The 72,089-nt window shown below is 35.9% G+C and overlaps 5 protein-coding genes and 2 long non-coding RNA genes across 9 annotated transcripts in view; 1 reads left to right on the forward strand and 6 right to left on the reverse strand.

Annotated features, from left to right (window-relative positions):
* LOC122071733 (phosphatidylinositol/phosphatidylcholine transfer protein SFH1-like) overlaps nucleotides 1-4,102 on the reverse strand; it is a 14,322-nt gene extending 10,220 nt beyond the window's left edge. Inside the window, exons 1-4 of the mRNA XM_042636123.1 lie at nucleotides 3,495-4,102; nucleotides 3,363-3,391; nucleotides 1,972-2,055; nucleotides 1,819-1,872 (exon numbers count right to left, since the gene is read on the reverse strand). Of these exons, the coding sequence (XP_042492057.1) occupies nucleotides 1,819-1,872; nucleotides 1,972-2,055; nucleotides 3,363-3,391; nucleotides 3,495-3,549 (222 nt within the window). The 5' untranslated portion in view covers nucleotides 3,550-4,102. The remainder of the gene's footprint in view (nucleotides 1-1,818; nucleotides 1,873-1,971; nucleotides 2,056-3,362; nucleotides 3,392-3,494) is intronic.
* A 17,748-nt stretch (nucleotides 4,103-21,850) lies between these two features.
* LOC122071725 (polygalacturonase non-catalytic subunit AroGP2-like) lies at nucleotides 21,851-23,163 on the reverse strand. Its single transcript, XM_042636114.1, has 2 exons — nucleotides 23,069-23,163; nucleotides 21,851-22,959 (listed from the first exon to the last, which is right to left on the reverse strand). Exons 1-2 carry the CDS (start codon nucleotides 23,117-23,119, stop codon nucleotides 21,985-21,987), a joined length of 1,026 nt encoding a protein of 341 aa, XP_042492048.1. The 5' UTR covers nucleotides 23,120-23,163; the 3' UTR covers nucleotides 21,851-21,984.
* A 2,955-nt stretch (nucleotides 23,164-26,118) lies between these two features.
* LOC122071742 (ABC transporter C family member 3-like) lies at nucleotides 26,119-34,665 on the reverse strand. Its single transcript, XM_042636137.1, has 10 exons — nucleotides 32,057-34,665; nucleotides 31,665-31,751; nucleotides 30,935-31,585; nucleotides 30,659-30,823; nucleotides 28,207-28,501; nucleotides 27,887-28,095; nucleotides 27,426-27,731; nucleotides 26,923-26,986; nucleotides 26,474-26,713; nucleotides 26,119-26,351 (listed from the first exon to the last, which is right to left on the reverse strand). Exons 1-10 carry the CDS (start codon nucleotides 34,442-34,444, stop codon nucleotides 26,251-26,253), a joined length of 4,506 nt encoding a protein of 1,501 aa, XP_042492071.1. The 5' UTR covers nucleotides 34,445-34,665; the 3' UTR covers nucleotides 26,119-26,250.
* A 10,549-nt stretch (nucleotides 34,666-45,214) lies between these two features.
* Nucleotides 45,215-47,284, forward strand: LOC122071727. Its single transcript, XR_006138260.1, has 4 exons — nucleotides 45,215-45,505; nucleotides 46,031-46,143; nucleotides 46,310-46,424; nucleotides 46,589-47,284. It is a non-coding gene; the product is annotated as an uncharacterized LOC122071727 (long non-coding RNA).
* Nucleotides 47,285-48,963: 1,679 nt separating this feature from the next.
* LOC122071734 (serine/threonine-protein kinase D6PKL2-like) lies at nucleotides 48,964-57,375 on the reverse strand. Of its 2 annotated transcripts, none has more exons than XM_042636124.1 (3): nucleotides 57,095-57,375; nucleotides 55,001-56,117; nucleotides 48,964-50,123 (listed from the first exon to the last, which is right to left on the reverse strand). In XM_042636124.1, the coding sequence occupies exons 2-3, from the start codon at nucleotides 56,011-56,013 to the stop codon at nucleotides 49,253-49,255; spliced, it is 1,884 nt and encodes a 627-aa protein (XP_042492058.1). In that variant the 5' UTR covers nucleotides 56,014-56,117; nucleotides 57,095-57,375; the 3' UTR covers nucleotides 48,964-49,252. The 2 variants fall into 2 exon arrangements, with proteins under 2 accessions (XP_042492058.1, XP_042492059.1); XM_042636125.1 differs by lacking the exon at nucleotides 57,095-57,375 and adding an exon at nucleotides 56,803-57,040.
* Nucleotides 57,376-63,679: 6,304 nt separating this feature from the next.
* On the reverse strand, nucleotides 63,680-63,937 carry LOC122071728. The gene is made up of 2 exons (XR_006138261.1): nucleotides 63,884-63,937; nucleotides 63,680-63,808 (listed from the first exon to the last, which is right to left on the reverse strand). It is a non-coding gene; the product is annotated as an uncharacterized LOC122071728 (long non-coding RNA).
* A 4,472-nt stretch (nucleotides 63,938-68,409) lies between these two features.
* Nucleotides 68,410-72,089, reverse strand: part of LOC122071741 (DNA-directed RNA polymerases I and III subunit RPAC1-like) — a 9,604-nt gene continuing 5,924 nt past the window's right edge. For both annotated transcript variants that reach the window (XM_042636135.1, XM_042636136.1), the window contains exons 6-9: nucleotides 70,871-70,966; nucleotides 70,670-70,763; nucleotides 70,096-70,212; nucleotides 68,410-68,798 (exon numbers count right to left, since the gene is read on the reverse strand). In XM_042636135.1, coding sequence (XP_042492069.1) covers nucleotides 68,695-68,798; nucleotides 70,096-70,212; nucleotides 70,670-70,763; nucleotides 70,871-70,966 — 411 coding nt within the window. In that variant the 3' untranslated portion in view covers nucleotides 68,410-68,694. The remainder of the gene's footprint in view (nucleotides 68,799-70,095; nucleotides 70,213-70,669; nucleotides 70,764-70,870; nucleotides 70,967-72,089) is intronic.

Genomic DNA, 72,089 nt, shown 5'->3' on the forward strand with positions numbered 1-72,089 from the left:
GTTTTAGCATGAAAGAAGCCAAACCTGTAACTACTCCTCTTGCCTCTCATTTTAGACTTTCAGCTGCTCTATCACCTAAGACAGATGAAGAGGTGGAGTACATGTCATGTGTTTCATACTCTAGTGCAGTTGGCTCTGTTATGTATGCTATGGTTTGCACTCATCCTGACATTTCACAAGCTGTCAATGCGGTGGGCAGATATTTGTCATGTCCAGGTAAAGCTCATTGGGAAGCAGTGCAGTGGATACTTAGGTACTTGAAAGGGACCTCTGGTGTTTGTTTAGAATTTGGGAGGAATAGTTTATCTGGTTATGTTGATTCAGATTATGATGGTGATCTTGACAAGAGGTCACTCACAGGCTATGTCTTTACTCTTGGAGGAAATACGGTTAGTTGGAAAGCTACTTTACAGGCTAGAGTTGCATTATCTACTACTGAAGCAGAGTATATGGCAGTGACTGAAGCAATTAAAGAAGCTATTTGGCTTAGAGGTTTGTTGGGAGAACTCAGAATGGATCATGGGATGACTGTTGTCCATTGTGATAGCCAGAGTGCTATTCACTTGACTAAAGATCCAATGTATCATGAGAGGACAAAGCACATTGATGTTCGGTATCATTTCATAAAAAAGATAATTGCTCAAGGTAATACTCAAGTGTTGAAGATTGATACTGAAGACAATCCAGCTGATATGTTGACTAAGCCTTTGTGTGTTGGTAAGTTCGAGCATTGCTTGAACTTACTTGGTGTTTGTCGTGTTTGAGTTCAACCCTTTGGAGGGCTATTGGAGAAGATGAAGATATTAACTATTTGTTTATTTGTTGGAGGAGAATTCTGGCCAAGGTGGAGATTTGTTAAGTTTGGCTCGAATTCTTGACCCGTTTTGAAGATTGACTCGATCCGACATATTTTGGTGGCGACCCAAATGAGAAGTTTTCTGAGATCTGTGATGGAAGCAGAGGGGTTGGGCTGATGGCCCAAGCCCGGAGCCCATCACTGATCTCGTATGGGGGTACAGGGGCGTAGCCCCTGCGATATGGTTCAACCGGATCGACCGCAACCCGATGGGTCGACCCGCAACTTGGAATATATATAATGTATTGTTGCTTGTTAAGAAAGTCATTGTATTTTGGGTTTTTTTTTTTCGAGCTAGGGTTTCAGGGCGAGTTTTCTCGTCGCTACTTGGGTGTAATCTCTCTTCTGCATAGTGAAACATCTTCTTCTTCGCCCGAGGACTTAGCACACCACCCTGGTGTGTAAACCTTGTTAAATCTGTGTCGTGCAGATCTATTGTCTCTTTATTTTTGTGTTTCTTGGTGTTTGATTTAACACCTATATATAGAAAATTTACCGAAATACCTACATAGACTACTAAAAAAAATTTCTCAGGACCTTCTGCCCTTGAACCCCCACATGAACCCTCCAGTAAAGACAATAACGTGCAAGGTGGGCCGATCCCTCCGAGTGTCGAGGCCTTCGAACTCTTAACGACCCTTCGAAATCAGCTCACTCATCCAAGTGACGGAATAAAAGACATTGTACCCTCAACACATAGAAGATTACTCTAGATAATCATCTATTAACTTTTATCCATGATTATGCACTGTTAGTCACTCACACCTATTATCAACACCAACCTAGGTAGACATTTAAGTTGATTCAATAAAATAACTCTGAATTTTAACATGCAATAATGTAAAAATATCCATTCGATAAAACAACGAGACAGCTAATAAATACATTTGGTTGACAACAAAAGCAGCAATGACTTGAAAATGTAAATTTGATATTAATAATCAAGTATAATAAAATCTCACCGATAATATATTGTCTATCTCATTTTGTATTCTCCAGTTTAAACAATCCACCAACTGGAACACAATAGAAGCATTATCAGTAGAGATAAAGATGAGGACACATACATTTTATGCTTTGGCAACAGAACAGTTCTGAAAATAACAGAATCTCACCATTTTATGCGCTTTGGAAACATTCCATTCCCTTGCCTTGAGAAACCGCACCAAGGATTCTGTTGGATACCCTTGATGCATATTCTGAGCCATTAAGAAGCAAACATTACGACGAAAATCAATTTCCAAAAATGATGGATAAGAAAGACTATCCCACTCAATGAGGATCCGCTAGGTATTACAAAACACACAAACCAAGGTTGTTCAGAAGAAGGATGAAAATGAACATCAAACCCAGGAAACAAGACAGCAACACGTATGACAACTTCACTGTGGCCAACTACTTCCTTCAAACAATATATTACCAGGTCTAGACATTGAATGTGGTGACTCCCCACAAACCATTTATTTATTTATTTATTTATTATTATATGTACTTTTTATTTTATTTTATTTTTTTGGGCAAGAAACCACAAGTCTTCAGTTAGTACAATTTTTACACCAAAGATGCCAAGTTGCCGAATATGTACTCTGTAGTTCAACAGACAAGAAATGTCCCAATTCCATCATTCATCCACCTGATAATCCTGACTCTTCCATGCCCCTTCCAGCCACTCAGGACCAGGCTAGTCTACCCAATCTCAAGATTACTTGACGCGAACGAATATGGGAATCAAACTATATCTGAGCAGTTCTATTACTGTGCAGAGGAGGGGCGGTAGAAAAATTTTATACCAAAAAGAAAGAAAAAAACAGAAAAAAGTAGTAGCAGATTCCGGAGGGAGCTCGCTAGAGACAAGCCAGTTCCAGCAGAAACCCCAGCATCACAGAGTTACAGAGAAGAGGTTCACTTTAAAGTGAAAAGCAAGTCAGATCCTCCAACTGCTTCGCTATAAATGAGATAAATTGACAGAAAAATTACCATAACATGCATGAAAAAAAAAACATAGATCACACAGTTCTGTTCAAATATTACGACCATTACAGGCTCAAACTTTAGGAACAACAACAAAAAAGGACGGAGATAAAACATAAAAAATAAAATAAAAATAAATAAATAAACCATTAAAGGGCAAGCAAAATTTCACAGAGTGAAGAATTACAAATCAAATTTCACAAACCCAACGGAAGACGAAACAAAGTACCGCCTCAACCAGCTACATTCATAGCAGCACTTCGAGAAAACCATGAATCTAGTTTCAGGAGCTTAAAATTTCTCACGGTACCTAAAATTAACAAAGGGAACAAAGCAAAAAATGTTCCTACAACTGCACAACCCGAACATTTATTCAGAGATCAAATCGAAAGTGGAAAACCCAAACTATCAAAGATTAATCCCCGAAATTCCACCCAGAAAAAAAAATTAAAATAAAGAACCATATGTTTTCGTAAAAACGAAAACAAAAGTTTAAAGTTCACATGAACGGAGACAGAGACACTCGGATATCAACCTGAAAGGTCTTCTTTAATGGCTCTTCGACTGCAAAACATAAAAAAGGAAACAAAAATGAGAAACAGAAACAACTGCTAAAGCTTGAAAATCAAAGAACAGTCAGTGCAAGAAATAGATCAAGTGAACTAACCTTGATCTATTAAAGCTTGGAACTGCTTGATCGCATCCTGAGAAACGACTCCCATTTTCTCCCCCCTTTTTCTTCCCCTCTCTACAAATTTCTAAATTATAAGTTGCAGCAAAAAATAGTTCTCTTTTTTCTTCTTTACTGAACAAAGAAGAAACCAGAAAGAGAAAAGAAAGAAAGAAGATACAATAAGCTGGAATGAGAGAATGAGAGAATGAGAGAATGAGAGTGTGAGAGAGAAAGAGCTATAGATGGAGCTTTCCTCTCTGAAATTGAAGTTCTAACACCTCTCGTCTTTTTATCTGAGGAAATATTGCCAAAATTTAGAGAAAAAGGAAAAAAAAATTAAAGGTTCTGTACCAAAATGGCATCTTTGTCCGTACATAATCACAGAAGGCATGTGTGAACTGCTAAGATCTCACACGTTAGTGAGAGAGAAATTCTAGAGAGAGAGAGAGAGAGGGTGGGTGGAGGGATCGGGGCCGGTGTTAGCCAGACGCGCAAATCTGACGCGCCGACGGAGATATCGGACGCGCAGTAATGCTGAGGCAAAAATAAGGGGGAGAGTGGGGACCACTGGAGGAGCTGTATTTATATTCTTTGGCATGCAATACATGATGCATCTTCCTTGAGCTAAGCAGGGTCGATTCCATGATTTCACATATTCGGTGTATTTATAGTGTTTTGAATCATCACAATCCACCACCACCTAAGTGGGTTCCACGCCAAAGAAATTTTTCATGTGGGGAGGATCTCTCCCTTTTGCTCTTTTCTCTTCTCCCTTTTTTTGTGGGGGTGGGTAGGGAAGCTTTGTGGGACCCATTTTTATTGCCACATGGCAACAATTTAACGGTTTCAAATTTTTTTCATCTTTTATTCGTCGTTAGTTGGGTATCTGTGAGGTACAAATGATGGATTTCTATTTTCTATGTATATGTATTAATATTTTAGTCAATATTGTGCACTCTTCCGATCTTGAGCAGAAAGAAATCTATCTAATGATTTTCAAAAATATTACAAACGTTTGTGACACAAATAATTACCTTAAAATTAAATATGATTAGATGATTTTTATTTATTTGATTTAATAAATTTTTATTGCCCGCAATTTTTTTAAACTCTACTTTCACTTTCATGTGAGAAGGATCTTACCCTTTTTGTTCTTTTTTTATCTCGTCTTTTGCAAGATTGGAGACGAAAGTTTTGTCGAATTATTTCGATAGTCACATCGCAACAATTTAGTTGGCACTAAACTTTTTTCATTTAGTCTACATCGTTAGCTAGGTATTTCTTAAATTTTGTAGGATTATGACTTGTTATTTGTTATATTCATTTGAAATTTATTTTAAAAAAAAAAGTAATGATAAAATATTTGCATTAAAAGAAATTTTATTAAAAATATATGTCCATATTATAAATAAGGGAAAATTAAGTAAATGCTCTCTCTCTCTCTCTCTCTCTCTCTCTCTCTCTCTCTCTCTCTCAAATTAAATATTAGAGGTCTTCCTTTTCTCTTCTCATTTACTCAACCATCTATCATTTGTTTGGCATGTAAGATATTAAAGTAGTGTATAAATTCCTCTCTCATAAAATAAAATCCAATGATTGTTAATAATCTGATGGGCAGAAGATCGTTGCCCTGCTAAGTGTTTCTTGCACCAATTTAGGGTCAATGAGAACACGCACAATGGTATAAATAAAGGTGGGATTTTTCCATTTCATGGAGGTGGGCTGTTTATTTTGCACGCTCCTATGTTTGGGCATAGGTTGCACGTAGCCTAGCAATGATTTATTTCCCTAATTTGATTTAGTAAATGATTACTTTAAAGTTTTTTGATTGTTTTGAAGCTCTACTTTCCTCTCATCAAGATGAAAATGTGCCTTTGTGAGGGGATATTAAATTCTTCTCTTACAACGAATTGAAATCTTCGGCAAACAATTTTAATGCAAGCAGTTAACTAGGTCAATGAGGGTTTGGAAAAGTTTACAAGGTATTTTCATGCTTGTTTAAATTTCATTGTGACAATAAAAAAAAATAGGTAAACTTGTTTTCTAAATTCTCGCCTTGTCCATCTTCCTTCATTTGTTAACATTCATACAAATTTTGAAAGGTATGATTAGAATTTGATATTTTTGAAAACAGCCTCTTCTACAAAGCAGAGGTTAAGGTTGCCTACATTTGCACCTCCGGACCCTGCAGTTTTTTTTTTTTTTTTTGGCTAACAATGGGTATCCAAGCCTTCGGCCTGGCTAATCCCACGAGCCCATACTAATCCCACAGCCGCATGGACAGGGTCATACAGAGGTTGAATGAGAACCATTCAACTTTTATTAAAAGCAGTAGTGAGAACCTCGTGCACTGGAATTCGAATTTGTTTTGATAAAAAAAAGATGCACATTTAGAAACATTCGTTTGATGTTATTTTATCTAAATTCATATCTCAGTTGGGAGTACACAAGACTCACTCCACATATATATTGAATGGAAAAGGTTTGTTGAGCCTAAGGTGTACATTGTGGCTCCTCACATGGATTATTAAAAATAATAATTGAAAAAATCAATGTGAGAGAGTGTAGAGTGCCTTGCTTGCTCAAAGAACCCTCTCCTAATAATAAACGTTTAACCAAGAGACATGGCAAGTTTTAAGGATCCCATATTCATTTAAGTTCTAATTAGCATTGGCTTCTTGGTGTGAATTGCAGTCCACCAAAATGGTAAAATTATCTACTAAAGTCTGATGTGTCTTTTCCACTAGGCACACATATTACCAACTACTAACCTACTATTATTATGGTGGGAGGGTTGAACCAGCAACCTTCTATGGACTTACATTAGAGCCCAATTATCTAACTGTCAGCCAGTAAACTAGAAATTCATCTCTTGTGCCAAGTCTAGTACTAAAGTTTATAGATAAATTAATATATAATAGGACCATGATAATTTAAGGATAAATTGTTGCATTGGAAAAAAAAATCTTAGATCGAAACTTAAGGAGACAAAAACAACCAAAAATACAGTAAACTAGAATAGAAACCTAAGTCAAAATATCCACTTTTTATTGTATGGTGTGTCTAATGTAAGCCTCATATGGAAGTAATATATTTAATTATATCAAATTTGAACCATTTAATTGTATAATCCATCATGTATTTTTAAAATTTCTCGATAATTGTTTTTTTTTATTTCTATTTTTATTCTTGGGAAATGGAGTTAGTTGGATTTAAAATTGCATCTTAATAGAGGAGGTTACCACCTACGTACTTTCCAGTCAAATTTGGTTGCCACGTGACAAGCTACCTATTGTATAAACCCCATTTTTTTATTGGTATATGTACTACATTTCTACTATCCCAAAGATAAATTTCCAATAGTTTAAGTATCATGTAACTTTATATTGTTTTATATTTATGTTAAATCCTATAATACAATCTTGAGCCATGATCTATTTTTATTATATTTTGGAGGGGGGGGGTGGTGGGATATTGTCACTCATTGATGGAGTTTTGATTAAATTTGGAACTATATGAATGAGACTTGGATATGTGCATTTAGAACTTGTCACTTTCTTTTGACTTTCCCTTATTTTATTCTAAAAACTTTTATAGTGAAAAGTAAAAGAGAGTTCTAAAATCATTTGAAAGTTCCTAATGTTATGTCATTCTCAATAAATATCATTGTTTTACCATCTCTTTTAGTACATATGTGAAATAATAGAAAGACAAATATTTTTAGACTAGGACAAAAAATTAAGGTTACAAATAATAATAATAATAATAATAAATGTTAAAAAAAATAAATTATGCATCAAGACCAAGAACAACAATCAAGTTCAAGAGCATCCCAAAGAATAATGGGGGGTATGCCACCACTTACATGGAGAAGGAACATGAGAAGATATTACAAAAGAATCTAGGAGATTAGCAGAGGAGCTTGCAGTCCTCAAAACATGAGCAGATGAACGAAGGACTTGATTTTGGGAGGAAATGTCAATACCAATGATCTTTTTAATACTTTCGAGAATGATATTTCTTCCCGCTATTACACTTCTCCAACCATATATAAGAAGCTTTTCCAAGGGATTTGGGCATGAACAAAAGATGAATTGGAAGATTAGTGAGCTTTTGTACATTTAGCCCAAAGATAAGAAGGATTTGTAAGGGAATTCTAAGAAAGACCAAGTTGAAATGATAAAGGTTCCTAAAACCTAATCCTTCTCATGTTTTTGCTAACAACGGATATTTCTTCTTACAGATCCATACTGACTCTATAATCGAATGAACCGAATCATACCATAATTGAATGAGAACCATCAACTTTCATTAAAAACAATAAAGAGCACTAAACACCCCATGTGAGTGGCCTCAAGGAAGTAAAAAGAGTCGAACTCAAAACCACATGATTCCTGAGGCAAAGGTCCCTTGCCAACTCAGCTACCCCCTTTGGGTTAACCTAATCCTCCTTCGCTTTTGGTTTTAGTCATGAAATCCCAACTAACCCAACAAATTCTCTTTTTATTTTAATTTGACCCAACCAGAGTTGCCTTTGAATGAGGTTAATTTCATTTGTGATGCACTTTCAGAGAATGAAGCAAGGTATCAAATGGCTAGGAATGGCTAAGACAACATATTTAATAAGAATCTATCTCTATGCATGGGAATTACCCAGCAAAAGTTTCAGTTAAGAAAAATACCCAAAATTATGTTTGGAATTACAAAACTATCCACCCAAAGTTTTGATTAACAAAAGTACCCAAAATCAGGTTTGGGTTTACAAAACTACCCAAAATAGTGACTCTTCATCTTCCATATATAATCATGTATTTTTTTATAACTTAAACTTTGAGTGGATAGTTTTGTAAATCCAAACTCAATTTTGGGTATTTTTGTTAACTTAAACTTTAAGTGAGTAATTTTGTAAAGGCAAACATAATTTTGGGTATTTTTGTTAACTGAAACTTTTGATAGGTAACTTTGTAAAGGGAAACACAGAAGTGAGTAATCATGTAATTTTTCCATTAAATTTTCATTCACCATGAATGTAGAAAAACTCAGTCCACAATTAAATGAATGAAATAATGATGAATTTATGTATCTTTTTCCCCTATTTTCTTTGTCAAAATTTCCTTTTCTTGCATTCCAAATATAACCTATAAGCTGCTCAATTGTTTACCGAAAAAAAAAAAAAAAAAACTATTCGATTAACAATGACTCATCGAAAGTAGATGAAATTAAAAAAAATGAAAATAAGCACTTCAAGACCTGTCATCAAAAGTGTAGATACATTATATATGATTTTGACCATTCTTTATCTGTTTACAAAGAGTCAATGATATTGTTAACAGTTGATCGTGATTGATGCTAGAAAGAACCACACACACACAAACATTATTGATCCATTCTTCCTAAACCTTCCTTCTTTCTTTTTCTTCTTCATTGACCTTGTAGACTTTCTTTAAAAAATAAAAATAAAAAACAATGGAGTTAACTAACATAATCTCTCTCTCATATTTTTTTTTCTATTGAGTGCCGTTGGCCAATGGCCAGCCTACTGGGTGTTAGTAGGGCCAATAACCACCTATTCTTACATACAACATAGGCAATCATCCAAATATAATAAGGTTTTATCTCACAATCCCCTCCCCTGGGCTCCGATTCTTCAAGTCAAAGCAACTACCACTAAGCTAAGCAAGTGTTCACGAGTTACTAACATAATCATCTTATGTAATTATTACCAAAAAAGTTCTTGTTAGGTTTTAAATTTTCACTTCCCTTCCATTTAACTCCCCTTGCAACTAAATGGAGCCTGCCTAAAACTTTGGATTTCATCATGAATCAGTGAGCCAGTAATTGAAGATTAATCCACCAATGAGTGAGTTTTTGGAGAATGGAGGAAATAGTGGAAATGAAAACCTAAAATGATGTATGAACAAATGGAAATCATAAACAAACAATCACACAATGCAAAAGGATTTACGTGGTTTGGAAAGATTGCATATGTTCACGGTAATATGAGATCTGCTTCAGTTTTAATGGAAAATGGTATTACAGTCGTTTGTCCTCACACCTCTTTCACATTGATTATAGAGAAAGAATTCTCACTATAAATTTATAGTGAAACCCAATACAAGTAGATTTACTAAAAATACCCATATACTCTTAAAAAAATAAAAAATCATTGAGGCTTACAAACCTAAACCCCAGCCATGGATTTAACAATCCTTCATAATCAATCTACAAATACGAGAGACGGAATACAAGGCCTTGTACTCCAACAGAAGGATCAGAAGAGAGTTGTAGAGCAGCATACAAAAGGAACTATCCATCGGAAAAAGAAGGGTTTTTTATTTTTTTGTGTGTGTGTGTGTGAATCCCTCAACCGGAGTATTGTATAATTCTTCCTTGAGATCAAGGTTTTAATCCAACAGTATCAGGACCGTTATCCTCCGTATTGAACCGATTTTAATATAAAAAACCACATTGTGATCATATTGATACATATATATTATGTCGTATCATTATCAATATCGATATTTATCAACCGATACAATTGATACAATACAATACCTAAATCCATGCTTGAGATACCATTTTCACGTCCAGAGCATCAAACCGAACTTCCGATCCCTGATGACAACCCTCCATGTCTGGATTTTTATCTGATAGTAAAGCCCACCATGCTCTCTCTCTCTCTCTCTCTCTCTCTCTCTCTCTAAATGGGACAACACAACTTGAAATAATGTGTCCCTTTTGCAAGTCTCACGCAATAAGCTAAATCTTATCATCTCCCCTCCCCCCACAGCTGAGCACAGCCCCATTATCGTCCATGATTCCTATGGGTATCAACCGGTTGGTTTGGTTTGGTTTTAATTAAATTGAATCAGTTTCAGTCCAATATTAGATCGAATTAAAATCAAACCATTAAGATAAAGTCTTTTGCTCAGTTGATTTTCCCATTGGGAATGGTTCGATCGTGGATTTTGATCGATTCAATTAGTTTGGACCGGAATTGACACCCTATTGATATTGGAGGAATATATCTTTATAATAAATAAGTAGGTAGGAGGAATAAATGAGAAGAAGAGGAGATGCAATGCGATGCAAAGTATGATGGAATGGTATATCCTAACACTAATAATTAATTTTATAAGCACAACTGGTTGACAATTTGGGAGATGCCTATTCCCAACTCAAAGGCATATATGGTTGACATTTGATCCACTCTGGTCCCATAAACCATTATAATCAGATCTCAGATCCCCAAATCCCCAAAAGCCAAAACCATTTAGAACATCTAGAATTTATTCACCTTGTTAAATAAATGCACGTGGCTAATTTCACTCCAAGGTTAATTTTGGTAGAATCCAACTCCGACGACCACAATTCAATATTTTATTAAAAAAATACATGGAAAAAAAAAAAGGTGTTTTTTGTCGAAGGCTATGCGAGCATGCAAGACACGATAAGGATTTCTTAATCTATTCAATCAATGGGGGTAGAGGAATCATTTCATTTGTTTGGTTGCTTGTCATTTCATTGATCGCATTGACTAACCCATTTATTGCCAAGTGGCAAACAATGAAAACATTATATTCAATTGGACGCACGTGTTATGTCTAGAAGGATTCTAACTAATATTTTACTTAAAAATGATATTACAATATTAAAAACAAGAAATCTCTCTCTCTCTCTCTCTCATCTTTTGTTTCTTTGTAATTTCTGTAATAATTCTTCTATTAGAGTCTTAAAGATGTTGAACACTCAACGTTCTCCTGTGCACATGTTATATTCGACTAGAAAACCACAAGTAAAAGAGACGTATTTTGGAAGACCATAGAAGACTCTCTCTCTCTCTCTCCTATATGTGCCTGTGTATGTATTCTTTAATTCAAAAGTAAACAAGAGTTTTCAAAAATATTTGAAAACGAGCTACCATCATATCACTCTCAAGAGTTGTATATTACATCTACTGATTTTTTTTTTTTTTCAGTTATTTGTATTACTTATCGTCATTATTGAGTCTAACAACTTCAAGTTTAATCAATTATTATAAATCTTCAATGTTGGGAGGATGTTAACATGTATTCTAGAATCTAGAATCTATAAATGGATAGTTGAATCATGGTGGCCCCTTCAATTTTGCAACTTCAAGTTTAATCAATTATTATAATTTTTTATGCTCAATTTATATATATATATATATATATGGAAAAGGTCGAGTAGTTGCCGATATCAAGCATGCTACCACTCATTGTGTCTCTCTTTCTCTTCCCTTTTTCTGAAATGACCTTCATATCCTTCCTGAATGATACTCCATCATGTGATCCTATTGGTGCTACCCGCTAACATACATGATATCGACGGCATATTTATCCCTCTTCCATATATATATATATATATATATTCGATTTTGCAAATGTCTTCATGTTATATTTTCATTGTTAAAAACCCTCTTGCCGGTGACATGTGTATGCAACATCAAGTGTTTCTCTCTCTCTTCGCAAATCAAGACTACCTCACCGTTGTATTATCAAACTTCACACATCTCTATTTCTTTTTTTCCCCCCACCAAACGACTCTCTCTCTCCTTTTATCTTCTCGGAAAAAATAATATGTTAAGCAATATGTATAAGTCTTGTTTGAATGCATATCACAAATTTTTTTATGCAAAATAACAGGAAAACTCACAGTATCAACCTCTTGTATTAATTGTATATCATCAATTGTTCACTTAGAGACGAAGTGAGAACTAATGCCACCAAACATTCCTCTTTTTATCACTAGAATAATAAACAAAGTTTTTTAAATGCCCCAGTATGTGCAACCCGGGTTGATTAAGGGTCCGTTTGATAACGTTTCTGTTGTTTCTGTTTCAAGAAATGGCAGAAACATTAATTTCCGTTTCTAGAAACAAAAACGGAATTGAATGTGTTTGATAAGTCATGTTTTTAGAAGTCGATAACAACCAATGAAAAAATGGCCACAAGTTGTTTCCAGAAACGGCGAAACAAGTTGAATTTGTTTCGCTTAGGTCGTTTCTTGAATCATAAATAAGTAAAAATTTCTATTTCTATTTCTGAAAATAAGTGAAACGAAACAGTTTTATCAAATGTTTTTTACTCCATTTCTGTTGTTTCTGGAAATAGAAACAGTAAAAACGCGTTTCTTGAAACGTTATCAAACGGGCCCTAAGTGTTTATACCTCCAGGATAAATCAACTCTTAAATCACATAAGTTACACTGCTAAATATGATTACTTGGAGAGTCTGAAGGTTATACTCATCTATTCACAAACAAAATACAGTTAAGAAGCAGCGACTATGAACACTCACTGATTGACAGAATATGGTATAGTAAGAAGAACAATGATTAAATACAATAAATGATACTCTTTTGCACCGTTTGATAACGTTTCTGTTGTTTTTGTATCTAAAAACAACAGAAACAACTTTTCCCACAAAAACAACAGAAACAGCTTTTCACGTTTTCGAAAACAAAAACAGATTTTTTTGTGTTTAATAAACCTGTTTTTTGAAACATTTTTTTCATACATAATACTACTAAAAAACACAATAGTATCATCGGAGGCCCAAAAAGGAGAGAGGGTTCGGTTGCCTTTCTTTAGGTTTAAATAGTTGAGAGATTCATTCGGCACAACAGTCTTTTTTTTTTCTTTCCTCTCAAATTTGTTTTTAGAAACGACGAAGCAAGTAGAACTTGTTTTGTCAAAGTCGTTTCTAAAATTGTAAATAAGCATAAATTTTGATTTATGTTTTTGGAAACAGGTGGAATGGAACAACTTTATCAAACGTTTTTTAGGTTGTTTCTCTGTTTCTGAAAACAAGAAAACATAAAAATGCCAGAAACAGAACATTGTCAAATGGTGCATTTGTATTGTAGGACAAAATACTCTTAGTAATGCAATCTCAGTAGATCCAGTAGTTAACAACAACCCCTTTCAATTCTACGGTCATGTATTTATATATTTGATATCTTGTCTATATGGGCATATTTGTACCATGTATAGATGTGTATGTATGTAATGTATCCATACAAAGGTGTACATGTGGGGGACACAAATTTTTTTTTTTTTTTTTGTGGTAGAAGGGACACAACCTTATGTACTTGTATACATCGAATTTGCAATTAAAAGTTTGATGACAAAAGTAAAACTCTGAACATATTCAAAAGCAACAAAAGGTTGAATCAACCCACAGCCACAGCCACACCTCACCCAACCTTGGTCAACACCCTAGCTTGGCTCGATCTGCACGTGTGAGTGAAAGGGCACCCCGAATCCAAATGGACACATGGGAGGAGGGAGACTTCCCTCCAGAACAGCATGCACTTATAAATTTATCCTCAAGCCCAGCTCAATCATTCTCTCAATTCACGTTTTTTGCTTTACAAGCACTAATCAAACACATAGACACAATATAATCACTCATTCACAAGCACATTCCTCGCAACCACATGCACTCATAGAGCACTTCACAAATATCCACACAACTTTGCAATTAAACACATCACACAAGAGACAAGTCTTAATACGGTTTTGATAGTGTGCCTACATCTATGTTGTAAATGATAACTTGAACTAAATCCCAAATCCTACTATAGTATGGTGCACAATCCGAAGTTTAAAAGTACCTATAACAAGGATTACAATTCCTAATTAATTTATGTAGCTACAACTACAAGGAATCGCCCCACCGTAACTTTATGTGGCATCTATTGCGAAGAAACTACGTACAAACTGTAATTAATTTATATAACTACAAGGAACACCCACCTACAATTTTATATGGTCTCTCTCTTAACTCTTTCCCCACCCCTCCATCTCCATCCTCATCTGTCCTTGAATTTTTCAAATTGCTTGAGAAGACGCTACATGGACATCATGTATTCGATGTAATAAACTTAGATCAATCGATTTGAGATCAGATACAATATATGAGGCAGTAATCAAATACATATATACTTTCACATTAACCCAATGGACGCACATGGCGGAGAGTGCCTCCAATTCATAAGAGAGTGGTCCACGTCCACATGACTAGGGAAAGAGACCAAGAGGAGAGCGCGTGTGAGTGCGCGTCTATTGTTCTTAATTTAATATTAAAAAATAATTTTGAAAAATTAAAATTGAACTTTCTATTGCAAAGCTGACGTCGCTACTTGGACTGAGATAGAGAAAGTCATATTACCACTTCGCCTCATGACTTTCCTGTCTGGTTGGCGCTTGCATTTTTCTCATACGCCGTCGTCATATCTTAAATATTACGTGCGTCGGGCGAGAATTCTATGCATGAACCTGTGCCTGTGGTGACTTTCCTGCTGGCTGGCGCTTGCATTTTTCACATGCGGCGTCGTCATGGCTTACATTTTACTTCCATCGGGCGGGCCAAGAATATTCTCAAATAAGGCAAAGCAAAGATGGGAAAAGATTGAGTCCCATGATAGGAAAATAATCCTTTGTTTTTCTCATCTCTGTTTTTCCTTGTTTTGTTACCTACAGAACGTGACACGTGGACAACTTTAAGATCAACGCACCGAATGTAATAATCCTCACCTAATCTTGACCGTTGGTCTCCTTATTGTCCATGTGTCACATTTTACAGGTAGTAAAACAAAGAAAAACAGGGATGAGAAAAACAGAGGATTTTGATCACCCATGGTAAGGGTGCGCTCGACGTCTCACTTATTATTATTCGAATGTTATTACAATTTTTTACTATTTTTTTTTTCCAATGTGCATATTCCATCAAAGCTGTTCATACTCATAATTATAGTATTACCACTAATTGAAGGGATTTATATTTTAAAATTCAAATTAATAAAGAATTAGCTACTTAACGTGAAAAAAAAAAGGGTTTAAGTGGTTAGTAGGTAGTGAAGAAAGAAGAATGGCACAAGCCAACCACGTGTGAAAGATGTTCAAAGTTGAATTAAACACCTATCACTGTCACAAAAAAGACTGATAGACTTCTCACACAAGACCATGACGTCTCCACTGACAGTTTGGTAAGCGTGTGGATCCCACATGATTTTGATATGCTGCCACACAACCCCATTGTGTTCCCAGTTATGTCTCTATCTTCAAATTTGTGAAATGACATTTTTACCCTTATTTTTTGGAAAATTAAAATTGAATGTAAAGAACGTAGGCCACGCTTCCCCATAAAAGTATGAACCCCACGCATGTATTTTGATTTTTTTTTTTTTTTTTTAATCTATTTTGACAATGTAGATTCACATGGATTGATTCCTTTTTCAAACCACTAATTGATGGTAGTGTACAATTTCCTTCCTACACTGGTAGTGTGAAAACCTCTCTCCAAATAATAATATGGAAAGGGGTACCTCTCATAAAAATAAAAAAAAATAAAAATAAAAAAAAAGAAAAAGAAAAAAGAAAGAAAGAAAGAAGGAAGGGGTGATCATTTCATTATCCTATCTAAGAAGGCACAGGTGGCATTAATTGTTGGGTAACGTTTTTTTTAATTCTTAATAATAAAAAAATTCCTCATGTTGATGTCCTTATTTTGCACTCTCATTGGCATCTACCTTAAGTGGAAGGAGCATGATTAGGCAACAATCCCTTGCCCTGTATTATTATTAATGATTGAGTTTCTTATTTGATTTTGTAGTGTACAAAAAGAGACGAGAAGGATAAATATAGGGAGGCACTAGCATATGCTATATAACTTGGCAACATTCTTTCTTTCTTATTAACATAATAATCATATATTAGGATGTTAATCTCATAACCTTCTCCATATTAACGATTCTTAAAATTGGATTCAGTCCCATCTAATAATAAGAGACCGTTGGATTCCATTCGTCGGTTGCCTTAAGTAATCAAACGTTCAAATTAGTCCAACGTTCTCAGCTATTCAAATATCTACAAAGACATAAATAATTAAATATATCACTTCTTATTTTTCTTTATAATTGTAATACATTTTTTTCACAAATTATAATTATTGTTGTGGAAACAATGTCTTAGATGCATCTGTGGCAAAAGCGGGTTATTGGTTTCAAATTTTTTTTTTTTCTCTGTAAACAATCTAATGGATGTATGAGGACAACACTTTAACCCTGTTCTCTATTGATAGTGAAGTAATATTACATCTCACTGAGAACGTAGGCAATCTTGTCAACCCTCGTAAAATTGTTTGTATTTTTTTTTTTTTTTTACATTGTTTTAGGGTTACATTTCAATAATATGAGTCTTGGCAAATCTGAATCTAATCGATCCTTATTGGTCTTTCACTTATGGATCCCATAAGAATCTTGTTCCATTTACGACAATACATAGGGAGGTAGAAATTATTAAAAGATGAGTCCTTCAACACTCTTTTGTTAATTAAGACGTGTGGTTGAGCAATCATTCGTGATGATTTAGACACTTTAATTTGTGGTGGGTTATCAGTCTCCTCTTAGTGTTAAAAATGTCACTTTTGAGATTCAGATCTTCTCAAATGCGCCCAACGTCCCAACACACATTAGATGACTAAGAGGATCTAGGCACACACCCCCAGGTCCGCCCAACCATTCGATGCGCATCGGAGAGGATTTTGATGCCCCTCTTGAAAGCCAAACTAGTTAGAGAAGGAATCCTTCTAGCCTAAAAACTTCGATTGGAAGTTGAATGTGACTCAATTGAAGTATAAAAAAAAAAAAAAAAATCAATGCCATCAAGGAAGGCAATACTACATATATTGATGACATTTTGCTTCTTGCCTCCTCTTTTTTTTTTTGGCTAACGTCAGGTATCCGGGTCTTTGGCCTGACTAGTCCCGTGAGCCCATACTAATCCCACAATCGAATGGACCAGGTCATATCAGGGTTGAATGAAAACCATTTAACTTTCATTGAAAGCAGTGAAGAGCACAAACATCCCTGTGTGAGTGGTCCAAGGTGTGCTTAGTGAGAGTCGAACTTAGGAAGTCCGAGTTTATGGCTCATACCAAATCCATTGCTTACCAACTGTGCTATCCCCTTGGGTTAATCTTGCCTCCTCTTCCTCCCTTGTTTCCTTTGCTAAATTCAGAATGAGGAGCTCCTTTGCTGTTAGTTTCTCCTCTTGCCCAGTTTTGCATGAAAGTGATGATTTTGGTGGATCTTCTTTTCTTCTTAATGAATATTTTACTTAATACCCCCATTCAAGAAAACAGAAAAAAAAGCTGCTGAGTTAGCTTTGGCTAAGCTTAAAACAAATGCTTATTTGAGTTGTTAGGTAAACTTAAAAAAATGTTTATTTTCTTAAATAAGAAGTTAAACAAATGCTTTTTTTTAATCATACCTTGGGAAGATTTTTAAATTGTATAAGCTCTTTTTTTAGAGGAAGAAAAGAGCACATGGGTTGATGAAACTCAAAGACTCCATTTCAAAAGGACAAACAGCCCTAATTTTGGCATGTTCTAAAATAGTATATTTTAATCTAAGTAAGTACTCAAAATAAGTGATTAAATTAATCTTTATCTAATATACATTTATTAAAATAAACCTAGACCAATGAACTTAAGTCGCCGTCGCCATTAGTACATCACCCAAGGTGATTGTTTTTAGGGAAACTTATGATGGTATGTTCACACTTCCTCTCTCTATGCCTAACATGAAATGAAGTCGCTGCCCTTAAATGTACGAAACTATTCTATTGCTATTGGTGCACTCCTCTACATTACTTGCTTAGAAAACCTTCTTCCATTTTTTAATATCTAAAAAAAACTATGATAATGCTCGCCTTCATTTTTTTTCCCCCCTTTCACTTACGAAAAGCGTTAGAATAAGTAATGTGGATGCCAGATCAGTTCTAGAGAGTGTTTATTCTATTTTCACATTTATTCACATGTTTCCTTTAGATGCTTTATTTAATTATTTGATTTTGATGTGGAATTGCATCGGCCATTTGATTTAATCATTGGGGTGATGAAATCAATGCACGAAAGTGCCTCAATTTGCAATATAGCTTAGTGGGAAGAAGGCAACTATCATGTTACCTTGGGAAAAATATAAATGGATCAAGACAAGATATGAGTAGATCTTCAACCAAAAAAAAAAAGAAAAAAGATATAAACAATCCATATTCAAATGCTCCAATGAAATATGCAAAATCTTCTTTATATTATATCCACTTATCTAGCTCAATCTTAATTTGTGATGCCATTTTGTATTTATAATTAAACATTTACAGGAAGATAGCTATCTAAGACTTCGGATGTATCTTTATATATCAATGGACTATTTTCACCTATTAATTGAAGTTTTTTGCTTAGATCTTCAAGTGGTATTTCACGAGCTATTCCAGTTTATTTTACATGGTACGCTTAGTCTCTTCGTTATCCTCTATAAAATATTTAACATGATACGCATAGTCTTTTTGTTGTCCTTAAAATGTATATCTACATGTATACATAAGAAGGAGTGTTGTAGAGGTGTAGTCCTACATTTCGACCTTAATATATCTTCATATACTGTTGGGCTATCTCCACTGCCTAATGAGAGAGAGAGAGAGAGAGATTAATAATGGAATGGTCCATCATTTCCCCATTGAAGGTGATAAAAATAAAATGTTGGGCTTTCTTTGGGCCTTCGACTGAAACATTAGAATCCAGAGTTGGGCTGAGCTTGGATTGATGCCTTGGGCATCTTGAAATATTCTCAAGCCCAAGCCCCAAAAAATCTGTACAGAAGCCAAGCCTTTTATGTAAATATAACCATTTACATGGCATACCTACATGCATTATATAGTATAAATTATTACAATAATTATAGTACTTATCTACCATAGATAAAGAAATATTATTGGAATATTCTATAATCCCTTGGGTCAAGTAGTGAATATGCAATAAATACCCCCAACGTAAGTGAAAGAGAAGGTGTCAATCACATGGGATGAATAAGTACTTGGGTCTTCCTAATGAATTTACAAAATTATAATCAAATCTTTTTGCTGATATCAAGGTAAGGCATTGAAAAAGATGAATGGTTGGAAAGGGAAACTGTTAACAACAAAACCCTAGTTATGCCATGAGCACCTACAAAACCCTATTTATAACATCAATATTTAGGGACAGTTGGGTCCCATGTCTCTCCAATAGGGAATTCAGAATGTGAAACCCTTAAATTGCTCATTAATGAGCAAAAACATCCTCTTTCTCGGATGGTCGGGAGGCCATCGGGACGCGTGCCCAAATGCTCTCAGCCATTTGATGCTCACTGCAGAGAATAATCATGAAGGTTTCTGAACTCATTGATAGTTCAAGAAGGTGCAGAAAATCTGAAATCATTAATCAGATTTTTGACACTCATGAAGCAGAACAAATCCTCCAAATCCCATTATCTTCCTATTATCTTTGTGTGTTAGGAAGGATAAATAGGAGCCACAAACAATTATGATTTATAGAAAAAACCACCATGTCAGTCTGGCGCAAGAAACACTCAAACTGTACAGGGTGCCAAAAGACTGTGCCACCCTGCTTGACGTGCACTGGATATAATACCGTGCATCCTCCCGTTGGCTCTCTGGTCCGGTGTTTCTTACACTAACAAGGTTCTCTTGCCCTTTACCATATGGAAAAGAAAAGATATGTCACCATTGTACATATTGTTTTTTGTTACTATCACATAATAAACAATGGAATTGACAGTGACATTCTCTCTCCTATTATGAACATGTGGGCCCTATGTGAACCCATATGAATAATACTGCTTTTCAATCCTTCATTGGTGTAGCATGTAGATTCTTTCTTATATGATCTTTGTACGAAATCTTCTACCTAAAAAAAGATGAAAAATTACTTAGAAAACCCTCCCCTCTGCGATTAAATCAGCTTGGATTGGGCTCAGGATGGGAATACTCAGACCTGGTTGGGTAGGAACTGCTCTCACAGTTCTTGGGTTGGGCTTGGGCTTGGTCTTGGGCTTGGGCCAGTCCTCCATCGCGCACACTGCCCACCTCTATATAAAATGTTTCCCTTATGGAGCATTATTTTCCATCACACAAAGAGTAAATCTTATGAATTTGTCTTGATCTTCTGGTTCTAAGTTTTAAGTTAAGTAAATCCAACAATGATAGAAGCAGTTGAGCCAACCTTCCCATTGAAGCTAGATTATCAAACAAAGGCCATCTCCATCATCTTTTTCTTGTTTTTGTCGGAACGAGGAGGACATTCAACACCCATCTTTTCGATGTCTCTTTTCTTGTATTCTACTTAAGTGCAGGTCACAATCGGAGGGTGGGGATCTAGAGGAAATTTAAAGGGAAGTCCATTATTGATTCGATTAGTAATATCGCTTTCGGTGTCACAATCTATATCATATTTGGATAGAACGGATTTTTAAAAATTGAGTTCATGGTTTTAAATCTATTCATCGGATCTATGAATCAATCTTCTTTGATGTTCATGGGTTTATTTTTTTTCTTTCCTCCAATTTTTTAGGGGAAAAATTTTCTTGCACTTTGGTTGAATATATTAATCATTCAAGGGATAAAAAAACTGTATCTTATTGAATTTGTAGTAGAAAATTTTGATAAATGGCCAACCCAGGCCAATCCAATGACCACGTCACCTTATATGATAGAAAAACTAAGTGGGCACCCAAGGAGTTGTTTTCTAGACCATATTTGATCTTATAAGTCTGCCTAGAATCACTCATATTCATTTTCCATATTGCTCTGCTCGAGACTCAATCTTGTTGACCTATAATGAAGATGGCAGCGCAATTGATTCAAATACCCCAAACATTTCCTATACCTAATTTTTGCTTTTCCCCGAATTTACTAACTATATGTATGGCATGCAGCAAGTCACCATTTGCCTTTTTTTTCTTGTGGGGTGGGTGGGTGGGTGGCTAAAAGATCATTCTTTAGAAATAGAGCAATAAAAAAGAAAAAAACCAGCTATATGGAGAAGCCAAAAAGAAATAATCAATTTGACAACCTAAGATAAACACTGTCCAACCTTCAGCATGACCATCAGCAGGGAGCACCTAACCAGAAGATTAGCATAATCTAAACCTTGGTCTATTCATTGCATCCATAGCAACTTCCTAACATATAGGTGTTGTTAAAGATTCGGAGAATGACGAAGTCCTCGTCTTTGCAGCTTGTTTGGCTTGGTAGTTTGTCATAGGGTTAGCCTCTCTGAAGCATTGTGTATTCTTCCTCGTTGTAGATTGGAGAAAAGGTTCCAAATATAACCACCTTTGGAAAGCAAACCATGGAATACCATTTGCTAACTCTTAGCCTTTTTTGTGTACTCAAAATGCTTAGAACATCATGAAAACCAAAACAAAACAAGGATTACACCTTGCCATGAACATCAAATGAAAAACGAAAAATTATACTATACAAATGAAAAACAAAATTATATTGAAACTTGAAAGACATGACAAGAAAGCCAGTCATTATTTATTCTTCAAAAAGCATAAGCGGTAACATGTAACACAAACAATGGAACTGGAAGATAATCAAATTTTAAAATGCTGATCAACTTAAAGTCTTTGTCCAAACCATTCCATTTTCATTTATCCAATGGCAGACTTCAATTAGTCTTGGGCCAAAACCCAACATCTTAAAAGCAATATGGCTTGGATTCCAAGTTGATGTGTCATAGTGGCATGCCATGATTGCATGATTCACTTTCTTCCGAGCATGTATGTCAACTGCATATATTTTCACTTTCTGAAAAATATGGCAATAATAGACTTGAAATATGAATGGCTGACTATGACATAAGACTGGTGGTTCAGAGAGGTTACCATGGATGAGTTTCACAGCTCCAATTGTGACTTTCTCATAAGATCCTTCTATGCTCTCAGTACTCCATATACGTACATGGTGCCCTATTTTCTCGGCAACAAAATCGATGAGATCCTCAACAGAAGTTGCACAAGTGCATTGCTCTCCTTGTATAGGGCTCTTCTCACATATCTCAAGGGTGTCTCGAATATATTCATCCATGCTTGATTCATCCACCACACCAAAAAGCTTGTTCAACTCCTTGATCCGGGCAAAAGAAAATGGGATTTTTGATGTCAAAGGTCGTGGCAAGAATGATTTATATGACAATGGATCTCTTAGATCAGGGATAGTTATTGAACGTCCCTCTTTCACCATTGATTCTCGAAAATATGGCAATCCTCCTTGGCTGGCTACTGACAATGTTGTTTCATTTGGAAGGCCTTCATATTTCAGTTTTAAACCATTCCATTGGGCTATTGGTGGTAGGGTTGTGTCGTCGTTTGTCTTTTTCACTAGTACATTTGTAGAACAAGCTACATTAGCCTGCTTACAAAACAAGTGTAGGTGGGAAGCTAATTGATTTTCCTCCATAAGTTTCATAAATACTACCATTTGATGGAGGCTTAATGGAGAAGCTTTTGCAGCAAACCAATATGGAGGTTGTGGAAGACCGATATGCTCTTCCCAGTACTGTGAGAAAGAATTTTCAGCTTGATAACTCTGCAATTTCATTAAAAAAAAAAAAAAACCAAATAAGAAAGATAAAACAAGAACAAACAATTCCTACATTGCAGTGAATGGATAATGGAAAAGACATCATTTTTCTTACACTAAAGTATGCTGGTATCATAAGTCCAAGCAACAAAATGAGATGTGGCATGGTGGAACTAAAATAGAGAATGGAATAACTGGGGTTTGTGCCTTTGTGGTAATGAGTTAGGAAGGGCATATGAATTTATATAAAGGGAAAATTTTGTAGTACCAACAAATAAAAAGAATGGTGGAGGGGGGGTGGTTAGTCAATACCCTAAATGGCTAAACGTATTTCGTAATATCCCAATTTCCTCTATGAAAAAAATGAAATATCTATCTTTTAAGACTGACGTTAAAGAAAATTTTGATCTTTGTCCTTCAAACCTATTGAAAACTTCATCTCTCCTTATGCCTTTGTTAAAAAAAACTGGCCCTTATGCCCTCAAAATCTTAAATACCAAAATCAACCCTCAATTCTGCATCATTCTCATAAATCCAGTTTTCTTATTTGCCTTTCTTATATGGCTATATCTTTCATGTAAGTTTAACCTTCATATGAGTTTGTGGGGAGATCAAATTCCCTTTGGTCATGGTTCAAACCCTCTTTGCGAATAGTCCACCAAGTGCCAGAAGAAGAAGAAGAAGAAGAAGAAGTTGGTTGAAGCAGTAATTTTAGCATTCGAAAGCTTGAGGGGAGTAAGGAAGTAATTTGATGCAAATGCCGATAATAACATAACGGGGCATTTTCCCTATCTTAGAAAAAATTGTTATAATTCAGCTAACTTCACTTTTTTAAACAATTTTCAAAGAAGTAATTAAACATAACAAAAAGTCAAATTGATCTGAATCATTTTGTTTTATTATGAAAAAATCAAATCAATCTGAATCAGTTTGTTTTATTAGGTAAAAGGGTTTCTATACAGCCAAACTAGTTTTTCCATAACTGTCATATGGTAATTTCAAAATTTTCATAGTAGAGTATAGTTTGGATCCACCACTTATCAAATTTTAAAGTCAAATTCATCTTACATGCCACTTATATTAGTATTTATTTTTAACAAATCTTGAATTTAGATTGAACATTTAAAACCTTATATTGTCACATGGTCAAATCCTATAGGCCCCAAACTTAACATTTAAGTAGGGGTTCTTGACCCCCTGCCTATCCACAAATTTGGGCTTGACCTGATTTGCAACATGACAATATTTAGGTGATGGAGAAAATTATTGCTCTAATAAAGCATCTCAGTTAGAACTTAAAATTTGTGGTCATGATCTCCATATGATGATTCTCAATTTTCAGTGTTTTAACCCAATCTATTTTTCCCACGTTGAGATATAATATCATAAAAATTGATAAAACACAACTGTGAGAGACTTCAGGCAACCACTAAAAATACAAATGTAGAAACTATATCATGATGAACCATATAATAGAGATAGAGACTGAAATTTTGTTTACATTGCACTTGTTTTTATATGGTATTTCAATAATACAAACTTTAATGATATGTAAATCTCACAGTACAGGTAGGACAAGGTTAGGTAATGGGATTACCCTTCCCAAAGGCATCTCAACTATGTGTTCAACTCTATCCATAACAAAATTCATGTATAACTCTAACTATTGGAGCCCCCTCTAAAATTGCTAACAAAGGTAACAACGTAATTATTAAACTCACTAGGTTTTATAATTACACACACTAGGGCTATGTTTAGTAGCCAAGAGAAGAAAAGAAAAGAAAAAAAATACAAAAATTATAATTTTTTCTTGCTTTAAAAATTTCTCTTTGTGCTTGATATGTCCTTATCTAAGAGAAGATGAATTTTAAAATTCCCCTTAGGAATTGTGAAGTTTTCTTTTGCTCCAACAAAAAAAATAATCTTACCAAAAACACATGAAAACTTGAGAAAATATAAAAACTTTTTTTTTTTCTTCTCTTCTAATGGTAACCAAACATACGTACTTTTTTAATTTTCTCATCATTTCATTTCATTTCTCCTCTTTTCTTTTCCATTCTTTTCTAGATTCTTTTTTCTTTTCTTTTCTTCTCTTGGCTACCAAACATAGCAATGACATAAGGCATTAACAATAAAAAATGCTATGAACTCAACAAGTATTTCCCACCAAAAAGGCAATTGTAAATGAAAATAAGAAAAGTTGACTAAGAAAAGCACACTCAACAAATGGACTCAAACATTCTCATATTAAAAGTGTTATATAGATCGCTTAATTCCTTTGACATTTGTAATTTACCAAAAATTAGGATGTTAGAAATTCGAAAACAAATTTGGTTGATGTTCTAATGTTTTGTTTAATTAAGAATATATTTTTTGTGAAGAACCTAAGCCATGCATTCCTTAGGTTAGAATAACCTCCCATATGGTTGGTTCTAGGAATGATTCATTGCCACTTGAGGAACCAATTTTGAGACTGTCGGGTCAAAATGCATGATTGTGGAAGGCAATTTTTGAGAGGTGAGAAACTCAGAAAAATTAATAATAGCAAAAAGTGGTAATAACAAATTAGCCATAGAAAATATAACATAATTTTTATTCAAGGAAATTTTGGCAATAGATATATTAAGATATGTCTAATATAGCAATATGCCAAATTTCTATTTTAGTAGGCTCTAGAGGATATCTCTAGATTGACACCAAGTCTTGCCACTTGAAATGATGATGTGACAATTTTGACCGTATGGATATTTATAAAATCTTATAGGGTGGCAATGTGTTACGCATATATCTTTCCATGTATGGCATATTCACTTTTATTTTCAGCTGTCAATTTTTAAAATATTATATATTCACTGTATTTTCAAAGCTTTATTTTTTCATATGGTCATCTTCTAAAACTTGACATGTGAATAGAAGACCTAGGAGACTCTACTTGTCCACAAAATTTAAGCTCAAAGTGACATATCCAATATATTTGTAATAGTCTAAAGATATTATTGGACTACTAAAACTTCTACCAAGGTTTATAAGTATGCATTAAGAAAAAGATATATATTTTTTTCTTATTTCTCTTATCTTGTTTCTACCCCTAATACTAAGTTGAATACTAATGCCAACTCAAATGATTACATGCAACCTCAATATCTATTCCACTGTCTTCTCCCAACAAATTTGTGTTATATTCAAAATAGCAATGCACCTTAACCTAAAGCAATATACATATACTTGAACATTGTTTCAAAAAAAAAAAAAATTACATTTGAATATTCAGAATTCACTTATTTAATTGTTTAAAAACTAGGAATTAAATCTTCGAGTATATTCCTTAAAAAGCTTTGCAAATGATGAAGACTTGGTCTCTAATAATTTGGCTGGGGAGTCATATTCTAGTACAAGGCCTGCTTAAAACAAGGAAACATGTCAATCTGATTAGTCAAAGCACCATAAAAAGATGAGAAGAAGTATTGCCAAACTAAATTGAACCCATTTTATTGTGGTAAACTAATTGCTAGTTGCTAACCATTATCAAGAAGGAGGACCTTATCGTTATCAAGAATTGATGTTATCCTATGTGCGATTGTGATGACAGTAGACCCTGAGAAATGTTGCCTAAGAGTTTGTTGAATTTGATAGTCAGTTGCAGTATCCACTGATGCAGTAGCTTCATCAAGTACTAATAATTTACTACTCTTGAGTAATGCCCGCCCTAAACAGACTAGTTGTCTTTGCCCCATACTCCAATTTTCTCCATTCTCAGTCACTGTGACATAGACCACATGGAAATAGGTTAGCTATTTAGGATCGTATTTCATTAATTTTTCTTTCACTACTGCTTGTCAGAAAAAGGTTTGGGGATAGGAGGTTGGCTTGTGCGCTAGAATTAAGATAAAACATACAATAATGCACTAGTGCATGGATACATTGATATTAAAAAAATTTAATGTAAATTGAAAAAGACAAGAAACCAACCTGCAGAATAAAGTTTCTTTTCCTTCTTTCTAACTTCATCACCAAGTTGGACTTTATCTAAAGCCTATGATAAAAAAAAAGTCCATGTCACACTTACCCCTGCTTTATTATTCAAGATTACATAGAATTGATCATTAAATATATGTAAGAAGAAACTAAAATGAATAAGCAATGGGGTGCAAAATTGAGATGGAAAATAGAATAGTTAAAATACTGTACTTCCTAGGTTCCAAAAAGAGAACTTGATAGGCCAAACTTGGCCTAAAAAATGTCCAATGCATCTAATGAAATGATTTCAATATTTTAATTTAAATGATTTAAAAAAAAAATAAAGAATCAGAAAATAACCACGAGAAATGAGTTCATAGAGATACATGTCCCACCCAGCCGAGGGCAATGTGCAATGTGTTTGTTTTGTGTGTGAATCATTAGTGAGTAGAAGGCATTTGCAACCTATCTTAGTCAATGATCAAATATTATTCATATAATAAAAGAAAACCTACCTCCCAGATTTGTTCATCATTGTACACTTCAAGTGGGTCAAGATTGCTTCTTACAGTCCCCTCAAACATTGTTGGGTCTTGTGGGATGATGCTCAATCTTGACCGTAAGTCATGAAGGCCAATCTTAGAGATTTCGATACCATCTATCCAAATTTGACCAACTATAGGTTCAATCACACGAAAGATAGCCAATGCAAGAGTTGATTTACCACTTCCTGTTCGCCCAACGATTCCAATCTTCATCCCTCCAGGGAAAGTGCATGTGAGACCATGTAATATAAGTGGAAGGTGTGGGGCATATTGGATCTACATTATATTACACAATAAAATCATGAAGCTTATTAGAGTTCCATAAGAGCATGAAAAATTGTCCAACAATATTAGACTTTTAATGGATCTATTCCATATAATAACATATAAGTAATGAGATGAAGACTTAAGGAATCTAGATTGAAGGTTACCTGGAGATCAATAATATCAACTTTCCCTTGTGATGGCCATTCACAACTTGGCCTATTGTCTTCTACCAATAGAGGGGGTTCACTGGGGATGTAGATGTACTGTAGTATCCTCTCAACAGATATGATTTTGGTCTCAAGCCTATTAAGATCCCATACGATCGCATGCATACTAAAACTAAGCCCATATGTAACTGCTAATCCCATAACACCTTCAAAAGAGAAAAGAAAACAGTAGAAATTCAAAATCAATCTTTCATATGAGCAATCAATCATAGTTTTCTAAATGATGTTTTTACAAGATCTTAAGTTTAACTTTTTACCAGAACTGAGTACTCCCTTTGGTACCAGGATCAAGAAAACCAAACAAATAGCATATGTGATGGATGCCAACATATCCATGCGGAAACATAACCACTCTATCGCACCAGAGAAATGGAATTTGGGTCGGGAATACCCATCCACCAACTTTAGGTTTGTGTCCATAAATCGTTCTTCTTGGTTGAAGCACCTGATTGTGGTTGAACCTAGACTAGATTCAACAAAATGTTGTACAATTGGAGCCTGACAAACTCCAAATAATCTTGATAGTTCACGTGCTGCACGTATGTAGTATTTCTACACAACAAGTTTCATAAAAAGAGAAATAAGTCTATTATTAAATAAAAGTATATTGAATATATAGTTAGAAAGAAAATGATATAGTATTTTTCTTATGAGAGATTTCTTAATGCGATATGCTTATATTTATTTGGTTGATAATGACTCTATCATCATAGATAAATCTACATGAAAATATTGCATTATATTTTACACCTTCAATTGTTCTCTTTTGACTAGTTGTGATTTTTTATTTTTGTAGGATGATCTAATAATATACACTACTTGTATATTGACTTATCCCAAAATTTTATCCTTAAAAACTATACTAAACATGAACATGATTGTATATATGTAAAATTTTGTGGCATATTCTTTTTTATTATTATTATCACCAATTTTTTTATTATTATTTTATAAAATTTTAAATTCACTTAATCGCCGTATATGTTTATATCTAATTTTTTTGTTAAATCTAAAATTGCAATGATGGATTGGGCAATATGATTTTATTCCTAATCATTAAGCACATAAATATGAAGTTTAGTGCACAAAAAAAAATGCAACATAATGCAGCCTGGATAATTTCACGTAGGCTAATCATTTCTGCATGCTTAATATGAACTGAAAGCATAGCCCAGATACTTCACTAAGGAAAGAAAGAAAGATGATTTAAAAAAAAAAAAAAAAAAGATAAGTGCTAAAGAAATACTTTCAAGAAATGAAGGAAGAAGAAGATTTTTTCCATTAAAATTTATCAACTAACTAATAATGTGGCACCGATTCCTAGGTTGGTGCTTCTTAAATTGTCTTTTCTTGACTGACCACATTGCATTCCAATGGGGCTTAATTTGTTAATATGGATTGTTCAAATCATCGTCCATTCATTTATCATAGTTGAGCTTTAAATAGTTAAAAATTCACTTTTTGTAACTTTAAAACTTTAGAGGGATAAAAACCCAAGCATGGTGAGGCATACAATAGATTATTAAATCCAAAACTTGAAATGTCACTAACGCAAACAGGGAACAAATATTGAATGGTTGGTTTGACAGGACCACTACAAGGCTCTTAGTTAGGTCTTGCAGAGGGCATTTTCCTTCAATCCTTTAATATTTAGTCATCAAGAATTATTTATTAATTTAACATCTATCTATTAGTTTAGAATTATTTATTAATTTTATCATTTTCAAATTACTAATTTATATTCATAACTATCAACAGATTTATTATTTATCTAGTACAAAAAATGAAAAACTATTTATTAATTTAGTATTTACAAATGTTTTATTGGTCGACAGACCAAGTAAGGAGATTCTTAGTTAGCATACCTAATTCAACCACGTGAATGGATCATGTAGAAGGATCAAATGATAAATTTGACCGACAAATACCTAGGAGATGGTCTAAATTTCATACTCATATTCAATAATTTTCAATGCTCTACCCTCTCATTTATGTCCATGCACCCCTTCAAATCCTATGTACTCATGTCAAATCTAAATATTTTTCATTAATCTTCTTCACCACATGGATAACTTTGTTTGGATTGAAACTGGACATATGTGCAAGAGACAATGGTAACAACCATCTATGTATTTTTTACCTAGTTTTATCTACCACGTGGCAGAAGTAGGCACCTGACTATGGTTTGATTATGTAGACTACCATATAAGAAAACATTCTCTCCTTATTAATTGTTAAATACTGTTAATGATTAATTAATTTTAGTATCAGCTTTAATACCATGAAACCTAATAGGAAAAATTATATTTTCATCCATATATATCTAAAATATTTTATACATATCAAAAGCATATCCACTACGCTTTAGATACACTATGCACCTACACATTGTTTGGTCCTTTCTTCTCAAATAATTTTGGTATGCAAAAAAGTACAATTAAAAAATATATGGTTGAGAAAACAAATTTATTACCTATATTCTTTATAAATTCTTGAAAAATATTAAGGTTTAAATCATCATTTTCACACCTTAAATATATTTGCTTTCAACGCTAAATCAATTTTGGTGTGAACAAAGCAAATTTAGAATTTACTAATCAAACAAAAATCGTACCAACTTGTATTATGGCTTATTAATCGTGAGGGGAATTATGACTGAGATTGGTTTGAAATTTTAATCATAATAAGTAAAAGTGGCTATAGAATTACCTGGTACCAGATGCATGTCAAAGTCACTGGAATAAAAACTATTAACATTTGCCATGCAAGTTGTGACATCACTGCAGTAGTTCCCACGAATGCTATGATTGAAATAAGAAATGCTTCAATTTCATGTGGGATAGAGATATCAAGTGCACTTTGATCTATGGATGCCTGTATACAAAAACAAAACAAAGCTTGTTTAAAATTTAAAATAATAATAACTTTTATGGTGATCACACTAAATTACTTAGACCTCAAGAGTAACTAAATATATTTACTAACCCGATTTAAGATCCTTCCACTTGGAGTAGAATCAAAAAATGATAGAGGAGCACGAAAAATACACAAATGCATTTTGTTGAAAAGCATTGTAGCCGTCTTGTATCCGACAGTTACAACGAGCATAGACCTTATAAGTATACAAAGAGAGCTTCCAAATGTTAAAGTAAAAAAAACAAAGATGAGAGTGGATCCTTTAACATGAGGTTTTATATCCTTCGAATCGGGAGTACCCATTACCATCCAATAACTACTAACTATTAGGAGAAGCTGAAAAAGAATTTGTGCCACCAATATTAATGGTACAAAAGCCCCTTTATATGTGGCGGTAATATACTTCCAATAAACTGAAAAACCAACTTCACCATTTTCTCTCTTTTCTTCTTGGACAAGTTGCTCTTCGAATCGAACAATTTTTTCTGTTTTATCATTTTTTGGTTCTATTTCCTTATCATTTTGAATAGACTTTTTTCTACATAATATGTTACTATCTTCCTCACCATTGACTAAATTATCTAAAGCAACCCCATGCCCTGTAAAGTTAAAGTCTGAAAAAGCTTTTTCATGTGCACCAACTAACTCACTAAAGTCAGTTCCTGAACTAAGAATTTCTTCATACTTTCCTATTTGAGTAATCCTTCCTTCTCTCATAACCTGTAAAATAAGAGAAAGTAAATAATCTCTCACAAGGTTGAGGGTCAAGAAGTCTAGAAATAAAGATGACTATTCTCACCAGGATAAGATCAGCAGATGTTAAGAACTCTACTTGATGGGTAACATAAAGTAGTGTTTTTGAACCTAAAATTCCCAGCAAACACTCCTGTCACAAAAATTAAGATGTTCACATTTAGGCACTCAAACCAATTATTTAAAAGAGCTATATTAATATAATTTTTCTACCAAAGATAAGTAATTTCAAATAATAGGTTTTATGCAAGAACATCCATCACTTAATATCATATGTCTGTATGTCTTGTTTGTTTAGATTGTCATGATTTCATTTTTTTTTAGATCAATTTTCATATTATATTCACACAAAAAACTATGATGTGAGCAATAATATGTATTAATTGAAAGAAATTTCATTAAAGAAAGCTTTGGAAGTAGAGGTTAAAGAGCAGTTACCTTAAAAAGATGAGTTCCTGTCTGAGCATCCACAGCACTAAAAGGATCATCAAGTAGATAAATATCAGCATCATGGTATAAAGCACGTGCAATTTGGATTCTTTGCTTCTGTCCACCACTCAGGTTGATCCCCCTCTCCCCTATGATAGTCTGGTCCCCAAAGGCAAAGACTTCTAGGTCCTTCTTCAATGAACATGCTTCAAGGATCTTTTCATATCTTTCCTTGTCCATTTCCTTGCCAAACAATATATTATCAACTATCTTGCCACTCTGTATCCAAGGAGATTGTGCAACATATGCTTTCGTGCCATTCAATTCAATATCTCCAGATACCTTCGACACTTCTCCCAATATGCATGAAAGTAGACTTGATTTTCCTGACCCAACAGAACCACAAATAGCCACTCTCATTCCATGGTACACTCGAAAATTAACATCTTTTAATACAAGACTAGGGGAATTAAGATTCCAAGAGAAATTTCCCTTGACTATTTCAATTGCAACCTCAGAACCATCTCTTGGGAGCTTTTGTACTATATTCGAATGAAGATCATCAAGACAAAGGAATGAGACTACCCGATTAAGAGAAACTTTAGTCTGAACTACCATAGAGATTGTGTCTGGGAGATTATAAATGGGTTCTTGCAATATCTCAAATGTAGCAAGTGCAGATAGAATCTTCCCTGATTCTAACGGAATTCCTATAAGGATACAAAAACCAAAAGTAATCATGGAAACAAACATGGGAGCAGAAAAATAGACAAAGCCACTAATAGCTGATGTATGAAGTACTTTTTTTAACCATCTTGTTTCAGTGTCCCTGAGCTCAATTATCTTAGCCAAGAACTTCATCTCCCAGCCCTGGAGCTTGAGAATTCTCATATTTCTTAGAGCCTCAGATGTCACCTTCATCCTTCGATCCTTTGAATCCATCAGTTTCCCTTGAAATTTCTCCAGTAGTTTTCCCAGTGGAACATTTGCTAACATCAAAACAATTGTGGCAACAAAAGCTGCAAGTGAAGCAATCCCAAGCCTCTTGTATAAGATTAATAATGCTAGAACAATCTCAATAGGCACCCTCCATATATCATGCAGGTACCAACAAAAAAATCCAATCCTCTCAACATCGACACTCATCAAGTTAGTGTTCTCCCCACTAGTGTGGCTCTGCTTCGATTGGCTCGAAAGTCTGAGACCCTTCCTATAGATTATTGAGAATAAGGCAGCACGGACCCTAATTGCCATCTTTCGCAATTGAAAGAATAAGTGTCTCTTTGAGAGGCAATTTATGAGCTTTGAAAGAAAGAAAATAAATACTAGCATATAGCCTCTATATTTTAATTGGTGAGGGCTATTGAGATACTGTACAAATGGCTCAATAAAGTATGGTCCAATATAAGAAGCCAATGTGTATACAATGGAGAGTAGAGCTGTCCATAGAATTTCTTTCCACATTAAGAGAATCAATGTCTTCACCAATTTAAGGGTGTTTATCTGACCCCCATTACAACTGTCATCATCATCATCGTCATCTTCAAATTTATTTATAAAATGAGAAAATACTACATTGGCACTATCACAATCGGCAAGCTGAGGAACATCTTCAAGGTTCAATGTTTTTTTATACCCGAGTGTAAGCAAAGGGCCCATCCAAGCGAAAGTAAAAAGATTTATAAGATTGGCCTTTGCATAAGGAGTTATACTCTCTCCACCAACACTTGCTCCTTGCTCATCATGACTATTGTTTTGGCCAGTAATAGTTTCTAAAAGAGGCTCCAAGAGATTGAAATTTTCTTCTTCTCGACCCTTGCCAAGCAACCCAGTATAACAAAATAACAAAATAACAATAATGGATACTGCATCAGAGACCCATAGCAGGAATGGTAAGGAAGAATGTTTCCAATACATACCAAGATGTATAACAATATAAGAACAAGACATTAGGAAGTAGAAGACGCACCAAATCTTTAGTAGAATGGGGAACTTGTGCTCACTTGACTGGGAAAACTGGGAGTTAAAGTAAATAGATATAACAAACCAAGTGAGTATTCTAGATGCAAGATCCAATTGGGCAACAATCATTAGATCAGACCAACCATGGCTATACTCAAAGAGATAGTTTAACACGCATAGGAGAAGACCACAGAAAGACAGACCTATACAAGATCTTAGGGCTAATGAATAGTAAAAGTATGTATCCTTCAACATTGGTTTGGAATTTTCAAAAGTAGGCATCTTGGGTCTCTTGGAAGCCCATGAAATGAATACAACTACTAAAAAAATTAAGTGAAAATAAGCAGAAAACTCTTGTAGGAAAATGGTTGTAGAAGAATGCAAAAAGAATATCCAAATATTAAAGTCATTCTTTAATTCTTCAAAACCGTCCATGTTTGCGATTTTTCTTTTTGCAATTTGCTGGCTCAGCTTGGGCAAATCCAATACAAATGTCAACAGCTTTTCCACATTTTAAATTGTTGTAAACCCATTTACAAAAATGTCGTAGAAGCTCTAGCATTTAAATACGAACCATTTCCACCTCATGTGTTCCAGAAGACATAGACCAATATTGGAGTCTATATGTCACTCTTAAACGCAATTTAACTGGTTAATGAACAACTGAAAATATAAAAATAGCAAGAGAATTAGTAAAAAAAATTGTAGAAAAATCAAGAATGGAAAAAGTTATCCAATAAATATTTTAGAATTAACATATTAGAGAAATATTCAAGAAAAGACATACAAATTCATATGATAAGTGATCAATTGCATAGATTTCTATAGAAAAATAGAAAGAACAAAAAAAATTAGACTATGACAAATTAGATCCATATACAAATTTATAAACAATGTAACCATAGAAAAAACAGCAACAACATAATTAACCTGTGAGTGTCAAATGTTGACATGCAACGGCTTCTTTGCAAGAAACATTGTCAAATTATTGATTGCAACTTCAAGATCATAAAAGTGAAAGGGAAAATCCGTGACACAATATTGCTACTAACCACACAACTTGATTTCATCTATAAATCGATAACTGGATTGAGTCATACACTAAGTGTCCATTTGATTTTGTTTCTAAAAACAGTTTTTTCGTTTTTCTATGCTCAAAAACCGAAAAACACACAAACATTTGTTTTTTTAGAAATAGAAATAGAAATTTATGCCTATTTCTGTGTCTAGAAACAGGAATGGAGAAACAAGTCAGTTTTATTTTTTTATTTCTATAAACAAGTTGGAGGGACCAAAAATATAAAAAACCATATACTTCACTCAACCTACCCCAACCCCAACCCATAGTTGAAACTTCTCGCTATCTAGAAGCGACGAATCCAACCTAGTTGCGTGAAGCTCACAGTTGCAGACTGCCTTCATCCTTCTGAAGCTCATCTCTACAAAGCATATCTGCAACTTCAACGTCATGCCTTCACTCGTGAGTTGCATACCTGCAATGTCATGCCTTCACTCGTGTCTTGAACCTGACTACACTATTGAAAACATTTCGGGAAATAGAAAAATCAAACACCTTTTTGCAATTCAAAAAATTGTTTCTTAGCATAGAAACGGAAAAAAACCGTTTATGCTCTTTCTGTGTCTAGAAACATAGGAACAACATAAACAAAATCAAACGGGCCTTGAGTTGAGTGATTCATCTCCTATAAATTAATATTTTTGAGATGCTAATTACACAACACTGCAACTAACCACCCTTAACCTAATTCTATCTATGAATCAATCACCGGTTATGTAATTCATTAAATTGGTTTTTTTTTTTGTGTAGAATTGTAATTCACTAAGTTGAGTGCCTCAGTTCAATACATTTCATATCATCAATATACAAAATCATGTTAATATTTACAATAAGCACATTCTAGAGGGGCTATTGATACTTCACCCTTCCTAAATTATGAAAAAGAATGTGCAAAACGATTATTGTTGGATAACCCTTATAATGAGACTACCCTAAATTTATTCTATCACATCCGTTATAATCGAAGCCGTGAAGTAGGACAATTATGGATAAGCCACTTGAAATCTGTAGGTTATAGACTCAAAATGGTTTCTAAAAACGATCACAAATCAAATATTAATTGAAGAAGAAGAAGAAGAAAAAAAAAATGTCACAATTAATAATGCGATAAATGTTAACAATTATGGCTAAACAAGCATGTATGCAATACAATAAAAACAAAAAACTTTAGAACAAATACATTATGGCATATGGCCTTTTTTTTTTTTTAAAATATGGAATATCAAATTCAGCACTAGTCAATTATGATAACTTCTCTTTTTAACTGAGGGAAAAAAAAAAAAAGATAAAGCTTCTTTAGCAACTACTAGAGAAAAGAAATAATCTCATATTTCTTTAGTTTTGATAATAGTGACTAAATATAGGAAGAGGGATAAGAATGCTAAAAGGATACCCAGGTATAAGTATGCTAGCGAGTTGAGAACTGTTGGATTTAATTAATTTAATTTCAACCATTGGATTTGCATATAATTTTATAGGGGAGAGTGACTTGAGTCTACTAAAATACACTGGAAAATCCTGACAAATACTATACTATTGGTGTTGGGAAATTAAAATACATACTCTATAAAAAAGAGCACTCCCTGCAACGTCACTTTCAATTCAGTTGCAAATTTAATTTGGAAAGTGGTCTCAATGCTATTTTGAATCTGATCTTGTTTTCTTCTCAAACCATGAACTCCCATTGAGAACATTGTGATGAAGCAGGAGCTCCCCCTGTCCACCTTCGTCTGAAACCGAACTCCCACTGAGAACCTTCGTCTGAAACCAGAAGTGAAGCTGATCTGTGCGTTTTTCTGAAATCAGAACTCCCATTGAGATTGAGATCTGAGAGAGAAAACCCTTTGAGAACCTTCAACTTACAGAGTTTATAAAAAAAAAAAAGGCAACCTCTGCTTCAAATCCAGCGGGAATACTATAGCTATCTAGAGATTTCAAAAAAGTAGATCTTCCTGCTTGCTAAAACGAAAAGAAGGTAGACCAAAACCTTGTAAAGATTCAATTCAATGAGTGAAAGTCAATCAAATCAGTCCATCTGGATAGTGATCGATAAACTAATATCAAAATCTGATTAAAATCCATTACCGACCTTCCCAGGCATTATTATTGATTCGAACGAAGTTAGAAACAAATAACCAAAATCACTTCAGAGAATTAAAAAAGGAAAATCAAAACCCAAAGTCTAAACAGAAAATTAAAGTTTTTTTTCGAATGGCAACAACCGGAATCCGTCATGTTATTTTTGAACGGCAGCAACAGAGGCAATCCAGGTTGTAGATGATCAGAGAAAGGGGTGAAGGGGCTCCGTTGCTCATCTGTTGCTCTAGCTGTGATGAAGAGAGAGAGAGAGAGAGAGAGAGATACTCAGTGGAAGCTGACATGTCAGGTTTTTTGTGATGAAGATGACATGTCACGTCAGAGTATGTATAAAGTATGGAAGGATTGTATATGTCTTGTATTATAATACATTAAATAGAAGGCAGAGATTCTGCTATCATAATTTGACGATCAATATTCACTAGTATACTTAATACCTAGGTATCCTACTAGCATTCTTATCCTTTTCCATATATTATCAACAAAAAAGAAAAAGAAAATATTGAAAAAAATATACTGAAAAGAAGTAAACCCACCTCCTTGTGGCTTCAATGGCGATTTTAATGTGATATGAAACATTTGAGTCAATGGTTCAAAGCCCAAAGGAAAGGGAAGGGAAGGGAAGGGAAGGGAAGGGGAGAGAGAGAGAGAGAGAGATGCACCTTGATTAAAAAAGAAGAAGCAGAGGAGCATTTCTTAGTGATGAAGGAGATGGGCGTGTATGCCTTGGCCTCATAGCAGCTTCTGAGTCCTGAGTCTCCTGACTTCCCTGAGAAATAGATGGTATCTTGTGGAACGCCTGAACTTCCTGAGAATTATAGGAAATTGGCAGGTCGATATCTTCTTGAAAGCGCCCTATCTTGAGAAAATAGGAAAATGGCGGGTCCATATCCTTTCCACCACGGATTGTGCTGGATGTCCTGTTCAATTCAAGAATCATAATAGGGACAAAATTTAGCTGCAATTCGTGATCCAAAGAAATAGAATCTCAAAGGGTATTTTGAGAAATATCAAAATATAGAAGCATATTTGTGTATCCCAGGGGAAAGTGAATTATTATATCTCTTTGGTGGCAAGCTCGAATTGCTGAAAAGGGGCTATCACCAGACACAACTATCGGATTGACTATTTTAAGTTCAATGAATTAACAAGCTAGCTAATTGATCCTTGTGCTGATTAGATTTATTGAACTCACATGGTAATTGATGTGATGATTGTTGTGGGTAAGAACTTGTCCCAAGAGAGAATGGTCCACATCGGTGAGTGAAGGGAAATTCATACTGATCCATATAAGAATTGTAGTCCTCTCTCTCATGAGCCTTTAAAAACCATGTGGGTCTTAGTCAATCTTTGGGCCTCGGATCAAGATGCCCAAAATAGACAATATCATGAAATGTATTTGCTGACCACATCATTGGTGGAAATGCTCCCAACTCGAGCAAGTAAATCTACCACTACGTTCTTCCCTTCACTAGAGGACAATGTCTCTTGTTGCCATGTCAAGTTTTAGCTCAAAAGAAATGATCTAATGGTTAAATAAAACTTTAAAAATTTGATTAAATCAAAATTAGAGAAAAAAAACCTTGTCAATCTAATGTAGAGAACCCTCAGACGGGTGCAGGTGCAAAAAAAGACCAAGGTGCCTCCCTCTGTGTACGCTGATTATGCTTCTATATGCCCTCCTATTGGCCTATTGGTCTGTTGTTACTTGCACCATGTTCGCAGGGTTCTATCGCCTTTAAAATTATTCAAAAGAAATAGGGCTAAAAATGCTTAGAGAATATGTTAGTTTATGGGATTACATGTTAAATTTGAGCATGGAATTGTAAACATGGGCAATCCAAATAATTTCTTAGATATTTAACAATTGAAATTCTTTGCCCAAAAAAAAACAATTGAAATTACCACATTACCTTTCCACAAAACAAAACTAATTGCGTAATCTTAAAATTTTATCTGGACTTGCTTAGTTTAGGGGACTCAGGATATATTTTGCCTTCTTATTTTAATAATGGATTTAATTTGAGAAAGCAAATGCAGTTTATATATATCATGGGCCAATTTCATCAGACTTTTTTGTGTAGCTCCAATCTAACTTTCTTTCATAAGAAAAAAAAATTATAATAATAATTATCCCTTATTATAATTATAATAAAAATAAATAAATCTAACTACTTTCCCCCTTCATTTTAAATATTTCCCATACATACCCCTTTTGATGCCATTATATTCATACATATCACAGAGAGACACACACATGGATCGGATCACTTATAAGCATGCTTGGGTGGATTTGTCCATGGATCATGAATTTTGAGGAAGGATCAAGCCAAGGGTATATGTCATAGACTTTTGGGGGTGAATTACCCTCTGGAGCTTTGACTCTAAATCTCAAATTATTAAGAGGTTGAGTTTTATTTCACTCATGGTGAAGGAAGAATTCTCCCAACATGACCATTCATAGTGTTGAATTGCATTAGAGATGGAGAAATTTTGACATCATAAACAATAGTGGAAATGTAATACAGCATCAAACTCCAATTATTGGGTCACATCACTGGTGAAAAACCAATTCTTAGTTCTATGTGGATGAAGAAAAACTTAAGTGTGGACCCTGGGAGGCATTCTCATATTATAATAGCTAAAAGCTTAGTCAAAACCTAGCTTAAATAAGTTAAATTAGGGTTGAGTGTGTGTGACACGCTTGACCTATTCGACACCATAAGTTTTTAACATCAGTATGTATTATTCACATATTATATCTTGACATTTCTTGTATCTATAACTTAGTGTTTCGATATATGTATTTTTATTCATTCGGCTTAAAATTTAAGCCATCTCATATTATTTTTATATTAAAACAGCAATATATCTAAAAAACTCATATGCTACTCGAGGATTTGGGAGGGGCAAATATACGGAATCTTACCCAGCTTTGCAGGAGGGGTTGTTTCTAAAGTTTGAACATGTGACCAACATGTTGCAATAGTACAATTTTAACTATTGCGACACAAGCTCGCCTGGTAGGACTTCCAAGTTATGGTTTAAGGAATTGGATCAGAATGGAGTGGATTGGATTGGATTGACCAAGATTGATCCCAATCCTCGGGCAATCAAAATATCGGTGGAGAGTTCAGCTCTTCCACACGAACGTTGATCTAAACCTACACTTCATGTGCCGACACCTGTTTCTTTTGTTTTCATAAATACCCCTATTGACCCCTCTAGAAAAGAAAGCTTCTAGATGGAAATTAGGGGTATATCCAAAACCGATTCCAGTATCTTAAACCATGTTCTAAGAATATGCCCTCAATGGTCCACACCACACAAGGAATTTAGCAACAAAGTCAACGTATTTGAATTACATTAACTGAGGGTCATGATCATGGTTTTAAAAGTAAGACCAGAATCGGCGGAATTGACCAATTTGAATTGATATAGATAGGGATTGATTCTGATTTACCCCAATTCTATGCATTCTGAGTTTGACTGAGGTTGATGTTGGGATGATTCAAATTAGAATCGATAGAGACTAGGAGTGTAATTTTGGCCTAGCAAGTCCCAAACCCACATAAGCTCGCCATGAGCCCAATATGGTTTAGGCTGGGCTTCTCAGCCTGGCCCGGGTTAGCCTAGCACTGTTTATATAATAATACAATTATACATAGTTATAGCATACATACAAGTAAAAAGACAGTCAGCCAGTGCCAATCAAGGTCAACCCAACCCAGTCCAATCAGGGTCAATAGGACCAAACTGGGATGGACTGAATCTTGCATGGCCAACATAGGCTAAGATATCCCAGCCCGATCTTGGGCTGGACTAGGCCTGGGTTTAGTTTAGGAGATGTAGGGTTGGGCTGGGGTTTCCAGCCTCACCCAGCCCAATTCCCTAGTGGAAACCGATCCCAATATTCCATACTTGATTCTGAGTTTTTAAAACCTTGGTCATGATATCCTTTTCCATGTTTGCCTTGTTTGCATTCTTGGTGTAAGATCTAGTTGTGCTTCCATGCTTGCTTGAGTTACTTGTGGAGACCTCTCAAGTCTCAACTAGTGTAAGTGTAAGGTAAGTAGTCTACTAAGTTTACTAATCTTTATTGATTTCTTGACCTCATATGATTATGCTTTTTATCCTTGAAAGCTTCATATATGTTATAAAAAATAAAAAATAAAAAATATATTAAAAAAATTATATGTATATATTTTGACAAAGGACTAAATTCAGAATTATTGTTTACACTGAGTAAAACATGTACACGGACGGGTTTTCTTTCACCCATGATGAAGAGAGAATCTCTTAAGTCATATTATCTTACTTTTGGATTGGATCGACTTGGTACAATAGGGAATGGGAGTTTAATGATAAAATTCACTATCTAGGAGTCCAATCATAGGTCTACACCACCTTGGACAAGAGAATATCTCTTCATATGGCCGGTGAGAAACTTCCTCAAAAACTTATGAATATAACCAAAAAATGTCATAAATTTATACATATATAAATTCGGCATAATATTATTTAAATGTAAATTATAAGAAATTGTAAGCAACTAGGTGAATAATGTGGCTATGATATAAAGTACATGAAATTCTCACATATTACATGTGCCATAGATTTTTTATTTTTCAAACCATGGTATATACGCATATTATTTGCATATTGTACATGAATTTATTAATATGCTTTGGAGATGATTAATTATATACCTAACTAAAAACATATAATTCCAAAAAAATCATTTTCCTAGTCTACATAGAAAAATGTCTTTACCAAAAAAAAAAACATAAAATAATGTCATGTATGGTGGATGGAACTATCCACTACATTTATTATTAGTTCAATCCCCACATCTTTTGCTTGCTTATCTTACCAATAAAGGAAAGATATATTTACAAAGTATATATATAATTCTTTAACAAAAAAAAAATAAAAAATGAGAAATGATATTGCACGGACCCATCAAGATAAGATTTCCTTTCCAATCCATAAATTTATCCGTGTGGCAAAAAAATGTATCATTCCAACCACTGGATGAATAATGACATTCCACTGATCAAGTTTCAGCTTCAAATCCAATAATACACTCAAATCTCAATGTATGTCCATGTATGTCTATTAGGGGTGTCAATTTGTGGCCCGACCCGACTAAACCGATCGGGACTGACCGTTTATAGACCGGCCCGGTTCGGACCATTTATTAAACGTGTCGGGCTTGAGCCCGGCCAATTTATAAATGGTCGGTCTCGGTTTTGCTACTTGGACCGTCGGGCGCCCGATCGAGACCGACTGAATAACGCCCGACCGAGACCAGCCTATTGTGTACCGACTTGGCCCAACCCTTTAATGATTGTAGAATACCTATTCTACCCCCAAAATTAAAGAATAAAAACTAAAAAGTAAAAGACATGTTCACATTTTAAATAATGGTTATATTTGGTATCATTTATTGATTTATTGTCATTTTTTTGGGCTTGTATGAGTGGGCCGGAATATAAGAGCACATTTTAAAGAGGGCCCGTTTAAAAACCGGTTAAAGCCCGTTTAGCATTAAACATGTCCATAGCCCGGTTAAGGCCCGACTAAAACCCGATTAAGGTAGCCCGATTATAGTCCGAGACCGACTGACCGAATATAAAGTGTACCATGCCCTCAATAACTAAGCCCGATTAGTTAAATGGGCAGACACGGTGTAGCCTTTGAAAGTCTTCAAGCCCGATTAAGCCTGACCAAAACCGGACTGGCCCGACCGGTTGACACCCCTAATGTCTATAAACTTTCCAATCATACACTCTCAAATCTCAATGTATGTCTATAAACTGTAGTAATTTAACCACTACCATGCACGGTCCCAAAGCCTAAAATTTTCAAAACTTTAGACACCGTTTGATAATATTTCTACCGTTTCTGTTTTAAGAAACGATAGAAACATAAATTTCTGTTTCTGGAAATAGAAACGGATTTGAAGGTGTTTGATAACAGATGTTTCTAAAAACGTTTCTTCCAGACCTGAGTTGTCGCTGTTTTAGAGGGACGAACAACGCTACGAGACCTTAGTTGCATTTTCCGACGACGCAGGCCTCTTCGCTGCAGAAGAAGAAGAAGCCATGGAAAGAGAAGAACGGCGATTTCGCGTCGACATGAAGAAATGCAACAAAGAGAAGCAAAGACAAGAAAAGAACGCGAGTTCCCAAAAACCCTAGTTTGAAATTAAGAACAAAAGAAACACAAATGCACTGAAGCTTCTCCTTTGCTCAGAGAAAGCAAGAAAACAGAGGCAGTGGGAGACGAAGAGCATTGAGGAGATCAAAAACCTAAAAACCTCTAAGCCCTTTAGAGAGAAAAAAAAAAAATCAATAAGAAGGTTGGATTCAAAATCGGCGTTGTATTGGGGAAATGGGTTTCTGATCGAATTCAAGAGATTTGAAGAAGCGTGTTTGCTAACTATGGCTTTCGTTCTAATCGAAACCTTCATTCATGGCTTCGCTCTCGTCTCCTTATACCCCATCTACACGTCTTCTTGTCCTTCTTCCTCAAATCTTCTCTTCGCCGAGAGATTCAATACCTTTCTCCAAACAAAGCTTCAGATTACCTAGAAAATCGATAGTTGTATTAGCTTGTTTGACTCCGAAAGCTCTTCCAATGACTGAGCAGGAAATTCTTAAGGCCGTTGCTCAGATTGATGGCTAGAAATAGAAGAGCCTTCCTGCTGTGAGATCATACGAGAACGACTTGGCTCGGTTAACTTTGATTGGGGACGTATCTTTCAAGCAAGGGTTAACTGCAACAGCTGCTGACGGTGGTGAAGCTGCAGACGAGCACATTGCTGCTGGTTTGCCCACCATGGTCGTTGAAACTATATTCCCTTGTCCTTCGAAAAAGACCACCATGTCTTTCTTTAGCAATTCAATTGTCGGGGATTTCACGATTTTTGGGCACCAAAGTGTTCCCAGAAACGGTAAAACAAGTCATACTTGTTTCGTCATGTCAGTTTCTAGGAACAGAAATCACCATAAATTTTGATTTCTATTTATGAAAACAAGAGAAACAGAACGAGTTTGTCAAACGCTTTTTGTTATCGTTTCTTGATACAGAAACGGCAGAAACACGTTTCTTGAAACGTTATCAATGGCCCTTATTTTACCATTTGGCATACTTATTTTATTATGTCTGAAACTTGATAAGTGAGCAAATCACCTCTGTAAGACATTTGTCCACAAAATTCGGGTTCATGTCCCATGCCATGTGGCAGATATCCTTACGCTATCAAGATAAACCTTTCCCAAGGAAAATAAATATTTAAAAGAATTCTTTGAAGGTGTAAACTGTAAAGAAGAAAAAAAATTGGTGTGGGGAGTAGGGACTAAGGAGTTAGGATTAGGGTTCATATGTAGTGAAGCATGAAAGGTCAAGAAAGAGAAGTGGAAGACTTGGACAGGTACTATTGTACACAAACTCAAGAATCCTTGGTAAGTATGCGTATATTCGATCAAAAAGTCCACGTACAAATATTTTAAAAAAAAATATGGGTTTTGTAACGGATTTTATGGTGGAGGTTATGGATATGAGCTTCAATTACTACCTCTGTCCATTAAACAAAACCCAATATTCCTCCAGTTTCAAACATGTTAAAAACACTAAAATGAAATATTCCAATTCAGAAACTATACCCATTAGTTAGATCTCATGGTTGATACCCACATAAACATTTCATTGTTGACAAATTTTGAATAAGAACAAGCAACAAACTTACATCAAAGTTACATCTCTCTCTCTCTCTCTCTATGTGTGTGTGTGTTTTGTGGAAAATGACAACAGCAAATGGCTATAAGTTACAAGCCCCAAATTGATTGAGAGAGAGAGAGACATACACAGAAGTCAAAGTTGGGAGTTATGCAAGTGGCATCAATCAAGCAACCAAGGGAGGCAAGTCCAGTGATTTTTGATAGTTGTTGGGTTGTTCTTGATTTCTCCAACTAATATCTGTATTGGATTAATTGAAATGGAGATAAAGGAGCCATGGGTAGGAGATGAAGGTGGGTCTTCCTCTCCCCACAACTTCAGCATAAGCGAGATAGAAGAGGATTTTGGTCATGGCAGAAATGAGATTGAGATCCTTGATAGAATAAACGAAGAATCTAAGAGGAGTGGTGGTCGTGGTTTTGGTGATGAGGATAATGATGATAACGTTTATGTTGCAGTGGGAAAAAGCGAGACGAGCATGGATGCGCTTAGGTGGGCCTTGAAGAACGCTCTCAAGCCATCCTCCTCTGTTTTTCTCATCCATGTCTTCCCGGAGGTTCACCAAATTCCCACAGCCTGTGAGTCTCTCTCTCTCTCTCTCTCTCTCTCTCTCATTAATGCTTTGGTTGTTCTTGACATTTTCCTTGCTTTTCCCCTCTTTTCAGCCCAACCAATCATCTTCTCTACCTCCAAGGTACACCAATTACACAAAACAAAAGAAATTCATTAACGAATGATATATAACTATCTTAATAAGTTCTACGAGTCCCAACAAGTAGTATCAGAGCTCAGGCGTGACCGCAACTACTAGTGTTATTGATCTTCTTTGATGTTCTCTATCCTCTAAATTTTTTTATATCTTGAAAGGGTTTGAATTGAAACATATTACATTTCTAATAGGCTTATAACTTTGAAACAGCCCAATCCCACGTTCCCACTAGCTCAAAGTGACGTAACATCCCAAATTACAGAAATTGTTGTATTAATGAATGCTTGGATGTGTATGTGACCATAGAGTATGGGGTTTTTTGTGTGAAAATCATGACTGAATCAAAGAACAGAGACAGTAATATCAGTGACTGATACTAATGGAACCATGACAGTGGGGAAATTCTCGAGGAGCCAAGCTAGCCCAGAGCAAGTGGAGAACTACCTGAGCCTAGAGAGAAGCAAGAGGATTCAACTCCTCCAGAAGTTCTTGAATCTCTGCTCTCAGGTAATTAATTAAACAGGGGTATCTTTCTCTCTCTCTCTCTCTCTCTCTCTCTCTCTCTCTCTCTCTAGTAGTAGTAGTACCAGTGAAGCACACATTATTTGGTACTTGGAGAGAAGTTAGAAGTTTTCCTAACTCTCGGTTTTAAGGCTTTCAAAACATTGAACAGGTGAGAGTAGATACATATTGATAGAGAGCGATCTCACAGCAAAGGCCGTTTTGGATCTCATCCCAGTCCTCAACATAAAGAAGCTGGTGCTAGGCACCAACAAATCCAGCCTTAAGTACGTATAAGCCCTCTTACGATCTCTCTCTCTCTCTCTCTCTCTCTCTAGATCACACTCACTCAATTCCTTTCGAAAATGCAAATTCCTAGTCCTGAATTGTTGTTTGATTCTTATGGGTAGTTTGAATAACATGTTTGTGAATTGGGTTTGAAACATTGAAGGAAAGGGAGGAAGAAAGGGATTGCTGATGCGGTACAGAGGGAGGCACCAGAGTACTGCGAGGTTAGCATCATATGTGAAGGAAAGGATGTGAGCAGGGAAATGATGATGATGGTGATGCCCACTACACCAACACATACAACCATGGGTACTCCTTCCCCTTCCCGTTCTCCACTCCCACCACACCTTGATGATGAAGCAGCAGCAAAAGCCAGCGGTGGTGGTGATGAGGATGGCATTACAAGAACCCCACGCCACAGTCCACGGACTCCAAACTCTAACCCACGCCAGAGTCCTAAGAGCAAGGAAAAGGGTGATTCCTTCTCCCTTTGTATGTGCTTCTTCCCCAAGTCCAAGTAGGGAAGCAGTAAAATTTTTGTCCATTTTTTAATTTTTTTAGCCAAAGTGTAAGCCTACCGGGGATAGCTGAGTTGGGACAGCATTCTACTGTACATTTGAAGGTTGCATTTCCAAACTCCTTCACCAGAATATAAAGCTGCATTATCACACATTGTACAATCAAGGTTTTAAGTATTCTTTCGTATCCATCGACACTAATTGATATGTATTGTTACACGCAGTTACATCTAACTCGTGTAACAAATCAGTCGTAAGGAGACTCGTATTGGAGCTATTTGTTAACACACAGTCTTTGGACCATCTCGTTGTACTTTGTTCTCCTTTAAATACAACAACAAAAACAACAACAACAACAACTTTGTTCTCCTTTATATACAAAATATATTTTACATATTACTTATGCCCGTCACCTGTTTTATTGTTTATCCTTTAAAATTGTATTTTGCATATATCTAAAGCATTTTCATACAGTTCTTGACCATTTTCTTATGTATTTTTATTGTATTTTTCGTCACTTCGATACAACATGATATGTTTCTTAAAATCAGTCTTTTGATACAATACTCAATATCAATACTTTAAATCTTGGGTACAACCTTATGAGTGAGGAGTATAATATTAGTGCCATGGAATTGGATACTGGTATTGTCACCTTGAAAACCGAAACATACTAGCCAGGATAGGACAGCTTTGCCCCTGATTTTCTTTAGAAATTAAATTTTTTTACTGGTCTATACCCTTCCACCGACACAAGAACCGTATGGGAGCGAAATTAGTGGCTAGTGATACCTATATGGCCATACCAATACCTCAAACCATGGAGAGGAGCAAGCATTTCATCGGAATAATTTCAGTTTAAAATGCCATTTTGTATTTTAAATTTATTTTCATCAATGATATCTTGATAATTTTACAAAAACATTGACTCATAGTTTCTGCTTTTTTTCTTAATTATTTTCGATTAAAATTTGACCATGATTATGTATGTTGGGCTTTCTATCTCATTCACCAACTTATATTTTGCTTCTATCCAAATAAATAAATAAATCATACATTTGTCAAGTGACAAATAATGAAGAGGTATGCTTCACGAGGCATAATGGCACTTAGAAGGACCTTTTGTTTTTAACTCTCCATGTCAATTGCCAAAACCTAGCACTCACTTGTGCTTGTAGGTGTCAAATCAACTGTTTTAGTGAGTGACTCAGTTACTGGGTCAACTCGGGTAATTTAGGCTAAGGGCTCATAATGGTGGGTGACTACATAGCTTTCACTTAGGTTGTGTTTGTATGCTTTATCACATAGAAAAGGAAAAGAAAGAGTTTCGCACATTGCTTGCTTGGCTGATGTGGGAAAAGTGAAAGGAAAAAAATGTGAAAAGCCATTGTGCGGATTCTTCGGATTCTTTTACACACCCTCTCACAAACAATCTGACCCACTCTTTCTCCTCCATTAAAAACCTCTAATTTGGTAGTTCGAAATCCACCCCTCCCTTTCATCCCAAATTGTAGCAGCTGCTGCCTTCTCACTTTGTTGATGTTGTGGGTGCAGGAATCCTATCTCTCTCTACCACCTTCTCGATCTCAGGTTGGCTCGCGCAAACCACAACACAGGTTGGCACACAAGAGTATTGTTGATTGGTCTCTGTTGCCCTTGTGGTTCCTTTACAAGAAGACCTCTAATCATATCCCTAGCAGAGAAGCTGAAAACTGGTGGTGAATGGATATTCCTTATGATTTTAGAAAGAAATAATTCACCAAACTAGAAATGCAAATGCAAAAGAGAGTTGAATGTTAAGGAGGCATGTAAGATTCTTGAGGGAATTCATTTCCAACTTCAGCATAAATCTTCAATGATAATATGAATGATGAAGATGATGATTTTAACACTTACACCTTTTGCAATACAAATTTGGAATTGTTGCCCATTACAACAAACATATGATCTAAGATTCTTGAGGGAATTCATTTCCAACTTCAGCATAAATCTTCAATGATAATATGAATGATGAAGATGATGATTTTAACACTTACACCTTTTGCAATACAAATTTGGAATTGTTGCCCATTACAACAAACATATGATCTATCAATATACAAAAACTCTGGCTCAATACAAATCTGGAATCGTTCCCAATAACAACAAACATATGATCTATCAATATACCAACCTCCTCCTCTCCCACCCCCCCCCCCCCCCATCTCCCTTCCCTCAAGAACCACCACCACCACCTGTATCTGAAATGTTCAGAAAACTCTACATCTTCCCTTGGATACAAACGAATTGCAAATCAGTTCACTGAACCACTAAAAGAAATCAAATTCAAGATAATTATCAGAGCTTTTCTGATCTGCAGGAGTAGCAACAGGCTTCACACTTGTAGATGTCGTGGGTGCTGAAATCCTATCAATCTCTACCACCTTAGGGATCTCAGGAGGGCTCGCACAACGTATCAAAGCCCAGTTCACTCCTTCAAAGAAGGGGTGTTGCTTAATCTCTGTTGCACCACGCTTGTATGCCAACCTATGTTGTGGTTCCTTTACAAGAAGACCCCTTATCAGATCCTTTGCGGAGAAACTGACAATTGGTGATTCCGGGAATCGAAGTGGCTGACCCACTACATTGAAAAGGGTTGCCCTGTTACCTGACCCTTTGAAGGGAGTCTTACCGAACAAGAGCTCATAAAGGAAGATCCCAAAAGTCCACCAGTCTACAGCACTCCCATGACCTTCACCTTTGATGATTTCAGGAGCCAAGTACTCATGGGTCCCAACAAAAGACATCGACCTTGCACCTGTTGGCTCAGCGATGAGCTCCGGTAATGGACTGACTTGGTTCCCAATCTCATTTTTTGGCTTCCGGTCCTTCTTCGATTTGCTGGAAAAGAGGCGTGGCGAAAAACATGTGGTTGGGACCACACAAGCTGGTTGTATGCAAGAGGGTTCAATGCATGTTGGCTGGACACAGTACATGCCATTCTTCCGGAAGGGTTCAGATTCACCTAATGTAGACTTGACAAGTGTTGGGCTGACGGCACATCGGAGAGAGAGGTCAAAATCCGAGAGCATTATGTGACCATCCTCTCTTACGAGGACATTTTCTGGCTTGAGGTCGCGGTAGACTATCCCAAGCATGTGGAGGTACTCAAGAGCTAGGAGGACCTCTGCTACATAAAACCTGCATATTGAAACCAGTCATGACAATCAAAAACAAAAACAAAAACTGGACACAAACAAGCACAAGCATGCAGATGTGTGATTGGTTGCAAACCTTCATGACCATGCAGGAGTTCCGAATTTGGGCCAGGGCTGAAGTTGCATTTATAACTTCTCCCAACAAGGAAAAAAGAGGCACCAAAAGCACAATAATATGAGCTTCGCCCCAAAATAAAGATCCCACTAGATGGTATAAAGAATCCCTGTTAGTTTCAACTTTTCCGGCCCATAATTTGGGATCCCAAGTAGACTAGCATATTTAGACTATAGCTTCCATGATAAGAACATTATGCATTCTCTCTATGGGCCATGTTTGCTCCTGTATTCATGTTCTTATAATAGACAACAGTAAGATCAGGCTGAGGCCTGAATGCTCTCGAAGCGGTGATTAAGGTAACTATACTTCTAAAAACCAATACCCTTGGCTGCCTCAATGGTCACAATCTCAATGTGATATACTTTGGGAACCAGGGATCAAGTATCGGTACTTCCTTCACTCACCTATGAAACTATACTTCTAAAACTATGACCAAAATGAAGGTGGGCTGAATGCTTTGCAAGCCTCATGGTAAATACTTATTTTTCTACTAAAAACTGTGTTTGAGTTTTGGCAGCTTTAACGCTTTTATTCAGATAAGAAATAAATTTATAGTGGTTTTTCTTGGGTTACCCTGAACTCATGTACTGGGAAAAATTATTTTGGATGGTGTTCCACATAGACGGCCTATATTCAAGTTACACTCATAGGTAATCACATAACGAGTTCTAAGAAAGCCTTAAAAAGCGCCCAAGCATCTTATGATACCTGTTTCTGGCACTTCTGCTAACATGAGAGCAGATATTAAAAGAAATAGATGGTGTGCACAATTGGGTAGTAACTGGTGTAATGGATAGGCAAAGAATAAGTAATACAGCATCGAACAAATATCAAAACTTTTCATTCTAGACTCTCAGGTCTATGCAATCTCATTTACTTTTGTGAAACAAGTACCAGACAAATCCTAAGAGTTGACACTAGATATGCACCAAATGTATCAGATAGTGTGATGTGGGACCACTCTCACAAGTGTTCCTAATCCCAGGCAGAATGTGAAAATCTGGCTGAATAGGGAGAAATTCAACTCATAAACTGTGGCTCAGATGGAGCTGAAACATGGAGTAGATGAAGGTCCTATAAGGATCAAGAAACCATCAAAAGATGAGACAATTCCGATGACTGAATTGAGAGTTATGTTGTCGACATGAATTAGGAAACTTTTAACCACTCTTCAGAAACTAGGGTTCCTGGTACCGAAGTGCCGAACGATCCTCAAAATTGGAGAGATCCCTTGTATGATGTATAAGAATCCTTCAAAAGATGAGCCTCAACTGATAGCCAATTGGGAAGTTATGCTAGAGGAATGAAAAATGAAACTATATGGAGATTCGCGGTAGCAGCGGCTACAGGCCTGGGATGGCCTCCAAACTCTGGTCAAATTCCCCTCTTGATCAAGGTTTGAAATTTCATTTCAAAATTTCAGCGAGATTTCGCCGAGATGGTGTAATTTTTTTTTTTTCAGTTGACTGTTTCGGTGGTCAAACGGCCATATTTTGACCTGAAACTTGGTTTATAGCTTATTTTAAGATTAATAAATATGCTTCAAAAACATAAAAATGCAAAAATATTAGAACATGACATTGTTTTAGAGTTGCAACTTTGTTTGGCAGCAACCGTCGAACTGTTCTGAAAATTTTACCAGTATGTATTAATGTACTATTTAAAAAAAAAATGGTTTTGGAGAAAGAACTTTACCTTTCCTAAGCTTTGAATGTGTAGATCTTCTTGTAGCAGTCCAATGGAAGTCAAAATGTGTGATGATGTGACTAATTAGAGGCTTGTTGGAGTGTTTTTCCTTCAAAATATCCAAATGGAACCGAAACCACTGAGACAAGCGAGACAGAGTCGAAATTTCGGCCAGATATCAAAACGATACCGAAATTTCGACTCTGTCTCAACGAAATGTTGTATTTATAAGGCATGGAATCTATCGTTTCGGCAAGATACCGAAACAATACCCAAATTTTGACCGAAATATGGTACACATATTAATTCGTGCCTTATTTCGTTTCGACAAGCGAGATTTCGAACCATGCTCTTAATGCACATGAACAACCCTCAAACAAGGGCCTGAAGCTGAATTCCTAGCTGGAAGATAGGACTCGAATGTTACATCAAAACCCTAACAGGTTTGGCTCGATTCTGGTTGCAACGCTGCCTTCTGTTCTTCAATCTTACTGATGTGTTTGTAAGTCTAATAAGTCTAATAATGATCTTACAACACTCAAAAATAAAGGAAAAAACAAAGAAGAAAAGGAATTTGATGGAGGATTGAAAAGGGGGGAGAACAATTAGTGAAAGGGCATCTCACCTCTCTGGTTTAGGCATCTCACCCAACTACATCCCACAGCACAACAGCATAAGCCATCTTTTTTGTTCAACTCAAACCTATTTTTTTCATTATGATCAATGGTCTATAAATAGCTTTACAAAACTTGGACATAACGAAATAATAAAATAGGAAACTAATGGACTGAAATAAGACTTTCTAATTTGTGTCAAACTTGCTAACCAAGTATAACCAAATTAGAAACTAACAACTGAACTCAAAATGAAACTAGCCTAAGTTACAAAATAGGAAACTAACTTCACTAAATTGACAACCTAAAAAAGGAAACTAAATTCTATGCTAGCCGGGCCAAATCGATGGTTGATGGAGATCTTCTCTTGGAGCTTAATAAGGGACAGCTGCATAGATCTTCTAGGAGATTCTTTGAAGACAAAACTTGCAGGAGTTACTGCTCACATGAACAGTGTTTACAGATTTCCTCTTGGGCTGGTTGGATGGGACCAAGGTGGGGGCTGGCTGGTCCAGCATTGGACTTGGTTCGATGGGGCCAGCAGCCCCTTGTGCAAGCTTGATCAGTTATGCACCTCCTGACAAACAGATTAGGATGGATAAATATCCATTATAAGCCATGAAATCTGCAGCTGCAGGCATTAGAGTGATTGTGGCTTAAAAGTTAAACGCAGGCAACGTTTATATCTACTGAACCCACTGACAACTAGCAGTGTTGATGCCCAGGTGAAAACCTACTGCAACTAGAAAAACATTTCTCCTGCCTAGTTTGACACAGTCAAAGCAAAAGCAATCTAGTTTCAAGAGTTAAAGAAGGTGATAATAAAAGAGAGCCAAACACAAATAAATACCAAAGATGTCCAGCAGGCCCGGATTCTAAAAGATATCATGAATAGTGTTTTTAACCCCACTGCCTCAGCCCTTGAAACAATCTAATCTGAGTCACAATATATACAAAATGAACAAGAAGGGGGGAATCAGAAGGCTCAGCTAACTTTACTAACTTAAAGCTACAGCACTGTTACAGTACCTTGAGTATTACCCCTGCAATAACCCTATGTCAGAGCTTTAACTCCTCCAGTCCAGTCATCACTAAACTGCGACATAATATCCAATGACTCAGCAAAAGCAGCGCATAAACCATTATCCGAGGACCTTTCATCCTTTATCAATCATCCACTGTTCTGTCCCAGAGAATCATAGCCAATAGTATTGTGCTCCTCCTAAGTCCCAACACTAGGTTCAAGTATGTCTAATAAAGCCCCTTACTTATTCAGGATTTACTAGAAGCTTCTATGTTCCCAAATCATGCCACTTTGGCAGGTAGAAAAAGATGCCTCAAGTGATAAATGATAGCATATGATATTAACTACAATAGTAGTAGAAAAATAAAGGCACATAAATTTTCCATTAAGTGAAACCTTCAATCCATATCCAATCTTCCCAGGCAATCACACAAGAAAAGGCCACCATTTTTTAAGTCTTGCTCTCCAAAATGCACTTAAGAACCAACTTACAAATTTCTTGGCACACAAGGAATCAGCAGCCTATTTTCAAGCAAGACACCCTAAGAGATCTCGGTAGTTCCCTGAGAATCACTTTACCCAGGTGAAACAAGAATACTCTTTGTAGCCATCAAGAAGCATATGTTGATGTTCACCAAACCAGTTCCATCCCCTACAGTGGACCTAGCGAAAGATTCAAAACCTTCCTGGTACTTTATTGGGGAATTAACTGAAATGCAAGTCAAATTCTCAATACTAGCTCAATCAAGCTTGATCTTGATGAGCTCAACCTATTAAGGGGATTTGAAACAACTTGCCTAATGCCTACTCGTAAAAAAATTTCCCTGCTTTTGGGCATTAAGCTAGTCTTACCAGGCCATTCAAGTGAGCCCTTTTGAACTCCCTTCATCATCAATTATTGCTAATGCAATTCATATGCAGGTTCATTATAAGAGGAAAATTAGCAAGCAAACTCACAATTATTCTCTTCTTTTTCTTCCTTGGGAAAAGTGCAAGCCACTCTCACAATCATTCATTATTATGGGTTCCATGAAGAACATTGCCACAAAACAACCAAGCATGGGTAATACTTCATGTTTCTGCTCATTCTAAAAGCATAAGCGGATGATGCAATCATTTTCCTCCCTTCAGCATTAAGGTGATTCAAGCTAACTTATTAAGGGTGCTGCTACAGCAAGCATATTCACAAGAAGATTCGGGCATTGCATTCATAGTATTCTTCATAATTGTTTAAATTGTAAAGATATAAATTGTACTGGGACAAACCACAAAGCAGGATGCCCAAGAAGTATAATTTAGAACCGGAAGAAATAACTAAACCTAAATCACTACCAATCTATGTCTGCGAGAATACCCAATTCTACGCAAAAGTCAAAATTTAACCCAAACTTGAATATGAGAAGGATTGAGAGTCATACTTCACCGCCTGTTCAGAAAAATGTTTCCCCGGTTGCCGTTGCCGAAGGGTGTGCAAGTCTCCTCCAGGACAAAATTCCATCACCAAGCATGAGAACTTGTCAGTCTCAAAATGGGTATACAATGTTGGGAGGAACGGGTGATCCAAAGACTGCAGTATCTCTCTTTCTGTCTGAGCCCGAAGCAGCTTCTTCCGACTTGCAAGAGAAGCCTTGTCCATAACCTTCATTGCAAAATAACACTTCGTCCCAGTCAACTCTGACAAGTAGACACTCCCAATATCTCCACAGCCCAACCTCTTCAGCAATCTGAACTGGTTCAAACCTAATACCCCTTCTCTGGTTCTGACAACCTGTATAGCTTCCCATCTCGAATCATTTGCTTTGTGAGGCTTGCTGATGCTGCTACTAAGGCTGCTGCAGGTGCTCTCATCACTAACATCACTGCTTGTGCTTCCTCTGCATATACTGCTCTTGCCACTCTCAACAAAATCAGCACGGCCACTAATTTTGGCACTACCGCTGGTCTTGGTGATACTGCTGGTTCCATCACTAACTTTTGCAGAAGCTGAGCTTTCCTTAACACTGCTGAACTCGGATGTTTTCTTTTCTTCCACAACTCCTTCAAGTGAGCCCCTAGTGCCATTTACAACAAGATCTGCCTTCTTTGGCAGTTCCTTCAGACCACCCGCTGAAGCATTTGATTCTAATTTATCAGGTCCCAAATCTACTGACCCCTTCTGTTGAGAATTTTTTGATTTTTTGTCTTCAGCGGCCTCTACTGTAATCTGCTTCAATGGAATTTGCTGCACAGATCTTGGTAGCTTTTTGGGGGTAGCAGGCTCTGATTTGCTTGTTTTTGAAATCTGTAAAGGTGAGGGCCTGCGAATATTTGTCTCTACAGTTTGATTACTAGCTGTTTTTTGCTGCTGTTCTGAGGGAGCTCTACTACCAATTTTTGAGGCCATCGGAAGAAATACAGACACTTTAAATGGATCAAATTCAGCAAAACCCATCACTCACCCCCCAGTTCCAAAATCATGAGGCTCACCATTAGAAAACATAAATGGTTCACTTTCCCCACACCAAAGCACGGCTTTGCTTTAGCATAATACGATCTCTGCAATTGATAAAATTGGCAAGATCACCAAAAAATGTCAGAAACCAATAAGCATAAGAAATCAAGCTCCTCTTAGACATAAAGAGGAGATCAAAATTTCCCTTCAATCTCCAAATAAAAATATACAGAATAGTAATAAAAATAAAGCAATAAATTTAAATTCAAATTTAAACCGACTTGCATAAATCAAGTACAAAGGGAGATGAAAATAGAATCAACTTCAAAACCAGATCAACACGACGGCAACTACCAAATAAATTAGATCTACGAAACCAGAGATAAATAATCGCAAGTAGTGGAAGTGTTCCCAAAAGAAATTCAAGTACAGTCTCTCAGGAACAAACAAGAATAAAACCCAAAACCCAATTAGAAGAGCCCCCCCCCCCCCCCCGGGGGGGGAGGTTGGGGGACTTATTTCACAGTGAGAACGAAAGGAGACCAAACAAAGAGGATGCAAGCACAGAGCAAACAACCTGGTCAAACGATGTCCCAGGAAATGTGCAACCAGTGGAATTTTCAGCAATAGAAAGAAAAAAAGGCAAGCACTTCAAAATGCAACCATACCCACCAAAGTGGAAATCGATAGAATAACAGAAAAACGGGAACCAAACTGAAGAGAAGATGCTGGGAAGGATTTTTACACCAGAATAAAAGGATCCAACAATGAAACAAGCGTGCTTCTTACAAAATGCAGTTTGTCAACAGCTCTCATCAAACAAAAACCACCAAAAAGAGAAGAAGAAGACGAGGATGGGCGAAGGATCAAAGTCCAGTATGACATAAAAGATACAACGAAGGGTAGAAATGCATCGAGATCTTCATCAAAGACCCACCCAGACGATCAAACCCTAGTACAGATCCAAAACCCACAAAGACCCATAAGGAGAAAGGAAACCCGACAGTGAAGCGATGCAAACCCATCAAGCAAAATGCCAGGCCACTTAAAAATAAAGCAAAAAAAGAGCATAAAAGAGTACCTGGTTTCAAAGATCAGAACTTTAGGGTTTTTCTTTAGCTGAAGAAAAAGAGCACTACTGTATAATAGAGAGAAAGAGGGAAAGGGATCTCCTTCTCTTCCAGAAATCAGTGGAGAGAGGGGGGGTGAGGGAGAGAATAAAGAAAGCTTTAGTAAGCGTTCGAAAGCGTTGGGTGTCTGGATTATTATGTGTAAGAGAAAGAGATTGAGTTGGGGGGTCAAAGCTAAAGTTGAGCTTTTCTCATTCAATTATTTCATTGTTTTTTGTCCCTAGACTGAAGGGTCTGAATCAGTAGATGGGTCTCTCTCACGTCTCTCTCTCTTAGTTTTAATGTCTGATGCCTCTCATCTCCTCTCCTATCCTAAGGATTTGGAAGGAAAGTCTGATCATCTCATAGCCTGACCTTTATTTTATTTTATTTACTTCTTTTTTTTCTACGTAATGACATACCCTCGTGTATGTCCATACACTCCACTCTAATTGCTTGCACCCTTTTTCTCTCTTTGTTTTTCATGACTAATCTTATTGATGATGTAAATATATTATGTTTATACCGAATTCTTGATTTGTTTCAAAGATTGATTCACATTCGATAAATTTTGGTGATGATTTGGATAGAAATTTTTTTTTTATACCCCCGATTTAGAGAAATACTTATATGTTATGATATCTTGTTGTATAAGCAATGTGAAATTTGGGGTTTTCATTTTAAGGTTTCTTAAAGACTATTCTTATTACGAGTTTGGGTGTTTTTGAGAAATTTCTATTGTAATATTTCTTCCAACATAATGAATTATCTTCTTCTTCACTCAAGAACATAGCACATCATATTAGTGTGAAAACATCGTTAAATCTCTTGTTATCCTATGCTAATCTATTCATTTATATTCATGCTTTTTGGTGTTTGTTCTAACATATATTTGGCATGTTTTCATTGAGTGCAATTTTTAAATTCTTTTTGTCACATAACAAACTCTAATATGATTGAAACTTGATATCTGAATCAGAGATCTTAGGATCTATACTCAACTCAACTATGGTCTTATTCCAACTAATGGATTTTTACACTCCACTTAGGTCTATTCTAAGTCATTACTAGACATACAGATCTTAGAAAGATCTATATGCCCACAATTTTCAACCCTATTTGAACTATAGTTAGTATCAAAGTGCTGCCTTCAGGCTTCAAGCATCAAATTAAGTAGTAAGTACTAAGGAGGAGGAATCCACATAGGCAGGGGAGATTGGATGGTACCAGACTAGTAATGACCCTAAAATGCTAGACAGCAGGAACTAACTCTTCAGCTTTTGGATCAGACCAGACTACCATTAAAAAATGGTCCCCAAGCGAATGTTCACAGAGTTCTTCACTTGTGTCATCATCAAAGAAAGGAGGGGTCATCTTTCAAGCTCCAACTTCAACTTCCCCAACTTCCAAGGGATGGTAATGGGCAACCATCTCACTACTCACTGGTCTCAGGGCCACTACTGATGGTTTAGATACATGTATATAACCAGTTATTTCCTTTTTCTTTTCTTCCTTATTCAGATTCTGTTTGTTTTCATGGAAAAAGCAGTTTTTTTTTGTACAATAGGATTTTTCACTGTTTGTCTTAAGGTAAAATAAAAATAAAGGTATTAAAAAAACAAGAAAATTTTTTATTTAATTTTTTGCATGAAAAATTTTACAATAAAAAACAAACAAGATCTTCAAGATTTTTTTTTTTTTTCTAAATTCTCAAGCCACATGGTACTCCTAAAGCGATCAGATCAGGTTCACGAACGAGAATGTTTTCATACACTCCTGATACTAGTATTTAGAATTTACTTTCTTTTTCTATATTTAATGGATTCTAAATATCAGGACCAAGGGCATACGAAAATATTCTCGTATGTGAACTTGATCCAATTCACTCCTAAGTTTGTTCTCTCTCTTGTGAATTGTTTGTTGGGTTTTTATTTTTTGGAAAGCTGGGTTGGGGGAAAATTAAGAGAGGTGGGTTGGGCTGTTTCTTAATGAGGATTGATGGGTACTTCAAAGTGATTTACCTTCATTTGTGAACCATCCCAAGATGTTTTTCCAAACAAATAATAAATGACAATGCAACATTGCATTTTAAAGTAAAAATGGTTTTTTTTTTTTAATGGTTTAGTTGCATAGGGATCATAGGATAATACCATTGGGCAGCATAGAATCTGTGGAGAGTTACAACCTCATTAGGAACATTATATAAACAAATCTTAGGGATAAAAATTCAGGATTCCTTTTCCCTCCCCACCCTCTAATTTTTTTTTTTTTTTGGTGGAATCTCCTTTATTACTTTTGAAGTATAGAACTTAAGTTTTCTGGGTTTAACATTTCAAAGAACCATTATTTGTGAGATTATACCTGTTTTAAAATATTAATCTTGGAAATGAATTTTGAAGATTTTCATTCTTAAAATTTGGACGAGTTTCTCTTCGCCTATGATGAAGGAGGAATTCCTTCACCATGGCCATCACTACCGTCATAAATGATGACTCAAGAATTCAATCATGGGGCCATATCATTGGTGGAGCTTCCTTCCCTACAAGTGAAGGAAAACTTAGTTCTTGAAACTTTAGGTCATTTTTCAAAAACCCAAAAAAAAAAAAACTGTATGATCAAAACTATGCAGCTTAAGGGTTTGAAAATTTAGACAACTCCAATTAGTGCATATGTTACAACCAGGATTGCTAGTTTTCCATATATATGAACTAATACCATTGCTAATTAACCTAACTAGTGTGATTGTTAAATTTGGTTCGATTTTATATTTTTATATAGCCATCACCAGTATTGGCCATTGGGAGAGAGATCACGACGACACCAGAGTGTGATTTCCCATTATGAGGGATGGGTGATCAATCATCCAGTAGGAGACATTTAATGAGAGGAGAGAGAGAGAGAGAGAGAGAGAGAGAGAGAGAGAGAATGGCATTGACATTTGAAATGTGAGAGGATATGCACAAGAATTTGCACATTGGACCGTGCTTGTTTTTCCTTACATTACTTTAGGTTCTATAATTTTATTTTTTTTTAAATCAATTTTAATGTGCAATGAAAATTGCTCACATGAAATGTCACTCAATTTGCAACAACCAAATGAATACTAGCAATTCCTGTGGTTCTCATTAAATTCATTATCTGTGTAAATCTCAATATATCACTCAATGTTTCAGCTATAATTTGGTTTAAATGAAATCATAAAAAAACTGCATGCAACCTACCTACTTTCCTCCGTGATCAGAAAATGAAATTGGTTACAGGACCACATAACATGGTAGATGCTAAAAGTTTTATTCAATGACCATCAATTTCCCTTTATGTTTTTGGTTGTTGATGATAAGGAGAGGGATGAAATGGAGCACTATGAAAAGGATTAGTAAAAGGGAATTATATGAACTTTTTTGTCTTTTTTATACAAGGGAGTTCTAGAAATTCAATTTCCAACTCACACCTTTCCAAGGTCCCAACTGTAGATGATCAAGCAGATTTGTGGAATCCATAGTTGAATCCATAAGCGACCATCATAAACTTAAACTGATGATGCAAATATTTTAAGTATTTTTAATTTTGTTTTATCTTTTTTTTCTCTCTCTCTCTCTCTCTCTCTCTCTCTCTCTTTAGGGGTGTGAGGAAGGAATAATTATATTATATATGACTTATTCTTACATTTGTTTTTTTTCAATAATTTGTATGGATCATTTTACATTGCATTACTTCCATACTGAATATTTCAACAAGACGCGTCCAAGAAAAAAAATATTAGTAATGAATTAAAGACCAAATTCCCCTTCACTCGCAATGAAAAATGACTCCCTTCACCACCAGTGATCTGACCTTGTGATTGGACTTCAGTGTCATTACAAACCTTCACACCCTTTAGGCCAATCAAATGGGACATATGTTAGTGAGTGATGAGGGGATTCCTTTTCTCCATGGGTGAAGAGAAATTTTCGCCTTTAATTTTTAGAAAGATCAACGTTGAGTCCCATCTCAAAACGGTGGGCATATTACCATGTGGCAGGTCCACTTGGACCCTATCTCACTAGTCAATAGATCCCAAACTCCTCTACTTCAATGCCAAGGGAAATCAATTTGCTACAAATGCAAAGTGAGAGAAATATATTTTATGAGAAAAGTTGCAAACCTGCAATATATTATGAACCATATGTTTGAAGTAGGACTCCAAAATCGACATGTTACTAGTATATGGTATTCTTCCTCCACATAATGGTGTCAACAATTCGCACAATTGGCCAAATTACTAATTAACCTAACTAGTAATTGGTAAACTCGATAATTATATATTACATAATTTTATATGTCATATTACATATTTTAGGTTTGATAAAAAAAAATTCCCGATTTTAATGTTTAATGAAAATTTCTCTCATGAAATATTAATAAAATTCAACCAATTTGCAACAACCAAATGGTTAATTAATAGCAATTTGTTTTTCTCTCACTAAATTCAATTCTATATGACAGTGCTATGATGTGCGTGTTGGAGGATTGAGAAATTAAGAAGTGTCATATAAATAAGTTGTGTGGCAGAGATGAGGATATTGAGATGAATTTATAACAAAAAAATAATAATAATAATAACAAGATAAAGTAATGAATGAACATCTTAGAGTTGGTTTGGGATTTGTCCGATCCATGATAAAGATTGAGAAAGTCATTTGAAATGATATAGTCATGTTTAACGAAGGCCTAAGATACACCAGCTAGGAGGGGTGACCTAATTCAAATTGAAGGAACTAAAAGTGCTAGGTGCAGGCCTAAAATAACCATAGAGAAGTAGTGAGGAAACACATGTATAGTTTAGGTCTTGCCCCAAGTATGACATCGAATAGAGCCAATTGGAGGGCAAGGATCTACGTAACCGATGCCATTTAGCTGAGATTTTACTGACTTTTTAGTTTGTGTTACTCTCCTTTCATTTTTCTTGTTTTGTTTTTGCACAAGTTTAAGTAGTCGACCCCATTAAATCGGGTTAAGGCTGAGTTTGTTATTTTTCTTATTGTATATATCAATATGTCATTCAAGTTTCTTTTATAATTTGGTGTAAATGAAATCATAAAAATATATGCATTTGACCTACCTACTTTCTTTTATAATTTGGTTTAAATTAAGTCATACAAATCCTTCAATTTTCCTAGTGTTTTTTACATTAAAGAAAGTAAGGCAACGGGAGAAATGATATCACAATGAAAAGCGTTATTGAAGTTATATGAACTTCTTTTGGTTTTTTATACCAAAGAATTGTAGAAATTTATATTTCAAATCATACCTTTTCAAGGTGATTAATGAAATTGTATGAATTTGTTTTGCTTTTCTATACAAGGAAGTTATAAAAATTTATATTTCAATTCACACCTTTAAGGTCTTAATTGTAGATGCTCAAGTAGGATTGTGGAGTTCATATGAGCATTCATAGCACTTAGCCTTCATCAAGAAAAAGATCTATTTCACAATGACAACTTTATTGAATATTTCCACAAGTGATCATAAAAAACTTAGCGGGTAGGGCTTTTTGAGCAAGTAACATAGAAGAGTGTGCCAATGATGTGCATCAAAATGGCATCATACATTATAGCACAACAATGCCATTTCGTATGATGAGACAAAAGATGCTAGTGCATCCTATCCCAGCGGCTCAGAGAACCTTTTCCTTAAACTTAAACTAATGACAAATAGTTTATAAAGAGTTTTGATTTTTTTTCTTTTTCTTTTTCTTTTTCTTTAGGGGTGGGAGAGGTGAACGATCATATTACATATAAATTAGGGTAATTTACAACGCCACCCCCTGGAGAATGCCAATATTAGAGGGACACCCCTTCTCTTTCACCAAATTGGACTCAGACCCCCTACCGTCAGTCAACGTTACATAATATACCAAGAATGCTGACATCAGCAGTTAATATTTTTTCTAAATTCCATTTTGCCCTTCAAAATAATGGAGTACCAAAATTGCCCTTAATGGTTCTATTCCCAAAATCGATTGAGGAACTTTCAGATCGGTGGCTGCAACACCTTCTGGTAGCGTCTACAGAGGCTGCGAACCCCCTCCGGCGATTACAGGTATGTTATCCTGCCTCCTTGTCTTATTTAACCCTTTTATTCATCATCCCCTTTCACAACCCTAACTCACTACTCACTTCTAACGTGTCACAAGTCAGCCTCAATGAGTTGAGAAGAAGAACGGGTAGGCTTGCAGATCGGCGGCTGCGAACACTCTTTCGACGACGGCGACGACGGCGACTACGGCAGCGAACCCCCTCCAGCGACTACGGCGGCGAACCCCCTCCAGCGACTACGGTGGCGAACCCCCTCCAGCGACTATGGCAGTGAACCCCCTCCAGCGACTACGGCGGCTGCGAACACTCTTTCGACGACGGCGACGACGGCGACTACGGCAGCGAACCCCCTCCACGACGGCATATACAGGTTCGTGGGTCTATCAGGCAAAGAAACCATCAAAGGTCCAAGAAACACAGAGAGATACAGAAAGTATATAGTACACGAAGAACATTTATGCAGTGGATGAGAAGATAAAATCACCTCATACAAGCTCTTCTCTTTCTTCGGAGACTGTTTGAGATCCTCTTGGTTCTGATCTTCCTCCTTGTTTTCTTCAGAAACCCTAACTTTCTTCTTCTTCGCCATTTCGTTGAAGAAAAGATCCTCTACAGAATCACAGACAAATGTGATCACTCACTGTGTAAGCAGAGGAACGAAGGAGCAATGTTTCCTATTTATACCATTTCTCTGCGCCAGCGATCTGTACTATTATCACATTCCCGCCATTTTCTTCGGCGTCTCGTTGAGCACACAAAATCCCAATAGAGAACTAGAGATCAAAATGGGGAAAATAGAGAAGAGAAAAAAAAACAAAAACAAAAACAAAAACAAACAAACATATCTTCTCGCCTGCGACAGAAACTGGATGGGAAGCACTACTCGCCGGGGACAAAAGGAGAAGTATTTTCCGGCGACTGCCCTCTCTATCTCTGCTGGAACTCGTCTGAACCCTTGGTCGCAGGTAGGGAGAAGAGGAGAGAAGGAGAGAAAGAGAGAAGGAGAGAAGGAGAGATAAAAGGGTAAGGAGGGGTATTTTTGGGATAATGAAAAATGTCTAATTTATCAGTTTTTACTCATAAGGGCAAAAACGTCATTTCAAAGCATAATGTAACGTTGACTGACGGTAGGGGGTCCGAGTCCAATTTGGTGAAAGAGAGGGGGTGTCCCTCTAATATTGGCATTCTCCAGGGGGTGGCGTTGTAAATTACCCTATAAATTATTCCCACTTTTTTTTTTTTAAGATGATTCTTACATTGTATTATTTCAAGAAGGTGCACCCGAAAAAGGGGGGGGAGAGAGCTAGGCATGCCGCCCATGTGCCATATGCTAGCGGGCGTTGTGTCTCTTTCTCTTCCCCTTTGACCCTCTACCTCTCCTATATGATGCCCTGTCCATGCCTCCATTAATACCACCCACTAGTGTTCAGCACACAGGTGCCATGCCTATCTTTTCTCCCAAAAAAAAAATAAATAAATAAATAACAATGACTACTTTAAGCACAACATGCAATGGGAAAGAGAGACACAATACTACCTTTGCTTATTTAAATAAAGATCGAGTCTTTCTTCACCCATGATGCAAAAGAATCCCCTCACCATTGGTGTTCTAACTTTGTGATTGGACTCCAATGTCATTATAAAATCTCACTCCTTATCGTATAGGATCGAAAAATCAGGTGGAACAGATGGTAATGTTGAGAGAATTCATCCTCCACAGGTGAAGAAAAACTTTCACCATTAATTTTTAGAGATTAAAAAAAAAAAAAAACTTTCACATTGAGTCTCATCTCAACATGAGCAAGCATATTGCCATGTGGAAGTCCAGCTGGATCCAATGTCATTAATAAATAGAACTCAAACTTCTCTACTTTAATGACAAGGGTAGATCACTTCTCTACCATCTAAAAAAGAAAAAGAAAAAGAAAAATATTTTTGAAAGATATTATACCCTTGGATATACTAGGGGAAAAATTAGAAACTTGCAATACATAATGAACCATATGTTTGAAGTAAACCCCAAATGCGGCATTTTACTATATACATAGTATTCTTCTTCCCATCTAATGGTATGAGCTAGCCTTTTTTTTTTTTTTTAAATTACTATTTATTTGTTTCATTATATTCTTCTTCTTCTTCTTTTTTTTCACTTCTTTTTTTTTCAATTATTGTTTATTTGTTCCTTTGCAACTTAGCGGTCATGGATTAGAATCAAGAAGCATCTCCCTGTAAAATGGGAATAAGATTGTATATTATGATTCTCCTCAGACATCACAGTGACAAAAGCCTCATGCACTAGATACACCCTTTAAGTATATTTTCATTTATAGTTAAACAAGTTATAAATTTGCATAAAGATCCAAGAGATGTGTACAATCATCTATGATGAACAGCTGGGATTAACCCAGCACTGTATAGCATGGGGCACATTGCACATAAGAGGGTCATTGATGGATCTGCCAACCAATTTGATAAAAGCGAGCTTTTGGGGAATTGCAAAGAAAGGCTAGGTTATCCCTGAATAAATTTTCTTCTGAGTCCCAAAAAAAAAAAAAAAATTCCTTCTCCCGTGGCCTAGAAAGAATCTCCTCTTCACAGGCATCTTGCATGAAAAAAAGCTAGAAAAAATGGTATTAACAATCAACAATTAATTTGTTTGAAAAGAAAAAAAAAAGCTATAAATTATATTAAAAAGAGAAAAAAGAGAAACAAAAAAGAAGAGGGCCAGCAAAAGGTCCTATCTAACAAAACAAAATTACTTATTTATATTTGAGACAACAATATCTACTAAAACCTCTTAAGTTCCTTAAATATGCAATCAAAGGTCAAATTTGTCTCAAAAAATAAATAAATAAAAAATTCCCGCAGAAGATCAAGTTGATGCACCGTGTGATAGAAATCCTTCCCGCATGGTTTGGTGACCACTAAATTAGAATGAGAGGTCATCACCATATCATTGCATGCAAGGGGAACATGCAAAGAAATCTGGAGCTCTTTAGTGTACCCAGCAATCAAACTACTACACATTAGAGGCCATGCAATCAAGCAACGGCTGAACTAACTGATCTACGATCACTGTTGCCTTGGCTGATTTTAAATTTTTGTTGACCAACTCAATTTGCCTCTACAATTTTCAAGATCGCAATCCAAAGTTACAGATTGAAATTGCAGACTTGACCCATCAACCCTCTCCAAATTATTAGGAAAAGGAAAAACTAAACTTTGAGTCACAATGTAAAAGTTGGTCAATAGTTGAAGTTAAGTATGATTTTAGTTGACTCCGTTATCTTTCATTTTAACTCTTTAGTGCTCAAGTCAAAGAAAGACCCCTAATGCAAGGTCATGGATCCAAACCCCACTTAAAGCTTCCTATATCATAGTTTTCATTGAATCAATTATTACATTTAACATATATGGGAAATGATCTTTATTTTGTCTAGTGACACTAATCTATGGTAGTTTCCTAATAAGGTTACAAACTCACTAAAGCTTAATCAAATTTTAAGGAACTAAGAAAGAGAAACCAATAACAAATACCACCCACCACCCATAATCCTATGCTTAGGGATATGCATTTCTTTCTCACTCTAGAAAGTCAGGGGACCCTGGAGGACCCCAGATTTGCTGAACTCAATGCCTCTATACTCTCTAGTCTCACCCAACACAACAATAGAACTTTGTTCAACAAGGGCTCTTTTTCAGAAAAGGGTTGGGAATCGTCACGCCGCCAGTATAGGATGGAATCTGCCTAGCCATGCCAGTGGGAGCAAGGGAATGAGTATGAGAGGGCGCACGATACAGTAGTGTGGGTGTGAGTAACCTGCGCCAAACACAGGAAGGTCGGAATGATCGCTCCAACCCGCTAATTGAAATTAAAAATCTCACCCCTATTGGATGTCATAGTGACTCTGCAAACCAACTATTGAGAAAGTTGTGCAAGAACAGCAGCTTAAGCGAGAGAAAGAGGAGTGCCTCATGGCATAAGTTACTTTTTTTCTGTTAATTCCATCAGTTGCCATATCTTCAAGGATAAATTTCCATGCTTAGAGTGGCATCATTAGGTATCCGCAGCCACTTGTGAATACCTAGCCAAATAAGTTCTTGATTAGGACTGAGAGTTTTCGTTCTCAATTTAAGAACAAAAAGGGAAAAGGGTTCATTAGATAATCCTTGTTTTCCCACGCCTTGTATCAAGCAAAGCAGACAGTCGAGGCTGGTCTGGAAAAGAAAAAGGACAAAAAGGTTGAGCTGTGTTTCCCTTCACCCATGAAGATTAGAGAATCTCTTATTCAACAGGATTGGTCCTGTGAATGAATTGAGACAGGAAATTAAACAGGAGATTTCGGATCCTCCACAATAAAGAAAAAGAGTATCTGCTTTCACTTAGGCACTAGATCGCCTAGAAGAACTCAACCCTATAAATCGGTTTACAAGGTAAAAGGATCCAAGATCATATCAACCCACATCAAGTCCTATAAAAAACTGATGTGGAATCAACCCCCATAAGCTGATATAAGATCGTAACATAATTCCTGCATGGTACTTTCGCAATGAAAAAACGAGCAAATGACGTTTTGGGCATCCGTCGACTCATCCATGACAGATCAACATTCTGATTCGGGCAACTCGGGTTTTTCTCAGCAGACCTCCCGGTTTTCAGAGTATAGGTTTCTAAGATCAATTCCGTCTGATTTAGGGCGACTCCGATCTGGGGCAGTGACTGCTTCAATCGCCCGATTTCAATTTTGATAAGCCGATCTGGACTGCTTTGGACATCTAATATCGACACTAATTATGTGAGAGGCGGATTAAACTTTAAACCTATGGGTCCAGTGTCTAAGACGTGGGGTAGGAGTGAGGTCAGGGTATGGGTCCAGCCTGTTGGTAAGAAGTGATTCAGATTTCCGACAACCGTCATCCCTTTGAGACTTATGATACATAGAGAGCATACCTTTGTCATCTACATCGAGAGGCAAAGGAAATAATGCTTGGCGTGATCTTCCTCTCCTAAAGGCAATCATATACCTTCACAAACATTAATCAATTCGGATGCTCCTAGTACTCCAACCTTTATATCTCCAACATGATCCTATGACAGACACCAATCAAAGAAACAAAAAAGGGGAAGGGGGAGGGGGAGGGGAGGGGGAGGTGGGAGGGGGGAGAGAGAGAGAGAGGGTGGGGGACCCAAACCAGACAACACAATCTTGTAAAACAAAACTAGGTAATTTTCATTTATATGTTCCACAAATACAAAAAGGACTTCTTTCCTGTATGAATAAGTTAAGGGTCCAGTCCCGAAATTAGATATAAAAATTTCTTATATTTGCCTCTGCTAAAAGTTAATGAGATCTCTTGACGATACAGATAAGAGACAATGGTAAACAATTGGATATTTAATTAACAAACTGACTAACCATTTCTCTGTATCGGACCCACCCACTTCTCTGCATCCAATAGACAGCCTTAGTTTTTTTCTTTTTTGTTGATCATATTCACGAAAGTTCAGTGATCACGCGTTCACACTTCTCTTCCAAGATCTTCACAGCCTCGGTGAATAAAACATCCGGTGGTAATGCCCCAGTTGATTCAATGGTAACTGGACAGAGTTTTTGCAAATATTAAGATGCTTCAATTTTGCAAGATAACAAACTTTCATAGTACAACGCGAATCTCATATTAGCATTCAAACATTGCTTAAATCTAACAAAAAAAGAATTCAAACCAAGAAGATTAAATTATAGGAACTTATTTCTTTCTTGAAGTTTCAACCCAAACGTGTGAGAAGATTCTTGAATCTCCTTCCAACCTAATCATGGAAGCTTAGATGAGTTTATGAGATGTTTGAATATCCAAAGATTACTAAGTTCTTGAGCAAATTTAACATATCCTAGTAATTTTGACCCACTCCCCAATTTCGACCATCTTGGCTCAAACTATGGTATTTTGTATGAAGCAATTTAACATTTCGATCATTTCACCATAATCCATAATTTATATAAATACTGCATTCTTTGTGTTTTCAATGTGGTTATTTCGAGGTGTAGGAAAACCAAAATATTTCGCAAAATTCTGTCCATTTCAGTATAAATGTATTGGCCAATGGCAGGTGAAAGTGACAACAACGTATGACCTTTACAAAGGTTTTGATTGTTGGTAGAAAATATTTTTTATTTGTTTATTTAATTTTGTAACTTGTTCAGCTTCTCCCCAGTCCCCATTATCTTAGGTTGTGTCATGATAGGACATAGATTATAGATGACCAAATCCAAACAAGTAAGCCAAAAGCCCAGTAAGCCATTCAACATTGCAATCCCTAGATAGAATACCTTGCATCCTGTATCTAATAACAATAATATATATAAATATTTTGCTCAACATTTCATATTATATCTTCATGGCAAGGTGAAGACACAGCTAAGGGTTCTAGTTCCAGAAAGTAAAATAGGGCATAATTTTATTTTTCCAACAAGTCAAACAAAGAAGATATCCAAAGACTCAAGGTGAATGATCTTGGTCAGAGTCTGGTCCTCTTGGTCTCCAAAGAAATATGGACGGACTGCCCTTTTAGGAGGTTTCACAAACTCGTGCTCTGTGAAAGGCCCTTTCTTGACTCAAGGCAACACTTAATCACTGTGGTACCAATACAAGGTTTCACCTAAGACTCAAAACACAATGCGTCAACCTTATACTGCCTGAGAGATAGGTGACTGACCAAATAGTTTAGACTGACACAGATGGGGCCCACATACAAAGTATCAGATAAAGGCACTAGTAGACTATGTTGTTCTGCAGCAGCATCATCAGAAGGTTATAAACAAGAAAAACAGTTACCACTGAAAACATGTAAAGATATCTTCCTAGTTAATTGTTGATGCATACACATCACTACTTACAGATGAAATGGTCTTTAACACGTCTTAGTGCCACACGCTTCTCCCAGTCTTCTCCTCTAATGCATTCCCTACACAGTGTGCAAGCTCGTGGTCGGGCTACAGTTGCCCTCTTCTTACCTGCTTGTCATCAAAATCATCAATCATAAAGAAGGGAGCAATGGCAATCGTCAGGGAAGAGTGAAGGTTAAAACTATAAACAGAAAACACAGTGGACAAGTGAAAGAGCAAGCTTCCCCAGAAATTATCAAATATGATTCTCATGTACTATGCTGTATGCACAAGGCCCACAGTGCCACTAGCCTACGAAGAACTATTACTATTAAAAGAAATGGCCACATTGTAGAAGCTACGTCTATTTCAAAACAAAGAGAGAAAGCCATTGATGCAGTTGTCAGAAACCAATTCACGTGTTAGGCACTACCCCTCCTAACATAGATCCACTCATTGACCACATAGACAGTAAGAAGGCATCAACATTTTTAAAAGCAATAGTCCTTCGCATCATCAACAGATCAAATTAATACAATCCAAGAAATAGACAATGACTTCAAAATTGAAAAACATTGTTCCTCACCCTTGGCAACATCTTCAATGTCAAATACATTAACTGGGCATTTCTTTACAAGCTCTTCAGCCTTTTCATTTTCCACTTCTTCCAATAACACAACCTACTTCACAACAAACAAACTTGGATTCAATGTCTTTCCAAAGAACCTGAATACTGCACCTCTTAGATTGGAAAAAATTAAGTACAAGCTATTTATCAATTTATTACCTCAGGAAGCATCCTATACCAAGCTGTGGAAACTGGGGACCACTTTGCATGAGTTTTACCAAGCCCTTTAACGGCGTGTGCTTCAAGTTCAATTTCCTGCAGGAAAAGATCAAGTTTGATGTTTCAATCTTAGGCCTAAAGAAGCATTTCCTATTATACCTACTATTACGTATAAGCATCAAGTTACTTTATCTTACCAAGAGAAACTATCTCCCTAGTCCCTCACTGTATAAGTGGAGAAGAAAACTTAACAGCAAGCAGAAATAAGAAGTCCTCAAAAGCTTTAAAAAAAAAAACACAGTACACGAAGGCCGCTTTCAATATTTAACAAAACTTGGATTATTAATAACAGTCAGAAACTAGAACCTTAAACCAAAAGGCAGAGATGACGATGAAATCATGACAGTAACCAGTGGTGGGAGACAAAGAATGTCAGAAGAGGCAACAATAGCTAGAACCCAGGATGTAAGTGCACCTAGGAGAATGTTTGCCTAAGCAGTATAGTAAAACACAAAAAATAAAGGAGGAAACAAAGTGAGAAAGGAAAGGTAGGAACCATTATATAGACAGGAAGCAAAGGAGAAAAATGAAGATTCCCTGCCAGTAAAACTATCAGGCATGGAATGCAAAACTTGGATTGATCCTAATACAAGGTCAACAAGGAATAGAGACACACAAGTTCTAGTATATTAATATATAATTGACTCAGTCACCCCATGTTACCAGGATATGGGTGTGGGTGTCAGAATCATAGTTGTCAAGGCGTCGCCTAGGCGTCCTTTTTTTTTTGGTCTAGGCGATTGTTGCCTTAGCGCAAGCCAGTAGTTTAATTTGAAGCCTGAGCAAGAAATGGTATTGAACCAGGTTTGACACTTACTTATATCAAATATCGTGTAAGTAAATGAAATTATTTCATTTATTTATGATATTATTCCTAACTAAACAAAGACCCTCCAAATGAATCTAATAAAAATAGTTAAAAATTCAAATTCCAAAAGGATAAAAAGTCAACTCCCTAATTCAAGGAAAAAAAAAACTGAATTTTTGGTGTAGGGACAATTTTCAACTTTTAAATGATTAGGCTTTTCTCAAATCAAAAAATTTCATAAATCTTAATTGTAATAGAACATCACTAAAAACCAAAAGAGCAATAAAATAATAATTTGTTTTGAAGTTTAAAAATTTATTTCCATTCAGCGCGATTTTAAATAGTATTCGC

This window comes from Macadamia integrifolia, unplaced genomic scaffold (genome assembly GCF_013358625.1).
Source record: "Macadamia integrifolia cultivar HAES 741 unplaced genomic scaffold, SCU_Mint_v3 scaffold_68A, whole genome shotgun sequence".
Classification (NCBI taxonomy): Eukaryota; Viridiplantae; Streptophyta; class Magnoliopsida; order Proteales; family Proteaceae; genus Macadamia; species Macadamia integrifolia.

What these genes read in the sequence shown, in the direction of transcription:
- LOC122071734 (XM_042636124.1), bottom strand. Translation starts at nt 56,013, where the DNA reads ATGGGTTTTGCTGAATTTGATCCATTTAAAGTGTCTGTATTTCTTCCG. An exon ending in TTTTCTGAACAGGCGGTGAA is followed by an intron (nt 50,124 to 55,000) that starts GTATGACTCTCA and finishes TTCAATATGCAG; the next exon opens with GTTTTATGTAGCAGAGGTCC.
- LOC122071742 (XM_042636137.1), bottom strand. Translation starts at nt 34,444, where the DNA reads ATGGACGGTTTTGAAGAATTAAAGAATGACTTTAATATTTGGATATTC. An exon ending in TGACATGCATCTGGTACCAG is followed by an intron (nt 28,502 to 30,658) that starts GTAATTCTATAG and finishes CTTGTTGTGTAG; the next exon opens with AAATACTACATACGTGCAGC. An exon ending in TTGATATTATTGATCTCCAG is followed by an intron (nt 27,732 to 27,886) that starts GTAACCTTCAAT and finishes AATATAATGTAG; the next exon opens with ATCCAATATGCCCCACACCT.
- LOC122071725 (XM_042636114.1), bottom strand. Translation starts at nt 23,119, where the DNA reads ATGCCACATCTCATTTTGTTGCTTGGACTTATGATACCAGCATACTTT. An exon ending in TGATACCAGCATACTTTAGT is followed by an intron (nt 22,960 to 23,068) that starts GTAAGAAAAATG and finishes ATGAAATTGCAG; the next exon opens with AGTTATCAAGCTGAAAATTC.